Source organism: Phyllobates terribilis, unplaced genomic scaffold (genome assembly GCF_046119375.1).
Source record: "Phyllobates terribilis strain yellow unplaced genomic scaffold, ASM4611937v1 Scaffold_8__6_contigs__length_399053987, whole genome shotgun sequence".
In the NCBI taxonomy this organism is placed as follows: domain Eukaryota; kingdom Metazoa; phylum Chordata; class Amphibia; order Anura; family Dendrobatidae; genus Phyllobates; species Phyllobates terribilis.
In genome coordinates, this window is record NW_027362768.1 from 112,418,159 (window position 1) to 112,490,247 (window position 72,089).

Here is a 72,089-nt window from a genome sequence, read left to right on the forward strand (position 1 = left end):
CTTATAAGCATTTTGAAACACATTTATTAGAATTCTATTTTGTGCTACCTTCTGTTATTCATCCTGGAAATATAAGAATTAGAGATAATCATTTTTGAAGGTTCTGTTACTGCAGCATATTACAATTCAATGAATTTACAGTTACACTGACTATGCAGGTCCAGCACCTCTCTATCTCACTTGAATGTTTAGATTATTATTCCCAGACTGATTTCCACTCCCATTTTCACTGGTACAACAAAATCCATTGTTTTCTATCCATATATTGAATGAGCGGTGTGCTCTGAACTCCTATCTTTAGGCTGTAAAATCCTTAAATGGCGCTATTTGTCCATCCCTCATTTTTTATACTTGCTGTGAAAGTTCCCCATCTTTGAGTGTGTTAGACCATGTGATGTGACAGCTGAAGGGCAATATGGGGAAGCCCGCGTGGCGGCCCATGACGTCATAAGTTCGCTCTGTGACTCTTTAGCAGTGTGTGAAATGGCGCAGGGAATTTTTTTTTTGCTGATCCTTGAGAATCACAAGCTGTTTGAATTCACGGGGACCTGTGAATATCGGGAAATGTTTTTTTTATTTCTTGATTTTCCTCCTGTCCAACAATTTCCATTTGGATGTATCATCACATTATATATTTTTTAAAGGGACCAAATAAAGATTTTTTCTACATTTTAAACTGGAGCAAGATCTACTTTTTCCTTCGTGCAAATGTATTAATTTACTCTAGTAATAACATAGAAATTGCACTATAGAGATCTCTAAAAATAGATGATCTCAGATAATTCTGAATAATTCAATTTCAATAAAGGTCTTGTGTATGTGCCAGTAATATGGATCCGTGCTATAATAATCTGGCATAGTTTGCTAATGCTGCACAAGAACTTCCATGTATCTACTTTTAATGGTATACAGTATGTGAAAAATCAACAGTGACATGTTAGCATGCTCATAACTGAGGGCCACAAGCACAAACCGTCTAGTTGTTTTACTTATTGTGAAGTTTAAATCAATGTCCATGCATTATTTACTTGATGATAAAACATTACTATAATTTTTTTTATTGTCTATTTTGGCAAGCAAGACAGAGTTCTTACAGGAGACACTGAATAACTTATGTGACTTGAATACTGGACATTTGTTCCATTTCATGAAGTCTTTTAGATGTCCCACTTTCTCTCATCACTTGGTGCATGCCATATTCCCATTATCTGTAACAACTTTGACAGAATTCTGGCTCATTTTGCTTTATAAATCTCTCCCATTGACTTTGGCTTTCTCTGCGGAATAAGCTGACATATTTCAGGAAAATCCATATGTCAGCTTCAACTTTAGGTATATTTCTGTATAGCCAGACTTTAAAGTAAATGTACGCTCTTGAATGCCATTTAATGGTTTAAAATTTAAATAGGATCACAATTCTGTGTAGATTAATTTCTTAACACATTTATAGGGGTCTTCTGATATAGAGCTCCAAATCCCCTGTACAGACATAAATTTAACTGACAATATACCGCCGGATGTCTATGTAGCACCCCGAGGGCTCGGCTGCTACAGGGGTATTGCACCTCAGACCAGAGGTGTGATATTCCACTCCCGGGTAAGGATGGAGTGTGGACCAGGACTCAGTAGCTGCATGCACCACACACACCCCATTTCCGAGGGACAGCTCAACGGTGCTCCCACAAGATAGAAGTGCAGGCACGACAGCATCTGTCCCTGACTGGAGTGGGGAGGGGAAAGTACACCCAGTGATGTAGGAGCAGATAGGGGTGGGTCTCTGGGCATAGGTAGGAGCCCATTGGTTGCTAGTCACCTGGGCTCGGGTGTTATAGGGAGGTATATAAGGTGGGCACCATCTTAGGACAGTGGTCAGTTCAGAGAGGAGTTCAGCCAGAGAGGGCTGACAGGGAGCTGTGGCTCAGTCTGGGCCCAGCTCCAGAGGCAGGCCTGGAGTGGAGGCCAGGAACAGCAGAAAGAGAGAGGAGGAGGAACGGAGAGGAAAGTAAGAAAGGAACTGGAACAGAGGAGAAAGGAAGCAAGGAACACAGAGAAAGGCCCAGAGACACGAGGACAGAAGGAACCCCATATGCCCAGAGGAGATACTGGGTGAAGGGTTGGCAGAACAGGGTACCGGAACCCAAATTGGTGGAGGCAACAGATTCCTCAGCCAAAGACCGGAGGTCGTCACCACATCTTGGTGCGACCCCTCACTACATCCACCAGAAAGGCATACCGCATAGGGTCAGGGAAACCGGAGTGAGGTTTCGCCAACAGAAGGCTCGAGGAAGCCGGACAAACGTAGAGTCACTGGTGGGGCACGGCCAGAGAAAGGAAGAGAAGGGAGCCCTGTGCCAAGCTCTGGAATTGCCTGGGAGTTGGTCGAGCCCCTTGCCTGGTGGACGCAGCACGGCTTGGGCAGTCACCGCCGGTACCAAGGTGACTAGGACCAGTAAAGAACTGTGAGTAAAGCATTGGAAACTGCAACCACACGTCTCTGTGTTTCATCGCCGCACCAGCAACATTAGTACTGGGACGCTCACACCATCACTCCCATCATCCACACTAGCTGCCCTGAGGCAATACTTCTCCCGTGGGGAGTTATCCCATACTCGGCTGCGCAAACTACATCAGCCTCAGCGGTCTGCAGCGCAGCGGCGGTCCCCACTGACCGCAATCCACGGGTGGCGTAGTCGGACACTTATTATAACACCAATAGACTGCCACTGGTTTGACCGCCCTGGGCACGGACCGGGTCACCGCCACGGAGGACTACAACCCCCAGCGATCCGGCTTCGGGTATCCCCCTGCACAGCACAGGCCCAGGGGGCGCGTCATCTACAGCTGCCACTAGAACTGTATACTGTCTTAACATTGACTTCCTCTTCAATCAAACCTCATATGGAATACTGTGTTCAGTTCGGGGCATCACATTTTAGAAAAGACATCGAAAAACTAGAGCAAGTTCAGAGAAGAGTGACTGGTCTGCAAATAATGTCTTATGAGGAACGGTTAGGGGATTTGGGATTGTTTAGTTTGCAAAAGAGAAGACTCGAGAGGAGACTTAGTAGCTGTCTACAAATATCTCAAGGGCTGTCACACATAGAGGGATCATCTTTATTCTCATTTGCACAAATAAAGGCTAGAAGCAATGGGATGAAACTGAATGGGAGAAGATACAGATTAGATATTAGAAAAAACTTTTTGACAATGAGGGTGATTAATGAGTGGAACAGGCGGCCACGAGAGGTGGTTAGTTCTCCTCCAATGGAGTCTTCAAACAGAGGCTGGACAGACATCTGTCTGAGATGGTTTAGTGAATTCTGCATTGAACTGGGGGTTGGACACGATGACCCTCGAGGTCCCTTCCAACTTTACTCTTCTATGTTTCTGTTATATGATTGTATGTGGAATCTGGCAATTTTTTAAAGAGCTTCCATAGAATGTCTTGTCACCAGCAATTCTGCCTAAATGGTCCCAAGCAACCATTATACCCCTGTAAAGGGATCTGGCTTTCAGTGAAAAAGGTCCCTGAGTTGCATTAACAGAGTAGCTGCTGGCCTGTGGAGCGAGCTGGTAGTGGAATTGTTACAAAAGCCTGGTCTATTCCCCAGGGACAAAACTAATGATAGAATCAATCAGCGAGTACTGTATGTCGACAGGAGGATAGTCTTGGTCAAATCCAGGGAAACAGAGTGATGAAAAAGGTTTTTCAAAATGAGTTAAAAGCAAAAAAATTCTTTATTGTAATTTCTTTCTTTGGGACGGCTGCGGGAAGCTCTGGCCATTATAAGGATATACTAAAAAAATATTCAGAAAATAATTTTGAAGTTAAAAATCAAATTATGATATAAGGTGGAGATTTCTTATTTATTTATAGATTATTATTATTTTTTATATTTTTTTCACAATTTTGAGGAATATAAACAATTAAAACTGGTCTGGCCAAGGTCTCTGCTGTTGTGATTAACTGTAGTGATAATTACATTCAAGACTTTGTTTTTATACATTACAGCTGTATTTTAATTCTAATAATTTGCTTTACAATTGTTAGGATGGAAATAATAATTTCAGTGGAAAAATGATTGCAGTGAAAGCTTCTAAAGTCATTTCTCGCCTTTGGCACGTACCACTTTGTCTCTCTCTTTGAAATTTTGCTGTCATGTACTGTTTTCTGATCTACTTTGAACCACTTTCCTCTCCCTGGTGTGTAAATCTTCAAAGTAAAGAATGCTTGTTTGTGCATCCGATGGTGCAGCCAAAATCCCTCGGTTAATTGGAAATTATTAATTCATAAAAAAACAATTTCCAGGTCAGACACACAAAAATGTAAATAGGAGGTCCATAGGCTTATGATATGAAGTATCATGGTATACAAACATAACAGCTGTCAATGTGATGACTGCAGAACACAATGGCGATAGTTTACACAAAAAGCCTAATGACAGACACATCGACGGCTTGGAAGAGAGTTACAATTAATTCCACCATCCTATTACAAAATTTAAGGGCCGATGCAATCTGAACCTACTGTTATGTTCTTAACTCTCCGGGACTCAGACATCCTTTTTGGTTGCTCTTAAAGAATCACTTCCATTAAACTTTTTATTGGATAAACCCGAGCAAGTATATATGTAGTGTTATAGTGAAAGTGCGGTAAAATACTCAACGATTGCCATCTTTCCACGTTTCCAGCTTCTTCTTCAGTTTTCTTCTTTGTCATATGACTTCTATTCGGAATTGCCGCCTCACACTGTGGTCTATGTGTGATCCGGAAGTCTCTTTTACAATGTAAGCCTATGGAGCTTAACAGCCCATAGACGGCCCATAGCAGCGCTTATAATACAGTCAGAACATGCCCTGTGAGGTGCAATCTCAGCTCCTAAGTCCACCACATGATGGATACATACTTCACAGAGTGAGAAGTGTTAAGCAAAATAAACTCTTAAAGGTGCTGCTGTAACATAATTAAAATATGTCACCTATAAGTGTCTGATTCCTGGGAATATTGGGAATTACAAGAACGGGTGTCCCGTGCTTCCATTTTAAATGGAGTGGTAATCTAAAATGAATGCCACTGGTAGAGCGCTCTTCAATAATTCCATTTACATTGAGCAGAGTAGCTATGCAAAGCCATAACCTTCACTCTATTCAAATGAGCTACGCTGGACCTCCATTCTCATGAGCTCTCCGCTGCGTGACCAGCTGCGTGACCACCAGAGAACAACTATCACCTACAGGTGCATCTCACAAAATTAGAATATCATCAAAAAGTTAATTTATTTCAGTTCTTTAATACAAAAAGTGAAACTCATATATTATATAGAGTCATTACAAACAGAGTGATCTATTTCAAGTGTTTATTACTGTTAATGTTGATGATTATGGCTTACAGCCAATGAAAGCACAAACGCCATTATCTCAGTAAATTAGAATACTTTATAATAACAGCTTGAAAAATTATTTTAAAATCCGAAATGTTGGCCTACTGAAATGTATGCTCAGTAAATGCACTCAACACTTGGTCAGGGCTCCTTTTGCATCAATTACTGCATCAATGCGGCGTGGCATGGAGGCTATCAGCCTGTGGCACTACTGAGGTGTTATGGAAGCCCAGGTTGCTTTGATAGTAGCCTTCAGCTCGTCTACACTGTTGGGTCTGGTGTCTCATCTTCCTCTTGACAATACCCCATAAATTCTCTATGGGGTTAAGGTCAGGCGAGTTTGCTGGCCAATCAAGCACAGTGATACTGTTGTGTATAAACCAGGTATTGGTACTTTTGGCAGTATGGACAGGTGCCAAGTCCTGCTGGAGAATGAAATTTCCATCTACAAAAAGCTTGTCAGCAGAGGGAAGCATGAAGTGCTCTAAAACTTCCAGGTAGACGGCTGCGCTGACTTTGGTCCTGATAAAACACAGTAGACCTATACCAGCAGATGACATGGCTCCCCAAACCATCACTGATTGTGGAAACTTCACACTAGACCTCAAGCAGCTTGGATTGTGACCTCTCCACTCTTCCTCCAGACTCTGGGACCTTGATTTCCAAATGAAATGCAAAATTTACTTTCATCTGAAAACAACACCTTGGACCACTGAGAACAGTCCAGGTTTTTTTCTCCTTGGCCCAGGTAAGAGGCTTCTGGCGTTGTCTATTGGTCATGAGTGGCTTGACACAAGGAATGCGACACTTGTAGCCCATGTCCTGGATACGTCTGTGTGTGGTTGCTCTTAAAGCAATGACTCCATCAACAGTCCACTCCTTGAGAATCTCCCCCAAATTTGAATGGCCTTTTCTTAACAATTCTTTCAAGGCTGCGGTTATCCCGGTTGCTTGTGCACCTTTTTCTACCACACTTTTTCCTTCCACTCAACTTTCCATTAATATGCTTGGATACAGCACTCTGTGAACAGCCAGCTTCTTTAGCAATTACTTTTTGTGGCTTACTCTCCTTGTCCAGGGTATCAATGACTGCCTTCTGGACATCTGTCAAGTCAGCAATCTTCCCCATGATTGTGGAGCCTGCTAAAACAGACTAAGGGACCTTTTTTTAAATGCGTAGGAAGCCTTTTCAGATGTTTTTTGTTTATTATTCTAATTTACTGAGATAATGACTTTTGTGTTTTCATTGGCTGTAATCCATAATCATCAACATTAACAGAAATAAACACTTGAAATAGATCACTCTGTTTGTAATGACTCTATATAATATATGAGTTTCCCTTTTTGTATTAAAGAACTGAAATAAATTAACTCTTTGATGATATTCTAATTTAGTGAGAAGCACCTGTATATTGTAGGACATGGATGTCCATCAGTTATTCCCCCTGAATATGAATGAATAAATGAATGGATGTTGACATCCACTTTCTTAAAAGGATGAGCCTCTGCGTAGTCTGATTATGCCAGCATTGAGTGGACTGTGTAAGGGTGTGCAGGAACATACACCCAGTGCTAACAGCTACCAAATAATTCATAAACTTCTTGGAGGAATAATAGGAACAGTACAATGCAAGTTCCAAGAAGAGACACTCTAATGTTGTCATTTTATGACAACTACAAATATATACTAAAACAGACATAATAGGACTAGTGATGAGCGAGCATGCTCGTTACTCGAGATTTATGAGCATGCTCAGGTGTTTCCCGAGTATCTTCAGCTTGCTCGGGTGTTACGTTTGAGTAACGCTGTGTGCATGATTTGCAACTGATTGACAGCTTTAATACACGTGAGGAATGACTGTTTTTTAGGCATTCCTCACATGTATTAAAGCTGTCAAACAGTCACAAATCATGCACACAGCGTTGCTCAAACATAACACCCGAGCGTGCTGAAGATACTCAGCGAGCACCCGAGCATGCTCGCCGAAAAGGTTAACAGAACATACTCGCTCATCACTAATTAGGACAGGTGACAAGTCCTTTTTAAAGGACATAACTAAACTTTGTGTTATCATTAATAATTATAATAATATCAGACTTTTTTGAGCAATTGGTTTAATAAATGAAATGGTGGATACTACTTGCTGTGTAATATTGCTCTTCATCTTTGCCTTGCTGACAGAAGTTTCCAACAGCTTATATTGTATTACTTTGTCTTTTTGACACAATTCTTTTTAAGCATCTGACCAAACATAATGATGTCTACCACCAAGTCTTTAATTGTGTATCTTTGTCAATGAGAATTCACCTTCATTATCCTTGGATCTAACTAGCCAAATAACTAGCTTCTTCAGAAGAAACAGGTCAGCAAGGTTTATAATTTACTCAAGGTTTCAATTCATTTGTGTAGTTTGCAATATAACACTTGAATATAAATTTACTTTTTTCAGTCACTGGGGTACTTGCTTTAAAATATATGTACAAGCAATGATTAATCCACTGTATCAAAAAGACCTTTTAAAAACAAGGTGTGAAAATCAACATGGGTCAAGATTTATACAACTTGATTATAATTCCCATATAGGTATATGTTTTCTAGAGTGGCCATCAATGTAAAGCATGAATACACAAGGTTTACCAGAGAGATACATAGGGGGCACAGAGTTCTTCAGTTAGATTCTGCTCTTGGAGTTCATATCAATACTTAAAAGCACAAAGCCAGAAGTTGCCATTTATTTAGATAATCCTTTTAGATCATGCATGTCAAACTCTGGCCCGTGGACCAGATCTGGCCTACAGGGTGAATATATTTGGCCCGTGAATACAGAACCGCTCACCCTATGTGGGGCCATTATTCTATATGGAGAACTATGTGGGGCCATTATACTGTATGGAGGACTATGTGCGGCCCATAATTCTGTATGGAGGACTATGTGGGGCCCATTATACTGTGTACTGGTTGGCCAGTAACTTAGTCCAAGTTTTTCATTTTGCCCCTCTGTGTGTTTGAGTTTGACATCCCTGCTTTAGATGATCACTATCATTTCAATAAATTTAGTCTCATCTGATGGCCAATACAATGAAAATGACAAAGTACTTTATATACCCCAAATTTTCAGCTTAAAAATTCAATCCAAAATGGCATCTACTAGCTGTCTCCCTTCTGTCTACTTAGCTGCTCTCTGCCTGTTGTCAAGTGTAATCTGTCTTTAGCAGCAGAGAAGGATGACATGAAGTGGGGATGAGTCTCTGTGCCTTTGCTCCTGTTCTCCAGTTTGTTAAATAGCATACAGATGCAACAGAGTTTTTGACAGGTAAGACAACGGAAAAGGCAATATGCGTTGAAAGAAAGGAAAACTAAGTTCACGCACATATAGTGTGGACAGGATGCTGATGAAGGGAAACCATACTCTAACAAATAAATTGATTTCAATCTACAGTACAGACCAAAAGTTTGGACACACCTTCTCATTTAAAGTTTTTTCTGTATTTTCATGACTATGAAAATTGTACATTCACACTGAAGGCATCAAAACTATGAATTAACACATGTTGAATTATATAGTTAACAAAAAAGTATGAAACAACTGAAAATATGTCTTATATTCTATGTTCTTCAAAGTGGCCACCTTTTGCTTTGATGACTGCTTTGCACACTCTTGGCATTCTCTTGATGAGCTTCAAGAGGTAGTCACCGGAAATGGTTTTCACTTCACAGGTGTGCCCTCTCAGGTTTAATAAGTGGGATTTCTTGCCTTATAAATGGGGTTGCTACCATCAGTTGTGTTGTGCAGAAGTCTGGTGGATACACAGCTGATAGTCTTTCTGAATTGACTGTTAGAATTTGTATTATGGCAAGAAAAAAGCAGCTAAGTAAAGAAAAATGAGTGGCCATCATTGCTTTAAGAAATGAAGGTCAGTCAGTGCGAAAAATTGGGAAAACTTTGAAAGTGTCCCAAGTGCAGTTGCAAAAACCATCAAGCGCTACAAAGAAACTGGCTCACATGAGGACCGCTCCAGGAAAGGAAGACCAAGAGTCACCTCTGCTTCTGAGGATAAGTTTATCCGAGTCACCAGCCTCAGAAATCGCAGGTTAACAGCAGCTCAGATTAGAGACCAGGTCAATGCTACACAGAGTTCTAGCAGCAGACACATCTCTACAACAACTGTTAAGAGGAGACTTTGTGCAGCTGGCCTTCATGGTAAAATGGCTGCTAGGAAACCACTGCTAAGGACAGGCAACAAGCAGAAGAGACTTGTTTGGGCTAAAGAAGACAAGGAATGAACATTAGACCAGTGGAAATCTGTGCTTTGGTCTGATGAGTCCAAATTTGAGATCTTTGGTTCCAACCACCGTGTCTTTGTGCGACGCAGAAAAGGTGAACAGATGGACTCTACATGCCTGGTTCCCACCGTGAAGCATGGAGGAGGAGGTGTGATGGTGTGGGGGTGCTTTGCTGGTGACACTGTTGGGGATTTATTCAAAATTGAAGGCATACTGAACCAGCATGGCCACCACAGCATCTTGCAGTGGCATGCTATTCCATCCGGTTTGTGTTTAGTTGGACATCATTTATTTTTCAACAGGACAATGACCCCAAACACACCTCCAGGCTGTGTAAGAGCTATTTGACCAAGAAGGAGAGTGATGGGGTGCTACGCCAGATGACCTGGCCTCCACAGTCACCAGACCTGAACCCAATCGAGATGGTTTGGGGTGAGCTGGACCGCAGAGTGAAGGCAAAAAGGGCCAACAAGTGATAAGCATCTCTAAGAACTCCTTCAAGATTGTTGGAAGACCATTTCCGGTGACTACCTCTTGAAGTTCATCAAGAGAATGCCAAGAGTGTGCAAAGCAGTCATCAAAGCAAAAGGTGGCTACTTTGAAGAACCTAGAATATAAGACATATTTTCAGTTGTTTCACACTTTTTTGTTAACTGTATAATTCCACATGTGTTAATTAATAGTTTTGATGCCTTCAGTGTGAATGTACAATTTTCATAGTCATGAAAATACAGAAAAATCTTTAAATGAGAATGTATGTCCAAACTTTTGGTCTGTACTGTACATAACATGGGAATGAGTTCAGTTTCTGGACATAGACTAAAATTAGGGATGGGGACTAAGAGTAGTTTTAATGTAGTGGGACTTAGAGAAGCAAGACCAACTATTTTTGACTTTTTGGGTAAAGTATGCTTTAAGTAGCTAAATTTAATGAGAGAATCTGCAAAAATTGAAACACGCAGATTCACTCAAAATTATCTAGGAAATTTGATTCACATTTCTAGACCACAGAGTAAATTAAATGTAGGGTAAAAATTGAATAATAAAAATACTCACCTGGACCTTATGCAGCTCCTCGCTCAGTCCTCACAGTTTTGGTCTATTCTTTGGTCACAGCAAGTCTTCAGTTTTTTTTACTAGACATGTCTGTCCTTTGGCATTTCCGGCTCAAACTAGGCTTCGCAATGTCATGGCATTGACCTCGTGACTTTACTGACTAGGCCCACATGCAAAATCATGGCGTCACGAGGCTTAGTCAGTGCTGGAGGTACCAAAGACCAGTGGGACCTGTGGTGATGACCAAAGACTTGCTGTAACTGAAGATTGAACTAGAACTGTGAGGACTAGGCAGGGAACTGCATGGAGAAAGTCATGACCCGGAGAGTTGAATATAATTTGTTTTGTTATTGTAACCCTTTCCGTAGTTTTTGTAATCCAGCAAAATGTCGTTTAGTCAGGTGCAATTTTGCTGAATTTTCATTCAACGAATCACAAAACATTTGGATTTGCGAGAACACTAATATTTAGTAATAGTTGAGGCATTTGTTTCATCCTCAATTGTGAGTGTGTGTTTTCATGAAGTTTATCTTGGCTTCCTTTGCTGCTTCCCACAATCATGTTTTCTTGGCAGTTGCTGAATGACACTGACTACTTCGTTATAGGTTTTCTATTTGTTTTACTTAGTTTCAACTCAATGTTTAATTTTTCTATGAGTAAAATTTTATATATATAAGAGGTATAAGAGCATTTTACTGAGTATTAGTATTTTCCCGAGTCTTAAAATCCGCATGATGGGTGCATGACTTAGCTAATTCTTAAATTGAGGTCATTCCAATTGTAATCTGGAAATATAATAGTGTTCGCACATACTGCATTCGTTTTCCTTTAAGAGGTTGCCCAGTCTAAACCTATAAGTCTGTAGTCACTCTGTGTGACTGCAGACCTGTGGATCCTCTCATTGCTGATGCTGTGCGGATTCTCCGATTCTGGTACTGGGAACGGGCGGTCATGTTACCTCAAGTATGCAATATGCATACTACCGGCCAAACTCCTACTAGACTGTTTCTGGGCTCGCTCAATACACTTTCAATGAACGAGGCCGTGCCCATCTAGTCGGAATATGGCTGGGAGTATGCATATCACATATTTGCGCTCACATGACTGCCATTCCTGGCATTGACACCGGAAAATCCACACAGCGTGCAGTGCTCAGGGAGTGAGGATTCACAAGCCTGCACTCACAAAGAGTGACTGCGGACTTGTACCCCAAGGCCAATCTTATAAATGTACCCCTGCTGTGTACTGTGTAATGGCTGTGTCTGACCATACAGGAACATGGTCTGATCAAACCACATCTCCTGGGCAGGGGGGGCACAAAAGATTATATAGATATTACTTTAGGGGATCACAGCTGATTCTTTCTTTGAGGTAAAACATTGTTTAAAAACAGGCAGGGACCGCCTGCTCCCAGTGTCCGATGTGAGTATTCACAAGTCTGCAATCACATAAAGTAGTGGAGTGGGTGGTGTATATGTTAAAAACCCTCTCCTTCGTCACTTCCCCTTCCTTGGACCCGAAGAAGTGCTAGGGAGCGCGAAACGGCTGTCATCAGGCAGGTATTCCACAATCTCCCCCGCAATGGACTTTTAAATATGAAATAAAGTTTTTCTGTTTGCACAAGACCGGTGAGAGCTACCATTCTTTTATTCTTCATGCATGATCAAGCATGCAATGTGCATACTACCGGCCAAACTCCTACTAGACTTTCTGGGCTCGCTCAATACACTTTCATTGAATGAGGCCGTTCCCATCTAGTCAGAATGTTCCTGGGTGTATGCATACCACATATTTGCGGTCTCATGACCGCCTGCTCCCAGTGTCCGATGTGAGTATTCACAAGTCTGCAGTCACATAGAATGACTGCAGACTTGTAGCGGTAGACCAGACAACAACTTTAAGACATATATATTATGGGTTGACTGGTGTCATGCTCTCCTCTTGCCTCTGCCTTGGGTCTTTCATGACCTATTTTCTCTGAATGTTCTTCAGAATTTCCTCTGTACACAAACCTGATTGATCTTTTCTTAACCCCTTAACTTTTTTTGTCTAGACATATCAAATCTGTTGCCTTTGTCTATAGTAACCAATGCCATACTGCCAAACAATTTCCATTGTGTCTGCTTTTACCTCTTCTCTTCTATATATTATTCTGAGAAATACTAGACCAGAAGCCCTACTTAGTAAAAAAAAAAAAAAGTGTGGTGAGACCTGCAGTGAGGAGCCAGAGGGTAACAATGTTTTGACAAGATATGGAGCCTGAAAGTGAAAAGTTCATAACATTGTTACCCTTTTGCTCTTCACTGTAACTATTTTAATATGCATATGATATAATTAAACAAAGTAAAGTTCTGGCAACAATTCTTGATGGGATCATTCATTGTCCATGTTCTACATAAATTTGGTCAATATTTTTTTTAGAATAAAACCTTAAGTTGCTAATTTTTGTCTCTTTTACATAGAAAAGCTTTTAATCTGTATTATTGTTATTACTCCATAATAGGCATTTTGAAAGTTTACCACTCTCTTGATTTGTAATGAAAAAGGGATGCATTCTCACAACATGTAATATGTCGTTATTAAAAATAACTTTCCAAAGAAACAATTGCTGCATCCAGAGCATCGTTCAAAAACATTTACACCCACAAGTCATCCAAGTTTTAAACTTCACTCTTACGTTCACAATCGTGGCTTTCTTACTGAAAGAAAAACAACAACGTTTCCTTTTAATCTCAAATACCAAACTTTTATTGAAGTCACTGAGCAGAGTTGTGACCTAATCGAGCCAATGTACAGCTATGTATTTTTTTATTGCCCAGCAGGACAGCCGTTTAAGCAGAAAAAATATTTTCATCTGAAGTGTCCTCATTTAACATTGCTATGGCTGACTTCCTTTCAATATCTCTTTTCACAGATTAGTTTGCATGGAAGTGAATTAATATATTTATATGTGAGCCATAACATTGCGACCCATTATTATATTAAAAAAAAAGAATGATGTTTTTAGTAGAGATGAGCGTTGTTCTACTCGAACTGTTCGCCAATCTCAAATTCGAGCTGTTTTGGGCGGTGTTCGAGCCGGTCGGCGAACACGAACAATTTGAGAAAAATTCGGCTGTTCGAGGTTATGTTCGATAACTGTTCGTGCACCAAAATCATAACTGGATTTTTTCTCAGTAATGATGAAAATTAATGTTAATACGCAGTTTGAGTGTACAGCGGGGCGGGGGGAGGGGCAGGGGATGGATCTCTGCAGGAACAATGAAGATCTCCATTTTTTTTTCTCTTTCCCGCATTTGCAGTGGGGAGGTGCAATCTGTCAGCCTATCAGCAGCGCACACACGGAGCGAAGTGCTTTTTTTCACACAAGCAAGGGCATGTGTGATTGGCAGTGTATGTCACATGTCCTTGCCCTATAAGACCAAGCCATTTTCCCCGTCGCCACCATTTTCTCACTGCTGCAGCTGCGTGTTAGACGGCACCGCTGTTGCTGTGTGCGCTATACCTTGTTAATTTCAAGCCAATTTTCGCACAAATATACAGATAGCTTTGGAGTAGGGAATAGTTGTGATTGCAGTCCTTTTAAGGACTAGGTTACAGCATTTCCTACGACTTTTATCAGGCAGGTCTGTGCTCTTAAATAGATAGATTGTGGGAGTAAAGACTAATTGTAATTGGAGTCCTTTTCAGGACTAGGTTACATCAGTTCCTATCAGTTTTTGCCAGGCAGGTCTGTGCCAGTGCTGTGCAAGTTTTTTTCACAGCATTTGGCTGAATCTAGCAAAGCTAATCCTTTTTGGCCTATTGCAGAGTGTGTTAGTCAGTGGAGTAGCCTATCTGTGTTGCAAGATATACCACCTGTGTATAGAATACCAATTTTTTTACTGCACCTAGTGAAGTAAAATCTTTTGGGCATAGCATCATTCTATTAGTCCATCTATACTGACCTCCATCAGGTTGCAAACTGAATATAATTTTTTTCTGCATCTAGCTCTGAAAAAATATTTGGGCTTCTAGCAGTGTGTGGGACTTGGTCTATTAGTCCATCTATACTGACCTCCATCAGGTTGCAAATTAAAAATAATTTTTTTCTTCATTTATCTCTGAAAAAATATTTGGGCTTCTAGCAGCGTGTGGGACTTGTTCTATTAGTCCATCTATACTGACCTCCATCAGGTTGCAAATTAAAAATAATTGTTTTCTGCATCTAGCTCTGAAAAGATATTTGGGCTTCTAGCAGTGTGTGGGACTTGGTCTATTAGTCCATCTATACTGACCTCCATCAGGTTGCAAATTAAAAATAATTTTTTTCTGCATCTAGCTCTGAAAAAATATTTGGGCTTCTAGCAGTGTGTGGGACTTGGTCTATTAGTCCATCTATACTGACCTCCATCAGGTTGCAAATTAAAAATAATTTTTTTCTTCATTTAGCTCTGAAAAAATATTTGGGCTTCTAGCAGTGTGTGGGACTTGTTCTATTAGTCCTTCTATACTGACGTCCAGCAGGTTGCAAATTGAATATAATTTTTTTCTGCATCTAGCTCTGAAAAAATATTTGGGCTTCTAGCGGTGTGTGGGACTAGGTCTATTAGTCCATCTATACTGACCTCCATCAGGTTGCAAATTAAAAATAATTTTTTTCTGCATCTAGCTCTGAAAAAATATTTGGGCTTCTAGCAGTGTGTGGGACTTGGTCTATTAGTCCATCTATACTGACCTCCATCAGGTTGCAAATTAAAAATAATTTTTTCTGCATCTAGCTCTGAAAAAATATTTGGGCTTCTAGCAGTGTGTGGGACTTGGTCTATTAGTCCATCTATACTGACCTCCATCAGGTTGCAAATTAAAAATAATTTTTTTCTGCATCTAACCCAGCCAATAGTTTTGGCCTAATACCACAGTTTGGCCACTCAGCTCTGCTCGGTTACCATCCATTGTTTTTTTGTGCAAACAACTCCAGAGTTGTGAATTAGTTAACCACCAAAATGGGTGGAAAAAGGCCTGCTGCTGGTGGAAAGGGGAATAGGCGTGTTGGGAAGGGGAAAAAAGGTTGTGTCCGTGGGGTAGGTGCAGAAGAAAGACCATCTTCCAGCCAAACTAAAATGTCTACTTCTTTTAGCGGACAATGTGATAAGATCCCTTTCTTACGGCCACGCCAATCGCTACAAATTCCAGATGAGGCACAAAAACAGCAGGTGCTTCAACGGATATCAAGTGCTCCTTTAAGTGGGCTCTCCTCCACATCAACTTCAACATCACAAATACTCCAGTCCTCAAAGGTGTCACCCAAATCGCACTTGCTTCCTCACAGCTCCCAAATCTCCAGCTGCCCGTCTGAGTATGAGGTAGAACAGATGGTTGAGTCTGCAGAGCTGTTTACTCATACTATAGCCTGGGAATCAGAGGTCGACTCCAGCGCTTCTGTGAATCCAGACGAGGAAATGATCTGCACTGATGCCCAGAATCTTTATGAGTCGGATCCAGGACCAGACGCAGAAGGTTCTGACCATAATGTAGACCCTCATTCCCAAACTGTAACTCCTGTTGGTGGAGACAATGAGGAAGACGATGATAAGACTCAAATACCTGATTGGAGCGACAACTTTAGTTTTTTGTCAGGGCAGGAACAGGTTGGCTCTGAGGACGACGGGTGTGATAACGCACAGGGTGATGATGATGAGGTCGGAGATCCCACTTACTGTCAACCCACAGTCAGCCAAGAGATGAGGTCAGCAGAGGAGGTGGAGGAAGATGCTAGTGACGACGAGGTCAGGTTGCGCCTTCCTGGACAGAGATGTAGTACTGGAAGCACGTCAACAACTGCATCCTCAAACACAACTCTGCCTCTCACCACAAGTCGTGGTGGCTCTTCAGGTCGCATGGGTGCTAAGCCTTGCATAGCCTGGGCATTTTTTCAGATCGATAAAGATGACCCAACTCGTGTTATCTGTAACATTTGTCAGCAAAAGCTAAGTAGAGGCCAAAAAATACATAGTTTGAGTACTTCATGCATGAACCGGCACATGGACATGAAGCATAAGTTGCAGTGGGAAGCTCAGTGTGCTACAATGCGGTCTAGCCGGCCGGGCCAACCACCGTCTGCCATATCTTGTGCATCCGCGGCCTCTTCATCCTCTGTGACTGGGGGGACAGCAGTCACACCTGTTTTGGGGCGCAGACCTGCCACCTCTTTACCCGCAACAGCCAGCGTGATTGGCAGGTCATCATTTTCTTTGGAGGTGGTAACACCAGCTGATCTTGAGCGCTGTCCGACATCGATAGCACCACCTTTGGATCAAGGCAACCTAACATGTCCGCCTGCATCTTCCTCACAGACCGGCAGTTTGCCGGGGACACCCTTAACAACCCCGTCTAAGCACAATAGCCAGCCCTCGGTCCCTCAGATGTGGACAAGTAAAAGACCATTTCCTCCTAGCCATGAGAAAGCTAAGAGGTTGAATTTCACCATCTGCAAGCTCTTGGCTACAGAAATGCTGCCTTTCCGCCTGGTGGACACAGAGGATTTTCGAGACCTTATGTCCGTCGCAGTGCCCCAGTACCAGATGCCCAGTCGGCACTACTTCTCAAAGAAAGGTGTGCCTGCGCTCCACCAGCATGTCGCACACAACATCACCGCTTCTTTGAGAAACTCTGTGTGTGACAGGGTGCATTTCACCACAGACACTTGGACGAGTAGGCATGGACAGGGGCGTTACATGTCGCTGACTGGGCACTGGGTAACTATGGTGACAGCAGGACAAGGGGCTGCTGTCCAAGTCTTGCCGTCCCCACGAGTTGTGCGTCAATCCTCTTTATGTCAAAGTTCCTCCACTGCTTCTGCCTCCTCAACCTCCTCTCGGTCTTCCACCTGCACCCAAAGCCTGTCTGGTCATGCCACAAGCTTTCTAACTGCGCAGAAGGGATCCTGCACACCTCCTTACTATGCTGGCAGTAGGGCTCAACGTCATCAGGCGGTTTTTACATTGAAATGTCTGGGAAATGTGAGTCACACAGCTGAGGAGTTGTGGTCAGCTCTGGAGAACCAATTTCATGAATGGTTGTCTCCACTGGACCTGAAACCAGGGAAGGCCGTGTGCGACAATGCTGCAAACCTGGGTGCGGCCCTTCGCCGGGGCAATGTCACACACGTGCCTTGTATGGCTCACGTGTTGAACCTGGTTGTCCAGCAATTTTTAGCCCACTATCCCAGACTAGATGGCCTTCTGCAGAGGGCACGGTCGCTGTGTGCTCACTTCCGCCGTTCGCATCCCGCAGCTCAGCGACTTACATCTCTACAGAAGTCGTTGGGCCTGCCACTTCACTGGCTAAAATGCGATGTGCCTACCCGGTGGAATTCAACTCTGCACATGTTGCAGCGACTGTGGCAGCACCGACAAGCCCTGGTGCAATACGTTCTGACATATAGCCTGGGCCAACGAGATTCAGAGGTGGGGCAAATCACGCTGGAGGAGTGGTCTCAGATCAGGGACCTATGCACCCTTCTGCACAGTTTTGAAATGGCGACGAAGATGTTTAGTGCTGACGATGCCATTATCAGCATGACTATTCCGGTGATTTACATGCTGGAGCACATGTTAAACAGAATTCGGAGTCAGGTGGTGGCACAAGAGGAGGTGGAGGAAGTAGAGGAGGAGGAGTTGTATGCGGAAGGGCTAACATCTGCAAGGTCCAGACGGTCGGCAGCACCAAGGCGGCAGGCATGTGAGGGTGGGGGAGATGATTTTACCAGGGCGCATGGTAGCAGCCAAACTAGTGAGGAAGGTGCAGGAGCCCAGGAAGAAGTGGAGGACGAACTGATGGAAGACTCATCAGATGAGGGAGACCTTGATCACATTTCTGTTGTGCGAGGTTGGGGGGAGAGGACAGAGGAAGGAAGCATGATTGTTACCTCGCCACCAACACAACAGGGACTTGGTGCTCCTGGATGCGCAACACACATGAGTGCCTTCTTGCTGCACTACCTGCAACATGACCCTCGAATTGTGAGAATTAGAAATAATCCTGACTACTGGGTTGCCACACTGTTAGATCCCCGGTACAAAAGTAAATTTGCAGAAATTATTCCTGCCATAGAAAGGGATGCACGCATGCAGGAGTATCAGCAGAGACTGTTGCAGAATCTTACATGTGCTTTTCCACAAAATACCAGTGGTGCACGTAGTGAATCTCACAGTTCCAACTTGCCAACCGTGGGACCGTCAAGTGTTCAGCACTCAAACCGTAACAGAACCACAGTATCTGCTGGTAACATCAATTTTGCGGAATCATTTCACCACTTTTTTAGCCCATCCTTTGCAAGGCCACAGGAGACAAGAAGTCTGACACATAGTCAACGCCTAGAGACGATGGTACAGGAGTATCTCCAAGTAAACATTGAAGCCACGACTGTGTCACTGGACCCTTGCTCTTTTTGGGCTTCCAATCTGGATAAATGGCCGGAGCTAGCCACTTACGCCTTGGAGATCTTGTCATGCCCCGCAGCCAGCGTTCTGTCTGAACGTGTGTTCAGCGCTGCTGGTGGTGTGCTGACAGATAAGCGCACACGGCTCTCCACTGATAATGTAGACAGACTCACGTTCATAAAGATGAACAAATCATGGATCCGAAACGACTTTTCTACCCCTGTGTCATCCTGGGGAGAGTAAAAGCTTGATGATTGGTTAAAATCACCCTACCAACCGTTTTAAGCTTTCAAATTACTAATCATGTTTATCTGTATCTTGACTGGAAAATAATTTGGGCTTTGTAGCAGTGTGCAGCACTGATCCTATTAGGCCATCTATACTAAAGCTTCACCAGATTTAAAATTAAAAATAATTTTTAGCTGCATCTAGCCCGGAAAATAATTTTGGGGCTCTGAGATGCGCAAGACACATAAGTGCCTTCTTGCTGCACTACCTGCAGCATGACCCTCATATTGTCAGAATTCGAAGTAATCATGACTACTGGGTTGCCACACTCTTAGATCCCCCAAACTTTTCGATCAACCTTTTCATTTTAATAAAGACCAAAAAAATGGTCATTTTTGAAATTATAAGCATTAGCAGGTTGTTAGAAACTGAAATCAAACAGTTTTCAACTCAAAACTTTATTCTAGGTGATGTTACATTTTCACATAGGACCCCTTGTTCGAAAGGAGCTTCTGAACTCTCTCGTCCATTGAATTTGTCAGGTTTTGGATGGTTTCTGCTTCAATTGTTTTGCATGAGGACAGAATACCCTCCCAGAGCTGTTGCTTAGAAGTGAACTGCCTCCCGCCATCATAGACACTCCTTTTAATGATGCTCCAAAGGTTCTGAATGGGGTAGAGGTCAGGGGAGCATGGGGGTCACACCATAAGTTTGTCCCCTTTTATGCCCATATCAGCCAGAGATGCAGATGTTTTATGTGCAGCATGAGATGGTGCATTATCATGCAGAAAAATGATCTTGCTGTGAAATACACGGTTCTTCTTCTTGAACCATGGCAGGAAGTGCTGTTTGAGAAAATCCACATACATTATGGAGTTCATCTTTAGCGCCTTCAGGGATCCTAAAGGGGCCGACAATCTCTCTCCCCATGATTCCAGCCCAAAACATTACTCCACCTCCTCCTTGTTGGCGCTGTAGCCGTGTTTGCGTGGGGTGTCCATCAACCAGCCATCCTCCACTCCATTCATCTGGACCATCGAGCGCTGCACGGCACTCATCCGTGAACAAAACAGTTTTGAAATCAGTCTTCATGTAATGTTTGGCCCACTGGAGCCGTTTCTGCTTGTGTGAAGTGGATAGAGGAGGTCGACAGGATGGCGTATGCACAGCTGCAAACCTCTGAAGGACCCTGCATCTTGTTGTTCGGGGGACGTTGGAGGCACAAGCAGCTTCAAAAACTTGTCTGCTGCTATGACAAGGCTTTTTTGCCGCTGCTCTTTGAACCTGACTGTAGTGCCGGCGTCCCTGCCCTCTGCTAGGCAGGGACGCTGCTCCCCTCACCGCTCTGCTCCGTGCCCGGCTTCCTCCCCCCGCTCTGCTGTCAGCGCGCGCTCCGTCCCGGCGTCCTCCTCCTGCTCTGCTCTCAGCGCGCGCTCCTTCCCGGCCCCTGTGCTTAGGGCGCGCGCGCGCGCGCTCCCCTCCTCTTAAAGGGGCCGCGCGCGCCGCCCTAAAGAGTCCCCGGCCAATGGCCGGAGGACTTCATCATATTTAAGGCACCTCCTCCAAAATGGAGGTGCCCGAGCAATGTTGTTTGCACCTGTGTCTCACCTGTGCTTCAGCCCTCAGGTCCCGTTGCCAGTTACCTGCCAGTTTCCTGCCAGTTACCTGCCAGTTACCTGCCTGATTCCTGCCTGAATACTTGTTACCTGTCTGCCAGTCTGAGGTCCGACGGTCTGCCTTACTACTCCTGTCAGTCTGTCTAAAGGACCAGCCTGCCCGCTCACCTGGGAGCGCATATCAGCTACCTGCCTGCTTGCCTGAGGTCCGACGGTCTGCCTTACTACTCCGGTCAGTCTGTCTATGGACCAGCTTGCCCGCTCACCTGGGAGCGCTTCTCCGTTATCTGCCTGCTTGCCAGCCCGGAGGCTCCGTTGTCACGTGCTGTGACCACCAGCTATCTCAGAGACTCTTGCCCGCTCACCTGGGAGCGCATCTCCGTTACCTGCCTGCTTGCCAGCCCGGAGGTCCCGTTGTCACGTGCGGTGACCTCCAGCTATTCCAGAGACTCTTGCCCGCTCACCTGGGAGCGCTTCTCCGTTACCTACCTGCTTGCCAGCCCGGAGGTTCCGCCGTCACGTGCCGTGACCACCTGTTATTCCAGAGACTCTCGCTTGCTCACCTGGGAGCACACATCTACCATCTGCCTGCTAGCCTACCCGGAGGCTCTGCCATCACAGGTCGTACCTACCCTTTACCCAGAGACTGCCCTGATCACTTGCCGTATCTCCCTGTCCGTTCATCCAGAGACTGCCACCCGCTCCCTTACAAGGGCCGCCCCCTTGTATAGTAGCTCAGAGGTTCCGCCTCCCAGACCCGTTACACTGACGTAATTGCCTGTAGGAAAGAGTCCTCAATTTGCCCTTATCAGCACGCACACGTGTGTACTGTGAATCAGCTACATACTTCTTGATTGCCAAGACACTTCATCCTGATCATCGCACAATGTTGATTGTAGTCATGCCTTGACCTAAACACTCCACAATTTGTTGCTTCTCAGCAGCCGACACATCCTTTTTCTTTCCCATTTTGGCAGAAAATGTAGGCTGCTTAATAATATGAGAGAGCCTTCTTAAGTAGTCTTGCCTTTCATTGGACACACCTGCCAAACTAATTAGCACAGGTGTCTGCAATTGCTTACAGTGATATAAAGAGCCCTGACACACATCACCATCAATGAGTTTAACTGACAAACAAACAAATTCTTCCCTTATCACTCCTAAACACTTTTTGCATAATAATTTGGAACGCGGTGTACATGTGCTTTTCCACAAAACACCAGTGGTTCACGTAGTGAATCTTACAGTTCTAACTTGCCAACCGTGGTCTGTATGGAATTGTTCAATAAAGGGCCCAAAATTAAGATAACATAGATGGGAGAGGTCTCTATGAATAGGAATTCCTAAGTATTTGATACCCTGTGAGGGCCAGGCAAAGGGAAAGTTGGACTGGATGGAATCCTATATGGATTTAGGGAGGGAGACATCGAGGGCCTCAGACTTCGCTGCATTGATTTTAAAATTTTACCATGTAACAAAGTGATCTATTTCAGCCATAACAGCAGGGATGGATATATGTGATTGAGTGATATATACTAGGACATCATCAGCAAATAGAGAGCACTTGAACTCGGTGCCTCCCACCTCAATCCACCTAATATTGGGGTTATGGCGAATTGATGAGAGCAGGTGCTCCGTCACTAGGATGTATAAGAGAGGGGACAGAGGACATCCCTGCCTTGTCCCATTGGTGATTGTGAAAGGTGATGAAAATGTTCTGACGCACCCCCTGGGCCTTGGGACACCCGGAGCCGGACCCTTTTTGGTGGATGCTGGTGGTTGTAGTCTTCGTGGCGGCGATCCGGTTCCGTGGCTCAGGGCGGTCAAACCAGTGGCGGAACTATTTATGTGGTTTTGATGTTTAAATGTCCGACTACGCCACCCGTGGATTGCGGTCAGAGTGAACCGCCGCTACAGGGCAGACCGCTAAGGCTGGTGTTGTGGGTGCAGCAGAGCGTAGCATAACTCCCCACGGGAGGAGTATAGCCTCAGGGCAGTGTATGCGGAGGATGGGGGTGATGGTGCAGGGCAGCAGCAGTAACGACACGGAGTCAGTGATGCAGTTCAGGGCCTTTACTCACAGTTCTTATTATCCAGACCACGTCTGCAGGTAACGGCTGCCCACGTCGTACTGTGCTCACCAGGTGAGGGGCTCAGACAACTCCCAGATAACTTTGGAGCGCTTCACAGGACCCCCTTTGTGTGTCCTTTGTCTGGCCTTTCTTACCAACACTTCTGTCCGGCTGCCTCGGGCCTCCTCTTGGTAAACTTGGCGCCAGTTTCCCTGACCCTATGTGGTGCCTTCCTAGCGGGTGGAGCAAGGGGCTGCGCCACATAAAATGTCAGAGCCTCCGGTTTCTAGCTGAGGGTCGTTTCCTGCCTCCACTAGTTCGGGGACCGGTCTCCCCCTTTGGCCTGACCCCTCCATGCAGGTGGATTCGGGCGTGCGGTGGCGACTCGCCCGTCCGCACCCCTGGGATCCCTTCATTCCTCATTCCTGGAGCCTTCTCCGCTCCTCTTCCTTCCTTCTCCCTCTTGCAGGCCTGGGCCTCTGTTACTAGGCCCGCCTCCGGAGCAGAGCTCATGCAGAGCCCCTGCTCCCTGCCACTTCTGCTCAGACTTCTCTGCACTGAACTAAGATGGTGCCCACCTTTTATACTCCCTTCTCAATGCACCCAGGAACTGCTTCCTCCCTGCTCCTGCACTGCAGGGTTCCCCTTCCTCAGTGTTCCCTCCCCCCACTCCAGCCAGGGACAGGGACTGTCGTGCCCATCTCAGGGGCATATTGGTCGCCCTGCCCCACGGCAATGTGGTGTAATGCATGCAGGTGTCAGGTCCTGATCCACACTCCATCCTTATCTGAGAGTGAGATATCACACCTCTGGGTGAGGTGCAATACGTCTGTAGCAACCGAGCCCTCGGTGCTACAGTTCCATTTATCTTCAGCCTAGGTGACGTATTGTGATACAGGGCCGTGATTTTGGCTATAAAAGGGTCCCCTAGACCCCTACCCCAAGCTTTTTAAGAGAATCATATATGGCGTGCCAGGAGACTCTATGGAATGCTTTCTCAGCATCCAACGAGAGTATCTACTTACAAATTTTTAACTGCATCTAGCCCAGGAAATACTTTGTGCCTAGTAGCAGTGTCTGCTAGTCAGCGGATTATCCCGGCTGTTAAGCAAGCTACACCACCTGTAGTTTGGACACTTAATTTTTTCAAAGGAAATGCTTCGGGACCACGGGATACTTAGTGAAGAGCATCAGGAGGCACCCCAAGGCATAGGGGCTGGGACTGGCACTAGGATGCCTTGCGGTGGACAGCCGAGCTCGATCCTTATAAAAGCTTTTTAACTGCAGCAGCTTTAGTGGATGCTACTGGAGCTGGAATTACACGGCTGCTGGCATGAGACTTGCCCTCCAATAGATCCTTGTAAATGGATTTAAAGTGTATTCATTCAAATTAGAGGGACAATTTAAATTAAAAAGCTTAGAGCTGCCTCCACCACAGGGGGGCTCTCTCGACCCACCAGCGGACAGGCACCAGTATTGGGAGAGGGGGGCTGGCCGCCAGGGTTCACCGCGGCTCTGGCACAAACCCGGCGACACGGAGGTGGCACGGGCAGGAGCGGACTGGCCGTCTCGGCTTCTCACTTTTTGGATTTTAGAAGGGCATGACATGCCTATATCTGTGTCTCCCCCTCCTTTTACTCCTCCACCTCTTTTCTTTTCGCATGACTATATGTACTTGTCACTTTTCCATGTGTTAGTTGTGTCTTCTGAGCAGTTTGTCAGCTTTTGGACACCTTTGAAGGTGTTTTCTATGTGTTTCTATGTGTTTTTGTTTGCCTGCCATTGGTTTTAACGGTGTTCGAAGGTGTTCGACGAACAGTTCGACGAACAGTTCGGCGAACACACGGGTGTTCGACGAACCGAACCGAACTCGAACACTACGGGGGTGGCTCAACACTAGTTTTTAGGTAAGATTCAGCAAATTCATTTCCCAACATGTCATATTCCTGTTAACTTCCAAGAGTGTTAATTTATTAATCGACTGTATCAGGAAGAGAAGCTGAAATGTCTTTTAGCATTTGCTAATTAATATTATTACATCTACAGCTCTATTGAGCCAGAAAGGCAAACTTTCATTTTTTTGGCAACAATGTATTTTAAAGTGGAAGTGATTTCCCAGTTTCTTGATTTTACATCTCCTATAGTGAGAAAAAATATTTACATAACATTTATTAAAAGAAATGTAAAACGTTTAAATGGGTATTCCCATGTCTAAGATCCTATTTCAATATGTAGTAGGTGTAATAATAATAATAATAATAATAATATTATCAAATACCGCTAATTAGCAATGTAGTATAGTTCTTCTGATGAGCTATGTTGCTTATCACATTTGCAGGGCATTGCAGTAGCTTAGGTATCTATGATGACGACCACTAACAACTAACTAACTGTCACTATATGAGTTGTTATAACCACCTAAGCTACTTCAATGCCCTGCACATGGGGTAAAGGACATAGCGAATCAAAAGAACTATAGTACATTTCTAATTGGTGGTATTTGCTAAAATTATTATCATTATTACACTTACTATATATTGGGATACGATCTTGGAGATGGAAATACCCCTTTAAAATATAAAAATATTAAACTTTTTTTCCCAATATTAAAGGGGTTGTCCGGTCTTATGCTATAAGTCTGCAGTCACTACATGTGACTGCAGACTTGAGAATCGTTACATCACGCGCACTGTGAGGATTCTCCAGTGCATACGCAGAGAACGGCAGTCATGTGGCCTCAAATATGTGATATACATACTCCTGGCCACATTCAGACTAGATGGGCTCGGCCTCGCTCAATGCAAGTGTAGTGAGTGAGGCTGGAAACAATCTAGTCGGATTGTAGCTGAGTATGCATATTCCATATTAGTGGTCACATGACTGCCATTCCTGGCACTGACACCGGAAAATCCACACAGTGTGCAGTCCTAAGGGAGTGAGGATTCACAAGCCTGCAGTCACATAGAGTGACTGCAGACTTATACCCCAAGGCCAATCTTATAAATGTGCCCCTGCTGTGTACTGTGTAATGGCTGTGTCTGACCATACAGGAACATGGTCTGATCATACCACAGCTCCTGGGCAGGGGGGACACAAAAGATTATATATATATATTACTATAGGGGATCACAGCTGATTCTTTCTTTGAGGTAAAACATTATTTAAAAACAGGCAGGGAAATGTTTTACCTCACAGAAAGAATCAGCTGTGATCCCCTGCTGTCCTGTCTGTATACTCTTTTGCTCCCCCCCCCTGTCCAGGAGATGTGGTATGATCAGACCATGTTCCTGTATGGTCAGACACAGCCATTACACAGTACACAGCAGGGGTAGTGTTGAGCGATACCTTCCGATATCAGGAAATATCGGATCGGATTGGATCAGGCCGATACCCAAAAAGTATCGGATATCGCCGATTCCGATACCGGAAACCAATGCAAGTCAATGGGACACAAATATCGGAATGAAAATAAACCCTTTCTTTCCTTGTAGGTTAATTCTACATGAAGGAAAACAACTAACAATAATGTAGAATGTATTGGGGGAGGTGGTTGCCCAAATCGATGGGAACAGTGCTCACAGTGAAACATGAAAAGCCGGCAATTCAGCAGCGGCATACACCGGTACCTGACAATTTATAACAGAAAGAATAGAGCTTCACACATAGATTTGATAGATAGAAACATGTCAGTCACATATATAAGAAGTACAGTGACAGTGTTGCTTACTGTACTTGTCATTTAGTGTAAAGGATTTATTAAAAAAATAACAGTGTTTTCATGCACCGTCTCTTTAAAAAAGCCAGCCGGCAATTCAGCACTGGTACCCGACAATTTATAACAGAAAGAATAGAGCTTCACACATAGATTAGATAGATAAAAACATGTCAGTCACATATCTAATAAGTACAGTGACAGTGTTGATTACTGTACTTGTCATTTAGTGTAAAGGATTTATTTAAAAAAATAACAGTGTTTTCATGCACCGCCATGAATTTCTAGTAAAGTATTTAAAAAAAACACAACACTCAGAATAAAGTCCTTTAATTGAAATAAACACACAATTCTTTATTGTTCTAAATTAAACCATACTTACCATCACCCCCATTACTAACTTACAAAGTGTTAAAAAGAAAAAACACAAACACCCAGAAAAAAATAATTTATTTGAAATAAAACACACCATTTTATTTAATTCTTCGTTTACTAAAAAAAAAATAGTTACCTGTCCACGTTCCTGCGCTGATCTCCCATGCACAGCTGTTACATCTGGAGATGGTGACAGCTGTGCATGGCTGCTGTCAGCTCACACTGCCGGGAACACGTCCGCTCCCGGCACCGGGAGCCACTGACTGAGGTCACCGGAGTGCATTCAGTCAGCGCAGCTCCGGAGACCTCCTTTACGGCACTGCTGTACTGTGGGAATTTCTCACGGTCAGCGGGGCTGTAAAGGAGCTAACCGGAGCAGCGCTGCCTGAACTCCGGCGAACCCGCTTATGCAATGACGGGGCTGCTTTACGGCCCCGTCATTCTGGCGGCGGCAGCGGTTTAGAGCGGTCACATTTTATGTGGCTGCTCTAAACTGGAGATCATCGTGGGACACCCGTGGACTACTACGGAGGGGTAAAGATAAGGTTGTGGTTTATTATTTTATATTTTATTACAGGAGATCGATGGCTTCGGGGAATTAGGTGTCTAGGTGAGTATAGGTGTAGTTTTTTATTTTTTACTTTATTTTAGGTGGCGATCGGCGGGGACAGGTAATGTATAAACTAATTTATTTTAGGTAACCAGTGGCCACCAATGAAATGTATTTAAAATTTATTGGGGACCAAAAACAAATATATATGGGGGCCTAAAAGAATAAAAGATGTGTATAGGGGCAAAATAACATATGGGGCAGTTTAAATAGCAGGATCAGGCTGATGGGAACTACTGCTCCCATCGAGCTGATCCTGCTGGCACGAGTGGACGGGGGACAGACTTAGGCCGATGGGAGTAGTAGTGTCACATCGGCCTAGGTCTCCCTGCACGCACACACCCACAGACATCGCACAGACACCGCACACACCCGCAGACAGCGCACACCCGCACACACCCGCAGACATCGCACAGACACCGCACACACCCGCAGACATCGCACAGACACCCCGCACAGACTCGCAGACATCGCACAGACACCGCGCACACACTAATCATGATGAGTCTGATGGTCTGGGAGGTGAGGCTGACCTGTGTGGCCATGGGAAAGTTCATGTGAGTCCATGCAATGCAGTCAAGCATGAACTCACATGAACCCTCTGAGGGCACCGCGGCTACTTCAAATGAACAGCTGATCGGCATCACCTGATACCTCAGCTGTTCATTTGAAATAACCGGCGGGAAAGCGCAGCACAGAACTGGAAAGCCGGCGGTGAAGTCTTTTCACTGCCGGCTTCCCCGCCCGGGTCCTTCGCTCCCCGCTCCTTGGTGCTGCGCTCCCCGCCCGGTCCTAACTTACGATCAGGATGGGGGGTGCGGAGGATCGGGGTGGGAGGCTGCGGGGAAGCAGTATGCGGCTGTGTGATTGTTTAAAAGCCGCCGGCTTTTAAACAATCAGGAGAATTCTCTCACGCTGGGATGGCATTCTGATGACAGGCTGGATCGCAGCTGAGCGCTGCCACCCAGCTTGTCATCCTTCAGAGACACTGCAGAGCGCAGGCATTATGGGAACTTCTGATTCCGGTATTCGATATTCTAAAAGTATCGGAATTAAGTATCGGAATTCCGATACCGCGAATATCGGCTGATACCCGATATTTCAGTATCGGAATGCCCAACACTAAGCAGGGGACATTTATAAGATTATCTCAGCACAGGAACATTTTATTTAAACACATCCAATTGTGGAACATATTTTTATTCCAAGATCTATTGATTAAAATGTACTTTGTTGGTGGTGAAACCCCTTTAAGGGGCTTATTATTTCAGAGCGTTACTGCCTATCAGTGATGCCTCTGGCGATATTTCTGAATTGACACAAGACGAGACAGATGATAGATAGAACATTCCCTCTGAAATGTTAGAGTTGTGTTGCATTAACACAATCAATATTACATATATTAGGAACTGTTCCAATAACAAGTTTTGTAAATAATTTGCATGTCTGGATAACATGTACAAATTTCCCCTTGCAGATGTTTTTCAGCAGGAGAGAGAGAAAAGCATCTGCTCTTGGGGTGAACCTGCTGCGCTGTTATGTTTCAAATAGTACAAGTGGCGACGTTTCACAATACTTAAATAAATTCCTTGTACAAGTGCACACTCAAGCGCAATTGTCGGTAATTTTCTGTCTCCACTGTGAACAGCCATTTAAAGACACATGCAGTGTGCTGATCCTCACTGGTAATGCTCATTGATGGACACACTCGATGAAGCCATTATGTTACATTAGCTTGTCATCACTCAGATCACTGCACACTTTATTATTCATTTGGTGGTTGGATTCCTTCAGTATTATTTTTCACAGTTACTTTTACAACTCTGATGTAGCCGCTTGAGAAAAGTTCAACATAGTAAAACTGACATAAAAAGTTTTGTAATATGAAATCACATCCTATGGAGAATATATTATTCTTTGTGACAGACTAGATCTTTTGGAATGCACTAATTTTGATTATATATACTGTACTCGTGACTTTTAACAGCAGTAGCAATATTATACTTGACTTTCAACTTAAAGAAGCACTTCCATCAAAGTTTTTAATCTTAATATATTGAAATCATCATATTATATAGCACTGTGTACTTACAATTGCTCATTTTGCCCTTCTGCCCAGTTCATTCTTCTGTTTTCAATTAAGTCTATGACATCACGTCATTAACCACTTTACCCCCGAGGGTGGTTTGCACATTAATGACCAGGCCAATTTTTACAATTCTGACCACTGTCACTTTATGAGGTAATTACTCTGGAACGCTTCAACGGATCCCCCTGATTCTGAGACTGTTTTTTGAATCCAGACGTACGACACAGAATTTGATAACATTAGGGCATCATATTGAATAAGTTGTCATTAGTCTTGAGCGCAAGTGCTCGCTACTTGAGTTTGCATCAGGTACATGGGTATGCATCATGTATCTCGGGTGCTCGAGTGACATGCTCGAGTCCCTACCCCGTTATTAGACACCCAAAAAAAAACATGCGGGGATCGCTCGTGCATGGCAGGCAATCCAAGCAAAGTTTTTTTGGCCGCAAAGCATATGGGGTGGAGACTCGAGCATGTCACTCAAATACCCACGATACTCAATGCATACCAGAGCACCCGATGCAAACTCAAGTAGTGAGCACTTGCGCTCAACACTAGTCGCCATATCGTCATCTTTTTTTCTTACTTTTGAAAAAAATCCCAACCCCATCACAACCCTAACCCCAACCCCAACCCCAGCCCTAACCCTAGCCCAACCCTAACCCTAGCACAACCCTAACCCTAGCACAACCCTAACCCGAGAGTTTATTTTTTACGCCATTCCTCGTGCGGTATAAGTGATTAGACGACTTTATTCTTCGGGTCGGTGCGACTACAGCGATACCAGAATCATAAGGCATTTTTTGTAAAATCTAGTTTTTGCATCGCCATATTTAGAGAGCTATAATTTTTCCATATTTTGGCCTACAGAGTCATGTGATGGCTTGTTTTTTGCAGGATGAGTTGACGTTTTAATTGGTGCCATTTTCAGGCACGTGACATTTTTTGATCGCTTTCTATTCAGAATTTTGGGAGGCAGAATAAACAAAAACCAACAATTCAGGAATTGTTTTTTTTTTGTTTGTTTTTTATTCTGTTCCGCGTGTGGTAAAATTGATAAGGCAGCTTTATTCTTTGGGTCAGTACATTTACAGCAGTACCACATTTATATAGTTTTTCTATGTTTTGCACTTTTATATAATAAAAGCAATTTTATAGAAAAAATTATTTTTTAGCATCGCTTTATTCTGAGAGCTATAACTTTTTTATTTTTCGGCTGATGGAGCTGTATGGTGGCTTATTTTTTGCAGGACGAGATGATGTTTTCAGCGGTACCATTTTTATTTGTATTTGATTTTTTGATCGCGTGTTATTCCATTTTTTGTTTGGCGGTATGGTGATAAAGCATTGTTTTTTGCTTCGTTTTTTTTTTTTTTTTTACTGTGTTCACTGAAGGGGTTAACTAGTGGGACAGTTTTATAGGTCAGGTCGTTCCGGATGCGGCGATACCAAATATGTGTACTTTTATTGTTTTATTGTTTTTTTTTCATAATTATATTTATTGATGGGTACATTATATTTTTATTTTTGGTGTATTATTTTTTTTTATTTTTTTTTATATTTTTACAATTTTTTTTTTTTTTTTTTCACTTTATGACAGTTTTTTTACTTTTTTACTTTGTCCCACTATGGGACTTTCACTTTTTTTTCTCTGATCACCTGCATGGCACAGGAATGGAGCACCATCCCTGTGCCATGCAGGCTGTCAGCGCTGGACAGGGAGAAGATAGTTTGGAAATGCACTGCCCATGTCCAAAAAATATTCCTGCTGTCTGGTGACCCGGATGTTGTCATGATAACATCGGGTCATCATGGCAACATCCAGGAAGTCGCGGCAGACAGCGCTGAAGGCCGGAAGAGGAGGTGAGTACACAGATCACCTCCCCTTAGCCACCGCAATGCTGCGATCGACTTCGATCGCAGCATTGCGGGGGTTAATGTTCCGGGAGCGGTGCGGGACCGCTCCCTGCACATAGCCCCGGGTGTCAGCTGTGACAATCAGCTGACACCCGGCGGCGATCGCGCCCGCACAGCCTGTGTGCGGGCAAAATTGCCAGGGCGTATTAATACGTATCTGGTCCATAAGGCCCAGGGCACAGATACGTACTAATATGCTCTATGTCGTAAAGGGGTTAAAAACTGACTAGCTGAATCCTTCTAAGCTCTATATAGAAACAGGAAGTCAATTTTCCCTGCATGAGTCATGAGTCACTGCAAAAGTCCCTGGCAGGGGGAGGAGGGAGCAGCTGGGTGTCACACAATGTGAGGGAAGTACAACAATGGAAAGAGGGGCAAAGGAGCCCAACAACTAGGGAAAGGGGGAGTGGAGACCCTTAGGCAGATCTAATATCACCCTGACTACCCTATTGTTTCTAAATAGGTTTGCCGAGCAGGAAACCTAATCCCTAAATATTTCTAGAGCTAGGCCCTAGGTAGGGAGGAAATGGGAGTGAACACTAGTCAGGCCCCACTGAACTAAAGACAACAAAGTAAAAAAACAAAGGGGATACACTTAGCTTGAAAAGGCACAAGAGTGATCACGCCAACTGTCCTCCAAGGGAACTCCAAGAAGAAACTACTAGTACTAAAGCCTGGACAGAGGAACATAGAACTATCACCGGTGGCTCTCTGAAAACACTGAAAGTTATTAACTACCAAGCAAGGGTGTCAAGCGCAGTGATCTTCTACAGCCGGATCCGAACGTCTTTCTGTCACACTTGATACACCCGTGACACTGGGTCAGGAGTTGAAGAAGAGGATGATTCATGCAGGAAAAAGAGACTTCCTGTTTCTCTACAGAGCAGAGAAAGAGAAGAATTAACTGGGTAAAAGGGCAAAATTAGCAATTGTAAGTACACAGTGCTAAATAATATAATGACTGCAACGTATTAAGAGGATGAAAACTTTGAGAAGTGTTTCTTTAAAGAGTAATTATGAAGGAGGCCATGGAAGGCTGTAGGAAACCACTCTGCATGCAGGATCATACAGCCTAGAAGTTCACACCTGACTTTTGCTATTAAGTTAAGTCCATTAGGGGTCCATTAATGACATCTGACAGCAATTTTGGTAAAGTTTGTTATTTAGTAAAATCACCAATCTATGGCTGTCCATTATTCTTTTAAGTAAAAAGTGCAGCCACAGTCTAGTGCTAGGTATTATTTAAGTACCATGTAACCACTACTGTAAATTAGCTGCATGGAGTAACTTAAACACAAAGTTTCCAGGGTTATTAAAGGGACTGTCAGCACCGGATGACTGTTAAAAGCAAGTACACGTGCTCTGTGCATCATGGCGAGGCCAATCATTTAAATACCCCTTCCTACCTGCTTGTTTTCCATCTGTCTCTCACCCTTGTCTGACTCTATAAAGCCAGAACTGTCAATCAAAGACGATGGGGGGAGGGGATTGAGCGAAAACAAGCAGGTGGGAAGGTGTATTTAAATGATTGGCCATGCCTTTTTGCACTGAGCGGTGGGACTTTCTGTGCTGACAGAGTCCCTTTTAAAGAAGTTGCGCAGAGGTTTTAGTTATACCCAGACCTGGCCTATGAGGAAGCTATACATTCCATTTTCCCCCGTGAAGGTCCCTATCGACTTTAGATTAAATTTGGTTGAAACAACTGATTTCAACTGGATCAGCTGACTATTAAATGTGTGTGGGGGTATGCAGATATCCAATGGGTATCCATTGACAGATAATGCCGGGGTAGAGAAGAATCTGGCCAGCTGAATCTGAACAGCTGATTTATTTGTGCTCGAGCCATTGCCAGAGGAGTCTGCCAGCTGCTCTCTCATAGAGAACACAAAAACATTCTAGTATATAGGGGAGTCAAAACAGATAGGCCTCAATTTATCAAAATGTCTTTGCCAGAATTCTGGTGTAAATCACTTTGTAAAGTTGCAGTCCAATTTGAAGTTGTGCAAAAAATGTAGCAAATTTTGGTGTTTTCATGCAAGATTTCCCAAAATAGGTTGAGCATGGGTGGGACAGGCTGTGGCAAAGGCTGCCCAACAAATTCTTCAAAAGTTCCAAATTCTTCAAAAGTTTCAAAGATTATGCCTCTTTATGCCTCTTTTGTGACATAACTTAATGGAGTACTTTTCTTGCGAGGTGTATGGAGGTGGAAGCCAGTTATAAGATGCGCCTAAATCATTAAGTGGCATGTGCATCTTAATGAATTAGATCATCTTACTTCTGCACAGTCCTTTTACGCCTGGAGTGTACAATGTCAGTCTTAATGAATCAAGCCAATAGGTTTCATCCAAAAGGTATCTAATGTGTATGGCCAGCTTTAAATATCAAGCTCCCATCATCATTACCTTAAGAGAAGCAGACTGTAGAAGTTGCAGCTGCACCCAGCATGACCCCTGAGAGAGCCAAAAGTGAGAGTTGGGGCGAGTGGTCATTGTTTTTTGAAAGTCTCCTCGTTTTCCCAACAAAAATATGGTAATTATACTAAATGCCAATTTTCCAGATGTAATTGCATTGAAAGACTTGCCGGTTACTATATTATGTTATGAGGCTGAGGTTGTAATGAAACTAAATATATTAGTAAGTAGAGATCATAATAAAAAGTGACTAAAAGAAGAAACTGCTGCCACAAATGTTGATGCATAGTTATGAAGTTGTTTTATCACACTTTACTTTATTCAAGTCATTATATACTGTATGTTGTAAAATGTAGTGATGAGCGAGCACTAAAATGCTCAGGTACTCGATGCTCAGGTCGAGCAAATTGGAATACTCGGGTGCTCGACCCGAGTAATGAGCCCAATGTAAGTCTATGGAAACTCGAGCAATTTTCAGGCGGTTCCCCCCGGCGGTCTGCAGAGGGCATAAAAATTGCCCAAACCGATGGGAACTGTGCTCAAATGACATGGGAACAGCATGGGGAAGACCCCTGGCAGCATTTCTGACTCCCAGGTCACTGCTGTCCACAACGTTGTCAGAAATATTACGCCACTTTTACAAACTCACAATAAAACATACAAAAACGAAACCAAAATGGATTTTCCTGGGAAATATGTTAAGGAACATCCTTTCCAGGGTAATGACTTGTATATAAGGCAAAATAAATAACCAAAAACAAAAATACTCCTCCACACCATGGGCTATGTTCACACTTAGCATTTTTGATGCGTTTTTGCACTTTTGCATTGCTTTCAACCAAGACAAATGCAATCAGTGGGAAATATAATTTTAACATTTTACACCCTTATCTGGCCATGTGGTGTGTGACACATCATCAGACACATGCATGCAGTGCTGAAAAGACATGGGAATAGCATGGGGAAAACACCTGGAAGCATCTCTGACTCCGAGATCACTGCCTAAAAGTGTACCCATCATAAGTCATCCTTGGCGCATGCGAAGATGCCTCCCGCCATGCACCTGTCGTTGCAGACTTGCAACAATCAACGTCCTTGTCCCAGTGCAGTGTTCAGTTGTCCGTACCCCATTCCTTGGAATGCAAGCGCAAGTATGCAGCCTGCCACCCACCTACAGGCTGCAATACTATACTGCCAAATTATGACAGCTGTTTGCACTTGAAATGTGGCCTTTTAGGCTCATGGAGGTGGAAGCTGTCCACAATCTTATGGTGGCGGGGACCGGGTATCTATACTCGGTCCCCAGCCGCCACTATTTGTCGTCTCCGCCTTCCACAAGCATGGGTCCTACAACATTACCCGTGCCTTCCCCAGTGAACATACTGGGAAGGAACGCCTACGCACAAACACGTGGTCAAGTGAATGTGGCCAGGGACCGTACGGAGCCAGTCCACAGCTTTTTTGCTGAGAGTTGTATTTCACCACAGCCATATTCTTTAGCTTGGTGAAAGGACTGGCATAGAGGGAAACCGCAATTATTCTGGGTGTCATTTCTCCCAGGAAGTTCTCTAATGCAGCTTGTTGCAGAAGCAATGGCAACCCGTCCAACATCAGCTCGCACTTGTCGGTGGTGCTTCGACATACAAACATCTTTCTTTGCGCCTTTAATTTCATGACTACAGAGTTTGGCAATGGCATGATCTGCAATGCGGTTTGAGAAATAACATGCATGAGCACGTCCAATCCACATTAAAAAAGCAGTCATAGAGTGTCCAGGAACCTTCCCCCACACTGCTTCTCGGCAGGGTTGGACGGGCCCACCAGAGAACCGGAGACTTCTCCGGTGGGCCCTGGCTTCTCCTTCAGGAGAGTTCATAGTGCCAAAGTGAGGCCATGATGACGGTAGAGGCCACCATCTGCTTAGTTTTCAGTTACTTGGAATGCAAGCGCAAGTATGCAGCCAGCCACCCACCCATCAACAGGCCGCATTACTAAACTGCCAGATTTCTGGGCAGTAGCTTGCACTTGAAATGTGGCCTTTTAGGCTTGTGGAGGCGGAAACTTTTCACAACCTCATGCCGGCGGCAGCCGGGTGTCCATACTCGGTCCCAAGCCGCCACTATTTCTCCAGGTATCATCTCTGCCTTCCACAAGCACAGGTCCCACAACATTACCCGTGCCCTCCCCAGTGCACTTACTGGAAGTACCACCTAACCACAAACACGTGGTCATGTAGATATGGCCAGGGACGGTATGGAGCCAGTCCACAGCTTTTTTTGCTGAGAGTTGTATTTCACCACAGCCATATTCTTTAGTTTGGTGAAAGGACTTGGGAAACCATATCTACTCCAGCTGTCATTTCTCCCAGGAAGTCCTCTAATGCTGCTTTCACTTGAAATATGGCCTTTTAGGCTCGTGGAGGCGGAAGTTTTTCACAACCTCATGCCAGCGGTGGCTGGGTTTCCATATTCGGTCCCCAGCCGCCACTATTTCTCCCGGTATCATCTTTGCCTTCTACAAGCACGGTCCCTGAACATTACTTCTGGTACTTTTCTGTGGGAATCAGCTTGTCTCCTACCAGCCTGAAATATTTCCAGTAAACTACGCTACAACGCCAGGGTATTAGCACTGCCCCCAGTACCAGTAGCAAAGCCATCCCCAATTTCTGACTCAGGAATTTTATTTGTTAGACTGAGTGGCTGCCCAAATACATTAGTTTCTCACGGAGGAGCTAAAGATAAAGTGGCAGTAGGTGCAAGTTTCTCCAGCCTGTTAGATATCAGAGGGTGAACGGCAGCACACTGGATCAGTGGTTAGCACTGAAGCCTTGCAGCGCTCTGATCCTGGGTTCAAATCCCAGCAAGGAAAAGATCTGCAAGGATTTTGTATGTTCTCCCCGTGTTTACGTGGGTTTCCACCTCAGTAAAAAAGCAGCCATAGAGTGTCCGGGAACCTTCCCACACACTTTTCTTAGCCATGACTGCTTCTCGGCAGGGTTGGACGGTCCCACCTGAGAATCCTCTGGTGTGCCCTGGCTTCTACATCAGGAGAGTTCATGATAGCGCTAACTTTGCAGCTGCTATGGTGCTCTTGAGCGAGGGAGAAAGGTGAGACCTCAGAATCAAATCCTCTGGTGGGCCCAATTTTTTTCAATCTGAAACAGCTTCTCAGTGGGAGTTGTATTTCAACACAGCCATATTCTTTAGCTCGGTGAAAGGACTGGCATAGAGGGAAACCGTATCTACTCTGGCTGTCATTTCTCCGTCACCAGGTTCCACCTATTGTCACACACAACCATGCCGGGCTGTATGTTCAGCGGTGAGAGACACAGATTAGGCTGCTGTGTTACAGCTTTCAACAACTCTGCAGCTCTAGGTGGTTTGTCACCTAAGCATTAAACATGGTAAGTGCTTTCAGCTTGTGACTGATGTGGTCATTTTGGAAATGGAGGAGGAGGTGCAGGAGCAGAACAATATGATTACATTGAGGTTACATTGGCGACTCTGTTTTTTGTACTAAAGAATGATCCTTCTGTTTTTTTACGATATTTTTTAAGTCAAATGCATTCACCTGGAAATGTCATTTTAACATTTTAAAACCTTATCTGGCAATGTGGTGTGTAACTCATCATCAGACACATCCTGATTCATTTATGATGGGGGAATTCTGAAAGTCACTATTTTTATAGGGCCATAAGGCGGCCCTTATTATTCTTAAAAGGCCAGCATTCGGTCCTCGCTATTGTTAGAGAGCCATCAGCCGGCTATGCTTTGTTGTTCCCATTATTAAGGAATGGGTCTCCTATACTGTTATTGCATATGCAGTGACTGCAAAGGCTGCCAAAAATTCGGACGCAACCCAATACCACTTTGAAGAGACATAGAGGAGGGTCTAAGTAAAAAAAATGTTCCCATTATAAAGGAGCGGGTCTCCTATACTGTTATTGCGTATGCAGTGACTGCAAGGGCGGCCAAAAATTCGGATGCACCCCAAAACACCTTTGAAGAGACATAGAGGAGGGTCTCAGTAAAAAGAAATGTTCCTATTATAAAGGAGCGGGTCTCCTATAGTGGTAATGCCCATCTTGTGACTACAAGGGCTGCCAAAATTTGGGAAAAACCCCCACTAACAATTTAAAGACACATACGGCAGGGCCACAGTAATGAATACGACATGTTCCCATTAGAAAGGAGAGGGTCTGCTATACAGTTTTAGGGTATGCAGTGAGTTCTATGGCTGACCAAATTTAGGAAAAACCCCACTAACAATTTAAAGACACATAGAGCAGGGCCACAGTAACGAATGCGACATGTTCCCATTAGAAATGGCATGGTCTGCTATACAGTTATAGGGTATGCAGTGAGTCCAACGGCTGACCAAATTTAGGAAAAACCTCAGTAAGAATTTAAAGACACATAGAGCAGGGCCACAGTAACGAGTACGACATGTTTCCATTAGAAATGAGAGGGTCTGCTCTACAGTTATAGGGTATGCAGTGAGTCCAACGGCTGACCAAATTTAGGAAAAACCCCACTAAAAATGTAAAGACACATAGAGCAGGGCCACAGTAACGAGTACGACATGTTCCCATTAGAAAGGAGAGGGTATGCTATACAGTTATAGGCTATGCAGTGAGTCCAAAGGCTGACCAAATTTAGAAAAAAAAACACTAAGAATTTAAAGACACATAGAGCAGGGCCACAGTAGCGACAAATTCCTATTAGAAAGGAGAGGGTCTCCCATAGTGTTGTCCTATGCAGTGAATGCAAGGGCTGAAAAAAAAAATGGGAGGCACTCCAATGCCCCTTGGAAGAGGTGTAGAGGGCCTCATAAATATCACCCTGGTGATATGGTGGTGGAGGATGAGGAGAAGGAGGAGAACAAGAGCAAATAGCCAAAATCAGGAAGTGTGGGTGTGAAAAGGTGCATGGGAATACACCTCCCAAAAAAAGACTCTGGATATAAGTTTATGTTACGCTGCTATCATTCTGTGGTGTTGAGCAGTCTGGCCCAATCCAGCCCTTGTTCATTTTTATAAGAGTCAGCCTGTCAGCATTTTCAGTTGGCAGGTGGATGCGCCTATCAGTTATAATTCCACCAGCAGCACTAAAAACTCGCTCTGATAAAACTCTAGCGGCAGGGCAGGCCAGGACCTCCAAGGCATAGAGAGCCAGTGCATTCCACGTAACCACCTTGGATACCCAATAATTATAAGGCGCAGAGGAATCATGAAGGATGTTGGTACAGTGGGCAAGGTACTCCCTCAGCATCTTCCCAAACTTTGCACTCCTTGTGAGAGTACCCCGCGCCTCTGTGCTTGTGCGATGGGAGGGGCTGAGAAAATTCTCCCAGAACTTTGGCAGTGTTCCCCTGCCTCTGCTGGATTGGAGTTGTGTCTCTCTCGCCTGTAGTCCTTGGTTGTCAAATGAAATATAACCTCTGCCGCCAGCGTTATCAGATTTTTTTTAATAGTTCCACAACAAGGGACTTCTGGTACTGCCCCATTTTTGTAGACCTGTCCACCTCAGGAATAAGAGATATAAAGTTCTCTTTGCAGCGTGGGTCTAGAAGTGTCACCAACCAGTAATGACTGTCACCCAAAATTTTGAGAATGCGAGGGTCATGGGAAAGGCAGCATTACATAAACCTAGCCATGCGTACCAGACTGCTAACGGGCAAGACTTCCGTGTCCTCACCAAGAGGACGAGTGGCCATGCTCTCCTCCTCCTCCTCTCTGTCCTCAGGCCATCCACGCTGAACAGACGGTATCACAGTTGTGCAGGTAGTACCGTCTATAGCGCGTGAAACTAGCTCCTGTTCTTCCTCCTCCTCCTCCTCTTCCTCATTGTCACCCAATCCACGTTGGGATGAGATGAGGCTGGGCTGTGTGTAATCACCCTGTATGGTTCCTTGCTCCATCTCCTTGTGCTCTGCCTGTAATGCATCCTCTTTGATTGTGAGCAGAGAGCATTTCAGAAGACAGAGAAACGGGATGGTGACGCTAATTATGGCATCATCGCCGCTCACCATCTTGGTGGAGTCCTCAAAGTTTTGGAGGATGGTACATATGTCTGATATCCATGTCCACTCCTGAGGTCTTATGTTTGGAGTCTGAACTGAATACCGATGGCCTAGTTGATGCTGGTACTCAACAACTGCCCTCTTCTGCTCACAAATCCTTTCCAACATCTGCAGTGTAGAGTTCCAACTCGTGGGGACATCACACACCAGTCTGTGAGCCGGAAGCAAAAAACGCTGCTGAAACACGGTAAAAGCGGCGGAAGCTGAAGGTGACTTTCTAAAATGGGCACACAGGCGGCGTACTTTAACAAGCAGATCCAGCAGCTCCGGGTAGGATTTGAGAAACCACTGAGCCACGAGTTTTAGCACATGGGCCAGGCATGGTTCGTATGTGAGCTTGCCTCGCCTCATAGCCGCCACCAGGTTCCGGCCATTGACACACATGACCATGCCTGGCTGTAGGTTCAGCGGTGTGAGCCACAGATCTCCCTGCTCTTTCAGAGCTGTCCACAACTCTTCAGCATTGTGTGGTTTGTCACCTAAGCATATTAGCTTCAGCACAGCCTGTTGCCGCTGGCCAAGGCCGTGCAGCAGTGCTTCCAGCTTGTGACTGATGTGGTCATTTTGGAGATGGAGGCTGAAGAGGAGGAGGAGGCTGAGGAGGATGAGGTACAGGAGCTGTAGACTGTGGGGGAAACCCTGATTGACCTAGGGCCTGAGATCATTGGCGTCGGGAGGACGTGTTCCGTCCCAAGGTTCGACTGGGTCCCGGCTTCCACTATGTTAGCCCAGTGTGCCATCAGCGAGATGTACCGTCCCTGCCCACAATCACTTGTCCACGTGTCCGTGGTTAGGTGGACTTTCCCGGTAACTGCGTTGATGAGGGCATGGCTAATGTTTTGGGACACGTGTTGGTGTAATGCGGTTGACGGCAAACCGGGAGAAATAGAGGCGGCTGGGGACCGATTACCAAGGAACAGCCGCCGCCATCAGGTTGCGGAATGCTTCCGTCTCCATGAGCCTAAAAGTAAACTTTTCTAGCGCAAGCAGTCACAAAATGTGGGAATCTAGTAGTGTGGCCTGTGGGGCGTTGGCTGCTTATTTGCGCTTGCATTCCAAGGACTGGGGTATGGACAACTGAACTCTGCGCTGGGACAAGGACATGGACGTGCTTCCTGATGCTGCTACTTGAGTGTGTGCAATGACAGGTGCAAGGCAGGAGGCATCTTCGCATGCACCATGGACAGAGGATTGGCTTGCATGCACAACAGCGGAAGAAGCAGTGGTGCCACCCGCAGACACTGTTCCTGAACCCTGGGGTTCGGCCCACAAAGTCGGGTGCTTTGCTGCCATGTGCCTGATCATGCTGGTGGCAGTCAGGCTGCTAGTTTTGCCACCCCTGCTGATGCTGGCCTGGCAGGTGGTGCAAATGGCCTTTTTGGGGTTATTGACAGAGTCTTTAAAAGACTAGGAAATTAGGAAGACCGACAGTCGTACTGGCAACTTCCTTTGTGTTGGTGTTACTGGGGATTGGTTACCTGCCTTCTTTCTGCGGCCACCACACTGCTTCTTCCTGCCTATTGGGGTGCTCTGACTCCCTCCTCTTGTGTGCTGCTACCCTCATTCCACATGTCCTCCTGCCAGGTTGGGTCAGTTACTATATCATCCACCACCTTGTCTTCCACTTCCGCACTCTGGTCCTCCTCCTGACTTTCTGGCAATTGTCTCTCAACATTGTCCACCTCTTGTGACATTTTCCCACCGTCGCCTTCGTGTGACCGTGGCTGTTCAAATATTTGGGCATTGCTACACGCGATCTCCTCTTGCCCTGCTTCAAGTGTACTAGGCAAGAAGCCCGAATCTATAAATTGAAAAGTGAACAGCTCTTCACATTGTCTAAGCGTGGAATCAATTGTCTCTGGGCATTCGGCATGATGGGAGGAAGGAGGTTCAGGGTGAGGAATATGCGGTCCAAACTCACAGCTACTGAAACTTTACTGTGTGGAAGACAGGGTCGTGGTGATGGTGTCTAAGTGACTGGAAGCATTATCTGCTATCCAACCAATAACCTTTTCACACTGCTCTGTGTTCAATAGGGGTGTTCTGTGGTCCCCTTTTAATTGGGACAGGAAGGTCGAGTGAGAAGATGTGGGTGTTTGTTGTGGCACAATTTCAGCTTGCCCACGGCCTCGGCCTCTGCATGCACCATCACCATCACGTCCAGTTCCCCGCCCCTTGCCGTGTGCCTTGCCCATTTTAAATGGAGGACAATATCTTTCACGCTCACTACAAATGACTGAATTTGGAGCGAACTTATATGTGATCCGTGTGACGGACAAACCACAGTTTTAAATACCTGGCCTGTAGGTAATTATTTTGAACAGCAAACTGGTGTCAATTGCTTCAATGCCACACTGAAAACAATTTTTAATGGAGGTCAGAAATGGCTGTATTTTCAGAAAACTTATATGTGATCCGTGTGACAGAGAAAACCCAGTTTTAAACACCTGGCCTGTAGGTAACTATTTTGAACAGCAAACTGGTGTCAATTGCTTTACTGACACACTGAAATTTTTTTTTAATGGAGGTCAGAAATGGCAGTATTTTCTGAAAACGTATATGTGATCCATGTGACGGAGAAAACACAGTTTTAAATACCTGGCATGTAGGTAACTATTTTTAACAGCAAACTGGTGTCAATTGCTTCACTGACACACTGAAACAAATTTTTAATGGAGGTCAGAAATGGCAGTATTTTCTGAAAACGTATATGTGATCTGTGTGACAGAGAAAACCCAGTTTTAAATACCTGGCCTGTAGGTAAATATTTTGAACAGCAAACTGGTGCCAATTGCTTTACTGACACACTGAAATTTTTTTTTAATGGAGGTCAGAAATGGCAGTATTTTCTGAAAACGTATATGTGATCCGTGTGACGGAGAAAACACAGTTTTAAATACCTGGCCTGTAGGTAACTATTTTGAACAGCAAACTCATGTTAATAGCTTCACTGACACACTGAAGCAAATTTTGAATGGAGGCCAGAAATAGCAGTATTTTCTGAAAACGTATATGTGATCCGTGTGACGGAGAAAACACAGTTTTAAACACCTGTCCTGTAGGTAACTATTTTGAATATCAAACTGGTGTCAATTGCTTCACTGACACACTGAAACAAATTTTTATTGGAGTCCAGAAATGGCAGCATTTTCAGAGCAATTATATGTGATCCGTGTGACGGAGAAACCACACTTTTAAATAGCTGGATATTTAGTGCTGTAATATGGAAAAGACCTTTCTGTATTCTGCAGTGCCAACAAGCAAATGGTGCAGAAAAATGGTGTTCTCTGGATTGCTTTTTAAGCAAATAATGAGGATTAATATCCAAAAAAAATGTATTCCTTGCCCCTGAGATCTGGGCCTATTTCTAGAAATATCTAACAGCAGCAGCAGACAAAACTGTAATGGAGCCTCTTGTGCTATGTCCACTGCAGTCTGCTATTTACCCTGCCTGCCTGCCTATATAAACTGCCTGCCTGATATCTCTGCAGATGGATTAGTCCTAAGAAGGACTGTTTGTTGAGATGGATATGTGTCTCTAATATAGTTTGGTACACCTACACTAACTAGAAACAAGCAAATCTCTCCCTAGCTCAGCAGCACCTCTCCCTACACTGTCTGATTCCAGAGTGATTGTGATGAGCATGGCGGCGCCAGGTCTGATATAGACCTGATGACGCTGTGCTGCCAGCCAATCACTGTAATGCCACAACCAACATGGCTGTGGCATTACAGTGAGTGGCAGTCAATCCCTGCATGCTCATTGGCTCTGTAAAGAGTGCCAAACATGCAGGGAGGGAACCCGAGCTCCCTCCGAGCAACTCCAGAAATACTCGGCGAGCACCGAGCATCTCGAGCAGTGAGATGCTCGGCAGTGAAATGCTCGCTCATCACTAGAGATGAGCGTTGTTCTACTCGAACTGTTCGCCAATCTCAAATTCGAACTGTTTTGGGCGGTGTTCGAGCCGGTCGGCGAACACGAACAATTTGAGAAAAATTCGGCTGTTCGAGGTTATGTTCGATAACTGTTCGTGCACCAAAATCATAACTGGATTTTTTCTCAGTAATGATGAAAATTAATGTTAATACGCAGTTTGAGTGTACAGCGGGGCGGGGGGAGGGGCAGGGAATGGATCTCTGCAGGAACAATGAAGATCTCCATTTTTTTTTCTCTTTCCCGCATTTGCAGTGGGGAGGTGCAATCTGTCAGCCTATCAGCAGCGCACACACGGAGCGAAGTGCTTTTTTTCACACAAGCAAGGGCATGTGTGATTGGCAATGTATGTCACATGTCCTTGCCCTATAAGACCAAGCCATTTTCCCCGTCGCCACCATTTTCTCACTGCTGCAGCTGCGTGTTAGACGGCACCGCTGTTGCTGTGTGCGCTATACCTTGTTAATTTCAAGCCAATTTTCGCACAAATATACAGATAGCTTGGGAGTAGGGAATAGTTGTGATTGCAGTCCTTTTAAGGACTAGGTTACAGCATTTCCTACGACTTTTATCAAGCAGGTCTGTGCTCTTAAATAGATAGATTGTGGGAGTAAAGACTAATTGTAATTGGAGTCCTTTTCAGGACTAGGTTACATCAGTTCCTATCAGTTTTTGCCAGGCAGGTCTGTGCCAGTGCTGTGCAAGTTTTTTTCACAGCATTTGGCTGAATCTAGCAAAGCTAATCCTTTTTGGCCTATTGCAGAGTGTGTTAGTCAGTGGAGTAGCCTATCTGTGTTGCAAGATATACCACCTGTGTATAGAATACCAATTTTTTTACTGCACCTAGTGAAGTAAAATCTTTTGGGCATAGCATCATTCTATTAGTCCATCTATACTGACCTCCATCAGGTTGCAAACTGAATATAATTTTTTTCTGCATCTAGCTCTGAAAAAATATTTGGGCTTCTAGCAGTGTGTGGGACTTGGTCTATTAGTCCATCTATACTGACCTCCATCAGGTTGCAAATTAAAAATAATTTTTTTCTTCATTTATCTCTGAAAAAATATTTGGGCTTCTAGCAGCGTGTGGGACTTGTTCTATTAGTCCATCTATACTGACCTCCATCAGGTTGCAAATTAAAAATAATTTTTTTCTGCATCTAGCTCTGAAAAAATATTTGGGCTTCTAGCAGTGTGTGGGACTTGGTCTATTAGTCCATCTATACTGACCTCCAGCAGGTTGCAAATTGAATATAATTTTTTTCTGCATCTAGCTCTGAAAAAATATTTGGGCTTCTAGCGGTGTGTGGGACTTGGTCTATTAGTCCATCTATACTGACCTCCATCAGGTTGCAAATTAAAAATAATTTTTTTCTGCATCTAGCTCTGAAAAAATATTTGGGCTTCTAGCAGTGTGTGGGACTTGGTCTATTAGTCCATCTATACTGACCTCCATCAGGTTGCAAATTGAATAAAAAAAATTTCTGCATCTAGCTCTGAAAAAATATTTGGGCTTCTAGCAGTGTGTGGGACTTGGTCTATTAGTCCATCTATACTGACCTCCATCAGGTTGCAAATTAAAAATAATTTTTTCCTGCATCTAGCTCTGAAAAAATATTTGGGCTTCTAGCAGTGTGTGGGACTTGGTCTATTAGTCCATCTATACTGACCTCCATCAGGTTGCAAATTGAATAAAAAAATTTTCTGCATCTAGCTCTGAAAAAATATTTGGGCTTCTAGCGGTGTGTGGGACTTGGTCTATTAGTCCATCTATACTGACCTCCATCATGTTGCAAATTAAAAATAATTTTTTTCTGCATCTAACCCAGCCAATAGTTTTGGCCTAATACCACAGTTTGGCCACTCAGCTCTGCTCGGTTACCATCCATTGTTTTTTTGTGCAAACAACTCCAGAGTTGTGAATTAGTTAACCACCAAAATGAGTGGAAAAAGGCCTGCTGCTGGTGGAAAGGGGAATAGGCGTGTTGGGAAGGGGAAAAAAGGTTGTGTCCGTGGGGTAGGTGCAGAAGAAAGACCATCTTCCAGCCAAACTAAAATGTCTACTTCTTTTAGCGGACAATGTGATAAGATCCCTTTCTTACGGCCACGCCAATCGCTACAAATTCCAGATGAGGCACAAAAACAGCAGGTGCTTCAACGGATATCAAGTGCTCCTTTAAGTGGGCTCTCCTCCACATCAACTTCAACATCACAAATACTCCAGTCCTCAAAGGTGTCACCCAAATCGCACTTGCTTCCTCACAGCTCCCAAATCTCCAGCTGCCCGTCTGAGTATGAGGTAGAACAGATGGTTGAGTCTGCAGAGCTGTTTACTCATACTATAGCCTGGGAATCAGAGGTCGACTCCAGCGCTTCTGTGAATCCAGACGAGGAAATGATCTGCACTGATGCCCAGAATCTTTATGAGTCGGATCCAGGACCAGACGCAGAAGGTTCTGACCATAATGTAGACCCTCATTCCCAAACTGTAACTCCTGTTGGTGGAGACAATGAGGAAGACGATGATAAGACTCAAATACCTGATTGGAGCGACAACTTTAGTTTTTTGTCAGGGCAGGAACAGGTTGGCTCTGAGGACGACGGGTGTGATAACGCACAGGGTGATGATGATGAGGTCGGAGATCCCACTTACTGTCAACCCACAGTCAGCCAAGAGATGAGGTCAGCAGAGGAGGTGGAGGAAGATGCTAGTGACGACGAGGTCAGGTTGCGCCTTCCTGGACAGAGACGTAGTACTGGAAGCACGTCAACAACTGCATCCTCAAACACAACTCTGCCTCTCACCACAAGTCGTGGTGGCTCTTCAGGTCGCATGGGTGCTAAGCCTTGCATAGCCTGGGCATTTTTTCAGATCGATAAAGATGACCCAACTCGTGTTATCTGTAACATTTGTCAGCAAAAACTAAGTAGAGGCCAAAAAATACATAGTTTGAGTACTTCATGCATGAACCGGCACATGGACATGAAGCATAAGTTGCAGTGGGAAGCTCAGTGTGCTACAATGCGGCCTAGCCGGCCGGGCCAACCACCGTCTGCCATATCTTGTGCATCCGCGGCCTCTTCATCCTCTGTGACTGGGGGGACAGCAGTCACACCTGTTTTGGGGCGCAGACCTGCCACCTCTTTACCCGCAACAGCCAGCGTGATTGGCAGGTCATCATTTTCTTTGGAGGTGGTAACACCAGCTGGTGTTGAGCGCTGTCCGACATCGATAGCACCACCTTTGGATCAAGGCAACCTAACATGTCCGCCTGCATCTTCCTCACAGACCGGCAGTTTGCCGGGGACACCCTTATCAACCCCGTCTAAGCACAATAGCCAGCCCTCGGTCCCTCAGATGTGGACAAGTAAAAGACCATTTCCTCCTAGCCATGAGAAAGCTAAGAGGTTGAATTTCACCATCTGCAAGCTCTTGGCTACAGAAATGCTGCCTTTCCGCCTGGTGGACACAGAGGATTTTCGAGACCTTATGTCCGTCGCAGTGCCCCAGTACCAGATGCCCAGTCGGCACTACTTCTCAAAGAAAGGTGTGCCTGCGCTCCACCAGCATGTCGCACACAACATCACCGCTTCTTTGAGAAACTCTGTGTGTGACAGGGTGCATTTCACCACAGACACTTGGACGAGTAGGCATGGACAGGGGCGTTACATGTCGCTGACTGGGCACTGGGTAACTATGGTGACAGCAGGACAAGGGGCTGCTGTCCAAGTCTTGCCGTCCCCACGAGTTGTGCGTCAATCCTCTTTATGTCAAAGTTCCTCCACTGCTTCTGCCTCCTCAACCTCCTCTCGGTCTTCCACCTGCACCCAAAGCCTGTCTGGTCATGCCACAAGCTTTCTAACTGCGCAGAAGGGATCCTGCACACCTCCTTACTATGCTGGCAGTAGGGCTCAACGTCATCAGGCGGTTTTTACATTGAAATGTCTGGGAAATGTGAGTCACACAGCTGAGGAGTTGTGGTCAGCTCTGGAGAACCAATTTCATGAATGGTTGTCTCCACTGGACCTGAAACCAGGGAAGGCCGTGTGCGACAATGCTGCAAACCTGGGTGCGGCCCTTCGCCGGGGCAATGTCACACACGTGCCTTGTATGGCTCACGTGTTGAACCTGGTTGTCCAGCAATTTTTAGCCCACTATCCCAGACTAGATGGCCTTCTGCAGAGGGCACGGTCGCTGTGTGCTCACTTCCGCTGTTCGCATCCCGCAGCTCAGCGACTTACATCTCTACAGAAGTCGTTGGGCCTGCCACTTCACCAGCTAAAATGCGATGTGCCTACCCGGTGGAATTCAACTCTGCACATGTTGCAGCGACTGTGGCAGCACCGACAAGCCCTGGTGCAATACGTTCTGACGTATAGCCTGGGCCAACGAGATTCAGAGGTGGGGCAAATCACGCTGGAGGAGTGGTCTCAGATCAGGGACCTATGCACCCTTCTGCACAGTTTTGAAATGGCGACGAAGATGTTTAGTGCTGACGATGCCATTATCAGCATGACTATTCCGGTGATTTACATGCTGGAGCACATGTTAAACAGAATTCGGAGTCAGGTGGTGGCACAAGAGGAGGTGGAGGAAGTAGAGGAGGAGGAGTTGTATGCGGAAGGGCTAACATCTGCAAGGTCCAGACGGTCGGCAGCACCAAGGCGGCAGGCATGTGAGGGTGGGGGAGATGATTTTACCAGGGCGCATGGTAGCAGCCAAACTAGTGAGGAAGGTGCAGGAGCCCAGGAAGAAGTGGAGGACGAACTGATGGAAGACTCATCAGATGAGGGAGACCTTGATCACATTTCTGTTGTGCGAGGTTGGGGGGAGAGGACAGAGGAAGGAATCATGATTGTTACCTCGCCACCAACACAACAGGGACTTGGTGCTCCTGGATGCGCAACACACATGAGTGCCTTCTTGCTGCACTACCTGCAACATGACCCTCGAATTGTGAGAATTAGAAATAATCCTGACTACTGGGTTGCCACACTGTTAGATCCCCGGTACAAAAGTAAATTTGCAGAAATTATTCCTGCCATAGAAAGGGATGCACGCATGCAGGAGTATCAGCAGAGACTGTTGCAGAATCTTACATGTGCTTTTCCACAAAATACCAGTGGTGCACGTAGTGAATCTCACAGTTCCAACTTGCCAACCGTGGGACCATCAAGTGTTCAGCACTCAAACCGTAACAGAACCACAGTATCTGCTGGTAACATCAATTTTGCGGAATCATTTCACCACTTTTTTAGCCCATCCTTTGCAAGGCCACAGGAGACAAGAAGTCTGACACATAGTCAACGCCTAGAGACGATGGTACAGGAGTATCTCCAAGTAAACATTGAAGCCACGACTGTGTCACTGGACCCTTGCTCTTTTTTGGCTTCCAATCTGGATAAATGGCCAGAGCTAGCCACTTACGCCTTGGAGATCTTGTCATGCCCCGCAGCCAGCGTTCTGTCTGAACGTGTGTTCAGCGCTGCTGGTGGTGTGCTGACAGATAAGCGCACGCGGCTCTCCACTGATAATGTAGACAGACTCACGTTCATAAAGATGAACAAATCATGGATCCGAAACGACTTTTCTACCCCTGTGTCATCCTGGGGAGAGTAAAAGCTTGATGATTGGTTAAAATCACCCTACCAACCGTTTTAAGCTTTCAAATTACTAATCATGTTTATCTGTATCTTGACTGGAAAATAATTTGGGCTTTGTAGCAGTGTGCAGCACTGATCCTATTAGGCCATCTATAATAAGCTTCACCAGATTTAAAATTAAAAATAATTTTTAGCTGCATCTAGCCCGGAAAATAATTTTGGGGCTCCGAGATGCGCAAGACACATAAGTGCCTTCTTGCTGCACTACCTGCAGCATGACCCTCATATTGTCAGAATTCGAAGTAATCATGACTACTGGGTTGCCACACTCTTAGATCCCCCAAACTTTTCGATCAACCTTTTCATTTTAATAAAGACCAAAAAAATGGTCATTTTTGAAATTATAAGCATTAGCAGGTTGTTAGAAACTGAAATCAAACAGTTTTCAACTCAAAACTTTATTCTAGGTGATGTTACATTTTCACATAGGACCCCTTGTTCGAAAGGAGCTTCTGAACTCTCTCGTCCATTGAATTTGTCAGGTTTTGGATGGTTTCTGCTTCAATTGTTTTGCATGAGGACAGAATACCCTCCCAGAGCTGTTGCTTAGATGTGAACTGCCTCCCGCCATCATAGACACTCCTTTTAATGATGCTCCAAAAGTTCTGAATGGGGTAGAGGTCAGGGGAGCATGGGGGTCACACCATAAGTTTGTCCCCTTTTATGCCCATATCAGCCAGAGATGCAGATGTTTTATGTGCAGCATGAGATGGTGCATTATCATGCAGAAAAATGATCTTGCTGTGAAATACACGGTTCTTCTTCTTGAACCATGGCAGGAAGTGCTGTTTGAGAAAATCCACATACATTATGGAGTTCATCTTTAGCGCCTTCAGGGATCCTAAAGGGGCTGACAATCTCTCTCCCCATGATTCCAGCCCAAAACATTACTCCACCTCCTCCTTGTTGGCGCTGTAGCCGTGTTTGCGTGGGGTGTCCATCAACCAGCCATCCTCCACTCCATTCATCTGGACCATCGAGCGCTGCATGGCACTCATCCGTGAACAAAGCAGTTTTGAAATCAGTCTTCATGTAATGTTTGGCCCACTGGAGCCATTTCTGCTTGTGTGAAGTGGATAGAGGAGGTCGACAGGATGGCGTATGCACAGCTGCAAACCTCTGAAGGACCCTGCATCTTGTTGTTCGGGGGACGTTGGAGGCACAAGCAGCTTCAAAAACTTGTCTGCTGCTATGACAAGGCTTTTTTGCCGCTGCTCTTTCAACCTGACGTAATTGCCTGTAGGAAAGAGTCCTCAATTTGCCCTTATCAGCACGCACACGTGTGTACTGTGAATCAGCTACATACTTCTTGATTGCCAAGACACTTCATCCTGATCATCGCACAATGTTGATTGTAGTCATGCCTTGACCTAAACACTCCACAATTTGCTGCTTCTCAGCAGCCGACACATCCTTTTTCTTTCCCATTTTGGCAGAAAATGTAGGCTGCTTAATAATGTGAGAGAGCCTTCTTAAGTAGTCTTGCCTTTCATTGGACACACCTGCCAAACTAATTAGCACAGGTGTCTGCAATTGCTTACAGTGATATAAAGAGCCCTGACACACATCACCATCAATGAGTTTAACTGACAAACAAACAAATTCTTCCCTTATCACTCCTAAACACTTTTTGCATAATAATTTGGAACGCGGTGTACATGTGCTTTTCCACAAAACACCAGTGGTTCACGTAGTGAATCTTACAGTTCTAACTTGCCAACCGTGGTCTGTATGGAATTGTTCAATAAAGGGCCCAAAATTAAGATAACATAGATGGGAGAGGTCTCTATGAATAGGAATTCCTAAGTATTTGATACCCTGTGAGGGCCAGGCAAAGGGAAAGTTGGACTGGATGGAATCCTATATGGATTTAGGGAGGGAGACATCGAGGGCCTCAGACTTCGCTGCATTGATTTTAAAATTTTACCATGTAACAAAGTGATCTATTTCAGCCATAACAGCAGGGATGGATATATGTGATTGAGTGATATATACTAGGACATCATCAGCAAATAGAGAGCACTTGTACTCGGTGCCTCCCACCTCAATCCACCTAATATTGGGGTTATGGCGAATTGATGAGAGCAGGTGCTCCGTCACTAGGATGTATAAGAGAGGGGACAGAGGACATCCCTGCCTTGTCCCATTGGTGATTGTGAAAGGTGATGAAAATGTTCTGACGCAACCCATGGGCCTTGGGACACCCGGAGCCGGACCCTTTTTGGTGGATGCTGGTGGTTGTAGTCTTCGTGGCGGCGATCCGGTTCCGTGGCTCAGGGCGGTCAAACCAGTGGCGGAACTATTTATGTGGTTTTGATATTTAAATGTCCGACTACGCCACCCGTGGATTGCGGTCAGAGTGAACCGCCGCTACAGGGCAGACCCCTGAGGCTGGTGTTGTGGGTGCAGCAGAGCGTAGCATAACTCCCCACGGGAGGAGTATAGCCTCAGGGCAGTGTATGCGGAGGATGGGGGTGATGGTGCAGGGCAGCAGCAGTAACGTCACGGAGTCAGTGATGCAGTTCAGGGCCTTTACTCACAGTTCTTATTATCCAGACCACGTCTGCAGGTAACGGCTGCCCACGTCGTACTGTGCTCACCAGGTGAGGGGCTCAGACAACTCCCAGATAACTTTGGAGCGCTTCACAGGACCCCCTTTGTGTGTCCTTTGTCTGGCCTTTCTTACCAACACTTCTGTCCGGCTGCCTCGGGCCTCCTCTTGGTAAACTTGGCGCCAGTTTCCCTGACCCTATGTGGTGCCTTCCTAGCGGGTGGAGCAAGGGGCTGCACCACATAAAATGTCAGAGCCTCCGGTTTCTAGCTGAGGGTCGTTTCCTGCCTCCACTAGTTCGGGGACCGGTCTCCCCCTTTGGCCTGACCCCTCCACGCAGGTGGATTCGGGCGTGCGGTGGCGACTCGCCCGTCCGCACCCCTGGGATCCCTTCATTCCTCGTTCCTGGAGCCTTCTCCGCTCCTCTTCCTTCCTTCTCCCTCTTGCAGGCCTGGGCCTCTGTTACTAGGCCCGCCTCCGGAGCAGAGCTCATGCAGAGCCCCTGCTCCCTGCCACTTCTGCTCAGACTTCTCTGCACTGAACTAAGATGGTGCCCACCTTTTATACTCCCTTCTCAATGCACCCAGGAACTGCTTCCTCCCTGCTCCTGCACTGCAGGGTTCCCCTTCCTCAGTGTTCCCTCCCCCCACTCCAGCCAGGAACAGGGACTGTTGTGCCCATCTCAGGGGCATATTGGTCGCCCTGCCCCACGGCAATGTGGTGTAATGCATGCAGGTGTCGGGTCCTGATCCACACTCCATCCTTATCTGAGAGTGAGATATCACACCTCTGGGTGAGGTGCAATACGTCTGTAGCAACCGAGCCCTCGGTGCTACAGTTCCATTTATCTTCAGCCTAGGTGACGTATTGTGATACAGGGCCGTGATTTTGGCTATAAAAGGGTCCCCTAGACCCCTACCCCAAGCTTTTTAAGAGAATCATATATGGCGTGCCAGGAGACTCTATGGAATGCTTTCTCAGCATCCAACGAGAGTATCTACTTACAAATTTTTAACTGCATCTAGCCCAGGAAATACTTTGTGCCTAGTAGCAGTGTCTGCTAGTCAGCGGATTATCCCGGCTGTTAAGCAAGCTACACCCCCTGTAGTTTGGACACTTAATTTTTTCAAAGGAAATGCTTCGGGACCACGGGATACTCAGTGAAGAGCATCAGGAGGCACCCCAAGGCATAGGGGCTGGGACTGGCACTAGGATGCCTTGCGGTGGACAGCCGAGCTCGATCCTTATAAAAGCTTTTTAACTGCAGCAGCTTTAGTGGACGCTACTGGAGCTGGAATTACGCGGCTGCTGGCATGAGACTTGCCCTCCAATAGATCCTTGTAAATGGATTTAAAGTGTATTCATTCAAATTAGAGGGACAATTTAAATTAAAAAGCTTAGAGCTGCCTCCACCACAGGGGGGCTCTCTCGACCCACCAGCGGACAGGCACCAGTATTGGGAGAGGGGGGCTGGCCGTCAGGGTTCACCGCGGCTCTGGCACAAACCCGGCAACACGGAGGTGGCACGGGCAGGAGCGGACTGGCCGTCTCGGCTTCTCACTTTTTGGATTTTAGAAGGGCATGACATGCCTATATCTGTGTCTCCCCCTCCTTTTACTCCTCCACCTCTTTTCTTTTCGCATGACTATATGTACTTGTCACTTTTCCATGTGTTAGTTGTGTCTTCTGAGCAGTTTGTCAGCTTTTGGACACCTTTGAAGGTGTTTTCTATGTGTTTCTATGTGTTTTTGTTTGCCTGCCATTGGTTTTAACGGTGTTCGAAGGTGTTCGACGAACAGTTCGACGAACAGTTCGGCGAACACACGGGTGTTCGACGAACCGAACCGAACTCGAACACTACGGGGGTGGCTCAACACTACTCATCACTAGTAAAATACATCCCTGTATTATACAATGCAAAGACTTTATAAATGGTGTAAATTAAATTCTCAATGGTATGTGCACTATTCTTTATAGAGACTTTGTCAGCAGATTTTTACAGTGTAATCTGAGAGCAACATGATATAGGGGCCTGATTCCAGTGATCTATCATTTACTGGGCTGTGTGTTGCTATTTCAATAAAATCAGTGCTTTATCAGCAGGCGATTATCACTACAGGACTAGGTGTCTCGTTCCTCCTAGTCAGTTTCTCTATGTAACCCCGCCCCCACCACTGATTAGCAGCTTTCTGTCAATATACAGTGTACACAGAAAGCAGGCAATCAGTGATGTGGGTGTGATTATACAGGGCTCTGTATTCTGAGCTCTGCTAGATATGCAGTGGATAAAACAGTGATTGTATCAAAATGGAATCAGGATCTCAGCCCCTATATCATGCTGCTCTCAGATTATATGGCAAAAATATTGCAACAGATTCCCTAAAAATGTATATCAGAGGTATATAAAATAAATCACATTGACATGGAAGTTTTTTTGACCTAACAAGATCATTTGCTACCTTCCTTAAAGAGATGTTCCTGCCTTAATTGTGCAATTGAGCATAATGGTTTTGACTAAGTACATCACAAGTATTTCTTTAAAGGGAATCATTTGCCAGCACAAACCCCTTTAAATTAGGATATCTTATGGAAACTACATGAGAAAAATGCTAGCTCTTCCTTTTACTCTAATTCAGCGAATTATCAAGCTCCCTGCTGGGGCGCCACAATTAAAGCGTGTCCTATTAGTGAATAAGTGGACCACATGGATAGCAGTTTGGCTTCATCGTCTGTCCTAAATTTCTTTGGGTAACTGACAGATGGCTAAATTATAAGGGTCTATCTTGGTGAGACATTCCTGTCAGGGTTTTTCACCCCTTATGGGTGGCACGGTAGGTCACCCATTTGTCATTTTTATGACATTATAATATTATAGAATTGAGCTAACAAGTACTCTACAATTCTAATTTGTTTCAAAGATGTGTTTTGACCTCAAATAATAGTGGTTTAGACTAAGTCAACATACTGTTTATCTAATGTTTTTTATTGCTAATCAGTCACATGTGCCATGCTTTCAGAGAAGACTGGAAAATTACTGATATAAAACTCCCTAAATAAAAAAGTTCACATTTCTTAAAAGAAGACAAATGACAGAGCATCAATACTTCTCCTCGGAGAATATAATCTGACAGAAGATGTCCACCCACATGATACAGTTTATAAGATAGAAGTTTCTGGATGTTTTAGTATTCATTGCTATTGTTTATATTCATAGGGAAAAGAAAATGAATGCTTACAACAATACAACAATTTGCTAAATAAATTGAATAATTAATTTAGGTTATCAATTTCATGAAAATGGGAGAATTTGTAAGAGCATTTTGGAAGAATTTTTGCACTTAGCTTAGTTTAGTAACAAAAGCAATGTTAGTCTTAGGCTATTTGCCCACGATGCAGAAATGCTCCGGATTTTTCCTGAGCGTTTCTGCATCTCCCTGGCAGAAAAAAACGCATGCGGATTGTACATGCGGATTGTACATGCGGATTGTACATGCGGATTGTACATGCTTTTTCCTGCCAGGGACAAGCGGATGTGAAGCGTTCTTCACATGCATTTCCACATGCGGGTTGACAAGCGCTTTCCAAGCGATTTTAGCATCACTTGGAAAGTGCTTGTCAACTTGGTCACACTATATAAATCCATGCAAAAGGCATGGATTTATATACTGTGACCCCAAAGAATGGTAAAAAATAAATATATACTTACCTTCTGATGGCCCGCCGACGTCAGCGGTCGCGTAACCCGTCACATGACTAAATGACGTCACCACAGGTCCTTCTAGTCTACCGTGAGCTGTCAGCAAGCAGAAGCAAGGACTCCGGGGGCCATCAGAAGGTAAGTATAGATTTATTTTTTTATTTTATTATTTTTTTTGTCAGGTACTATGGTACCCGGGTCCGGAGGAGAGTCTCCTCTTCTCTAGACCCGGGTACCATCCGCACATTGAAACGCATGTAATTCGCATGTACAGATCCAGTCATGCGGATTACATGCGTTTTCATGAAAGTCAATGGCGGTGAAAACGCCGCGTTTACACAAAATAATTGGTAGTGCTGCGGATTTTTCCACAATGATAATCCTCAGCGGAAATTTCCACAGCATGTGCACAGCACATGCGGATTATCATTGGGGAACATGGCAGGCCTTCTGGCATGCGTTTTTTTAAGCATTTCTGCAGCGGAATTGCCGCTGCAGAAACACTTGAAAAACGCATAGTGAGCCCACAGCCTTAAAGAAGACCTGTCACCACATCAAAGTGGTCAGGCTTTTCTCTTATTTTATTCTTATTGTTCCGCTGAGTATTCTGTTTTGTTTTTTAATCCACCACATGGTTATAGAAATATGGGTCTTTTTACTTAGTTCTAATTTTTTTTTTTTTTTTACCATGGGGGTCAATGCTCACAGGATTCTCTGGGGGCATTTTTTAGGCATCTCTGCAACATTGATTTAAGTCACACCCCCTTTGTAAAAACTATAAAAATTAGCACTAAATAAAAAGTCTTATATCACTGGAACCATATAGCGGATAACCCTCCCCCCCAAAAAAAAATCGAAACACTTAGGGGGGAGCAGTGGGAATTAAATAAGCACAAAACCTGGTCACTTTTGAACTGGTGACAGGTCCTTTTTGAAGTGTTTTTCCCTTCTAATAGATTGATGGCATACCCACCTATGCCTCGAGAACCGTGCCACCACATACCACTATAGCTCTCTTCGTTAATTTAATAGAAAATTGCAGGAGAACTGCGATAAACAAATTTCTGGTGCTCAAGCATAATGTTAACTTTGGGCCAAAGAAACCTAAATGTTGTGATTGGCTATTCCCAGTTGTTTTTTAATCAATGGGGAGAGCTGTGCATTCCTGGCCATGCATTTCAGAGGTCCTTTCATGGCATGTGTGGGGATCCCAGGTAACGGACTCCTCCACTAGTCAGCAATTATAACTTATTATATAAACAGGTGACAATTTTCCTAGTTGTTATTAATTTCCTTTTAATTAATAAATCCAACAAAAAAGGGTGTGTCACACTTGAATAAGAATAAAATATATTATTTCTTACATTTATATAAAACATTTATTCCATAATATAAAAAAACAAGTTTTGAACACGTCACCAATTTTTTAAGTAAATATATTTCTAACAGTGCTATTAACATGAAATTATCACCAGATGTCGGTAACAACTCATGCAATCCACACAGGCAAAGAAATAAATCCATAGATGTCCATAAATTAAGTTATATATGAGAAATGACACAGAGAAAATGTATTGAACATGCTTACAGAAGTGTATTTAATACTTTGTTCAAAAGCCTTTGTTGGTGATCACAGCTTCAAGACGCCTTCTGCATGGAGAAACTAGTCGCATGCATTGCTCACGTGTGATTTTGGCCCATTCTTCCACACAAACACTCTACAAATCCTAAAGGTTCTTTGTGCTCCTTTTATGAACTTTGAGCTTTAGTTCCTTCAATACATTTTCTATTGGATTTAGGTCAGCTGATTGGCTGGGCCATTCTAGCAGTTTTATTTTCTTTCTCTGAAACCAATTGAGAGTTTCCTTGGCTGTGTGTTTGGGATCATTGTCTTTCTGAAATGTCGACCTTTGTTTCATCTTCATCATCCTGGCAGATTTTTATTAAGAATGTCTTTGGGGTGATATGCAGTGCCTTTCAGCCTCCAATTATGGTGTGCATTATGGCAGCTAAAGAGTTCAGGTCATAAAGGTTGAGTGCATTACTTATAGTTTTCTTTGAAATAATTGTTCCTGCTCACTCCAGGTCTTTCTGTAGCTCTCCATACAGTATGTGGTCCTTGGCTCTTGGACATCTCTTCTGATAATTCTTTTCACTCCTCTGTTTGAAATCTTGTGGGGAGCACCTGGTTGTGGCCAGTTTAGGTGAAATTATGTTGTTAATACTTCTGGATTTTGTCCCCAATAGTGCTCACTGGAATCTTCAGCAGTTTAGAAATTCTGGTGTAACCAATGTCATCAGTATGTTTTGCAACAATAAGCTTGCAAAGGTCTTGAGACAGCTCACTGGTTTTACCCATCAAGAGATGTTTCACCTTGGCAATTAGACACCTTTTTATAGGTCATAAGTTGAACCAGCTGATATACACACAGTCTGGGGTCAGCATACCAGAGAAATAGAGGATCTAAGCAAACAGGCAAAAACAAATGGGTAGTAGTCAGAACACCGTCCAAAGATCAGGCAGCAGTAGATCAGAACTCACAGCACAGGAATCAGGGAATCACACACCAGAGAGCAGAAACAAGGAGCATCTGGAGAAATCTCTGCACCTCCCGTCTCAGATAGGTCAACTGAGCTGTCAATCAAAGCACTGACAACTTAGTATGCCCGAGCACAGGATAGAATGACAGAGCTGTCTATCACTGAGTCCCAGACACATGAGTGGAGGAATCGTGACAGTACTCAATTTCAATTCAGTTCTCCACAGGGGAATTCATAATTTTATACAAATAGATATAGACACTCAAATTAAAGTACACGTTCATAAATATATAAACCCAGTTAGATTTAAACAAATTAAGACATGATCAACTGTACAGCAAATAGTAGTTACCCCAACCATCACTCAAGATGTCTGCACCCCGATGCACGTTTTGCATGCTGCTATCTCAAGAGAACACGTTTATCATGTCATTTTATGTTGAAATTAGTGTCCGTGAGCAATGTGAATAGAGTTTAGTCTGTAATTTATGGTGATTTGTGAAAAAATTATAATATTAATTTTTTTTAATCTATTTTTTTAATTGTGTTTTCCTACAAATGTCTGAACATCTGTACGATTAAAATTACTGTCTCTAGGCTATATGTGACACACATGGTATAACTTGTGTATGGAATGAAATTAGAAAGTGTAGACAGACTACATACACATTTGTGTGCTATTAGAGCCAACATCAACTTGTCTATTACTTTAAAAAAATCGTTTAGGGCAGATATGCTCAAATTGGCAGGCATATTTGATTTTTCTGAATCAGTCTTTAATTTGGTTGCACCGATTGCCATCAAAAGCAACATAAATTCGAGCCATCAAAGGCTGTAAGGTTTCTCTTGACCCCAAAGAATTATAAACAGAGGATTGGGAAAGGTTTAAAAAAAATAAACAAACCACATAATACTCTCTTGTTCTAGGACTTCACCTGACTCCTTACACTGCCTCCTCCGCATTTTCCTGGTCCTCAGCTCTGGTCTTTAGTTCTTCCGGCTCTGAGGTCCAAGTGGTCATATGTGAGGAAATGCATGTCATTGACATAAATGAGCTTGTCACAGCAGTGGAGGAATGATAGACCCACGTTGAGGCTCACGGAGATGCTGTGGAGTCATTTATAGAAGTGAGTTGAGGGCCTTAGGATGGGTGAGTAAAATGTGTTATGCTATTTTAACCCCTTCCAGGCCCTTAAAAAGTTCCAGTAAAATAGCAGCTGGCTGTCCAGAATCCATACTTTCTGCATTTTTTGGTAACAAATTAGAATAATTACAAATTAATTTTCTAATATCTAGTTATAGTATTAAAAAAGCGCTACACACTTCATCAATCGCCTGCAACTTCGCTGCTCTAGTGGTCTACTCTGGTTCTCAACTTCCATCTCTTATGTCTACTGCAGCTAATCACTTGTGGTTGCAAATACGGCAAGTAATAGCTGAGGCTGTAAATATTACTTATTTTAATTTTTATTGTTATTTTGTGTCTGTAGCCTGTTTTTTTTTAATCCAGGAGATCCCATTTAAGATTGTTGACAGCTGTGTGTGATCTAATAGTAGCCATCTAAAGTTGTCAGGTTTGGACATTGAGAACCTATAACAAGGATTTTCAGAAACAGTTGTAAAGAGAATAGAAGATGACATATACTGTTTGTTTTTGTTTTTTTGTCTTTTTTTGAGGGGGTGGTGGTGGGGAGGTGACTTTTACCTCCATTTTTCTCAGCTGGATAAACGATAAAAATAGAACGATCACCTTTAACCATTAAATACGGCTATGCTGCTATTTTAAACCTACTGCTTGTGTAAAAATAAATCAGGTCTTATTTCTGCTCTCCAGAGAATAATGGGAAGACACGTTGATTTATCTGTCAAGTCCCATATTCATGGGCAGGTGTTCAACCATCATGTACTATATGAGCAGTGTTCAATAGGGCTGTAGCAATAGTCATGGGATGTCTAAATGAATGTTGAGCTGACATACATTGAAAAGGAAGCCAAGCTTTAAAAAGGTAGTGATTGAAAAAAACACAGAAAACAAGTGTCCTCATGGGCCATGGAAATAGCATTTTCTGCATCTACAAGGGTAATTGTAATGCAATTCTGAACCTTTTCAGAGTTTATAGATTTTTTGCATAGAGTGGTAGCTTAACTGTGAAACACAAAAAAAAACCTTCAAGAATAAAGAATGCACGCAAAAAATAGGACCTCTGACCAAATAATAAATTAACTCGAACCCAGGAGATCCTCCAGTGGACTCACTCTCTGTCCTTTCCTCCCACCCCACACAAAAACAGTAGAGAAGAACACCATTTAGCAATGATTTTGGAGTCTATCACTTAACACTAGAGTCTTTTCCTTAGAAGTTTAGAAGTTGATTCACATATAATCTATTAGATCTTATTGATACCATGTTCTATGTATACAATGATGACAATATTATTTATGGTGCAATTAAAAGTTGTCATGTTTATGTTCTGGTTAGATGATGGGTGGACCTTTAGAACCATCCCTTCTGGTGCCACCAGAGAAAACCCCAGTCCGACCCTGTTCGAGATAGAATTATTAGAGCATAGTTATATGGCCACATAAATTGGATGAGAGCAGATGCATTTTACAGACTGGCCAGCGGCTTTTTTGACACAAGAGTGACAGCTTCATGTATTTCTATGCAGCTGTCACGCTGCACTGACTGGCCGGCGGCTCTTTTGACCCAAGTTTGACAGCTTCATGTATTTCTATTCAGTTGTTACTCTTGGGTTGGGAGAGATGCCGACCAATCCGTGCACTGGGTTCCAATCTCGGTCCAATTTATATGACCGTCTGACTGTGCCCTTACTGTGAAGGCACACAAAATATGACTAGTTAAAGAGTGGAAGGCAAGTCTTGGGAGGTAACCTGTGAAAGCCCAATCTATCCCTATTAGGCTAAGTTCATATGAACGTATAAAAAATAGTACATTATACAAGCAGAAAATGCAGACAATTTTCAACTCATTTGTCATCTATGTGCAATCCATATTGAATCCGTTTTTATACATCAACAATTGTTAAAATTTACAAAACCAAGTAGGGTTTTATATGTTAAAGAATTTCACTGGATCTGTAAAAAGGAAGGGTCAACACATATGTCCTTATAGGATTTACAACACTACAAGGGCCCATACATTTGACCAACATCCAGGTTGGAGGGGGGGGAGAGCCAAATGTGGCCACTGACATCAACAGCAACATCCCGTCAACAGAGCAGAGTGGAAGAGAAGGAACTGGTCTGTTGACATGACATCACAGGAAATGAGGGAATTACAGAAAGGAGCAGTTCTGTGACCACATTGAGTCAGGAGAGAAGAGAACACAGCAGAACAAACAGATACTTAGCAACTACATACAGATAAATGCTTAAACCCACAGAAGAAAAAAAAAATGACCCAGATAACCCCGTTAATACTTGATGTGCTATGATACTATACTACAGCAAACTTTAAAGGGACATTTTTAATGGATTTTGCTATGTCATAGTATGTCAAGTTAACACTTGCTACATCTGTATGTTCTGACAATAGTCAGCATAGCAGAGTTAAAAGAAATCTAGAAGCAAGAAGAGGTTAGTGTAATTTGCACTGCACATATTCATTTAAATAGATAATGGTTTATTTAAAAAAATGTAAAAAAACGAAAAAATTTTAGTAGAGTATCTAGGGGTGTCCAAACTCATCTTAAATAAAGATTAACTGTAATTGTCGTGTAATCAGAAGTCTTCCCCTAACCTCCGACAGCCAGAATTGTCAATTAATTTAGATGCCCTATAGAGATGAGAAAATCATTACAATGCAAATTGAATTTGTGATGAATTTTTGAGAGTTGACTGGACCCATCGAATTTGGGATTCACTTATCGTGAATTGCCCAAAATGTCCAGCACTGTTTTACATAATTTAAAACATTTCGTAAGCAACAGAAAGCACACATGACCTCAGGCGTGGCCAGGCGGGCTTCTCCATAATGCATTGCAGCTATCATATTTAGTGGAATAGCACAGCAAATCAAGTAGAATTATTATAGCCAGTATAAAAGTAAAGGTAGGGAGTGCAGAAACCATTTTGGGGTATATCTCAATAGTAAGAAGATAACACGACTCACAGCATAGCAAGAGAAATAGGGAGTAAGAGCCATGAAATAGTGGACAAATTCTACAGACAGTGTGTGTTGTACAACAGCAGTAATGAAGAATTAGATTGGTGTATATTTTTTGCGAAGAAAACAGAATAATAATGATATTTAATTGAGAGAGAGAATAGCTGGCAGCAGTGATCTTACTGCAGCAGCTGCATTTTAATTACATAGTTTTGTTATTCTTCATGCAGAAGCAAGTCATCAATACACTGTGTTCCAAATTATTATGCAAATAATATTTTCTCAGATTTTCCCAAATTACCTATATGAATTGCAATCATTGTAATTTTCCAGTCAAATAACTATTAGAGTACAATTGAAAGGTTTTTGTACAAACTGCCTATGATAACAGTATATTTTTTTAAAAACAAAAAACTCAAACTGCACTCAAAATGCATGTTCCAAATTATTATGCACAGCAGAGTTTTCAACCTTTTCATTTTAATAAAGAACAAAAAAATGGTAATTTTTGAAATTATAAGCATTAGCAGGTTATTACAAACTGAAATCAAACAGTTTTCAACTCAAAACTTTATTCTAGGTGATATTACATTTGCACATAGGACCCCTTGTTCAAAAGGAGCTTCTGAACTCTCTCGTCCATTGAATTTGTCAGGTTGTGGATGGTTTCTGCTTCAATTGTTTTGCATGAGGACAGAATACCCTCCCAGAGCTGTTGCTTAGATGTGAACTGCCTCCCGCCATCATAGACACTCCTTTTGATGATGCTCCAGAGGTTCTCAATGGGGTTGAGGTCAGGGGAGCATGGGGGTCACACAATAAGTTTGTCCCCTTTTATGCCCATAGCAGCCAGAGATGCAGATGTGTTATGTGCAGCATGAGACGGGGCATCATCATGCATGAAAATGATCTTGCTGTGGAATGCACGGTTCTTCTTCTTGAACCACGGAAGGAAGTGCTGTTTGAGAAACTCCACATGCATTATGGAGTTCATCTTTACCCCTTCAGGGATCCTGAAAGGGCCGACAATCTCTCTCTCCATGATTCCAGCCTAAAACTTTACTCCACCTCCTCCTTGTTAGCGCTGTAGCCGAGTTTGCATGGGGTGTCCATCAACCAGCCATCCTCCACTCCATCCATCTGGACCATCGAGATCATTTCATGCATTATAATGCCCCGTCTCATGCTGCACATAACACATCTGCATCTCTGGCTGCTATGGGCATAAAAGGGGACAAACTTATGGTGTGGCACCCATGCTCCCCTGACCTCAACCCCATTGAGAACCTCTGGAGCATCATCAAAAGGAGTGTCTATGATGGCGGGAGGCAGTTCACATCTAAGCAACAGCTCTGGGAGGGTATTCTGTCCTCATGCAAAACAATTGAAGCAGAAACCATCCACAACCTGACAAATTCAATGGACGAGAGAGTTCAGAAGCTCCTTTCGAACAAGGGGTCCTATGTGCAAATGTTACATCACCTAGAATAAAGTTTTGAGTTGAAAACTGTTTGATTTCTGTTTCTAATAACCTGCTAATGCTTATAATTTCAAAAATTACCATTTTTTTGTTCTTTATTAAAATGAAAAGGTTGAAAACTCTGCTGTGCATAATAATTTGGAACATGCATTTTGAGTGCAGTTTGAGTTTTTTATTTTTAAAAAAATATACTGTTATCATAAGCAGTTTGTACAAAAACCTTTCAATTGTACTCTAATAGTTATTTGACTGGAAAATTACAATGACTGCAATTCATATAGGTAATTTGGAAAAATCTGAGAAAATATTATTTGCATAATAATTTGGAACACAGTGTATTGCTGAAAAAAATCTAAACTCTGTTTGTCAAACAAAGTGTGTGTGTCACAAACTAATGTAGTGACTTTTTTGCACACCTGTTATATTAATTCAATTTGAATTATACCACAAGGGGACCCAAAAAATATTATGTGGGGTCCCCCCTAATTTTAATAACCAGCTAAGGCAAAACAGACAGCTTGGGGCTGATATTTATAGACTAGGAAGGTCCATGTATATTGGCCCTTTCTCAGCATAACAAGACCAGCTCACAGCTGTCTGCTTTCCCTTGGCTGGTTATTAAAAATAGGGGGGACCCCACATTGTTTTTCTAATTTATTTATTTATCTTACACTGTTAGTGAGAATACAAGCCGGGCGCCGTACGTGATCTGATATTTATACAGGCCGGATCACGTATTGTGCCGGCCAATCACATGCATGCTAATACTTGGCATGGCTATGATGACTCTGGAATTGCCCACAGCCTAAACGCATTTGATTGGCTGCAATGCAGCCTTTCAACAAACTTTATTTGGCACCAAACCTGAACAGTAAAACTGACTTCCATACTGTGTATACCTGTGTCTGTATGTATATGCTCTGTGTATACATGTGTCTGTCTGTATGTGTAGCATCGGCGTCCCTGCCTCCTGCTAGGCAGGGACGCCGTTCCTCTTACCTCTCTGCTCCGTGCCCGGCAGCTTCCTCCCGCTCTGCTGGCAGCGTGCGCTGCTTCCCAGCCTCTGTGCTTAGGGCGCGCACGCGCGCGCTCCCCCTCTCTTAAAGGGGCCGCGCGCCGTCCTAAGGAGTCCCCGGCCAATGGCCGGAGGACCTCACCATATATAAGGCACCTCCTCCAATATGGAGGTGCCCGAGCAATGTTGTTGCAAAGCCTTTCAACTCTGCTTCAGCCCTCAGGTCCCGTTACCAGATACCTGCCAGTTACCTGCCAGATCTCTGCTTGATACCTACCTGATTCCTGTCTATCTGCTTGCATTCCTGCCGTCCGACAGTCTGCCTTCCAACACCTGTCAGTCTGTCTATGGATCTGCCCGCCCGCTCACCTGGGAGCGCTCACCTGCTACCTGCCTGCTAGCCTACCTGGAGGCTCTGCCGTCACTTGCCGTGACCACCTGCCTGTCCAGAGACTCCTGCCCGCTCACCTGGGAGCGCTCATCTGCTACCTGCCTGCTAGCCTACCTGGAGGCTCTTCCGTCACTTGCCGTGACCACCTGCCTGTCCAGAGACTCTTGCCCGCTCACCTGGGAGCGCACACCTGCTGCCTGCCTGCTGGCCTACCTGGAGGCTCTGCCATCACTTGCCGTGACCACCAGCCTGTCCAGAGACTCCTGCCCGCTCACCTGGGAGCGCTCATCTGCTACCTGCCTGCTAGCCTACCTGGAGGCTCTGCCGTCACTTGCCGTGACCACCTGCCTGTCCAGAGACTCTTGCCCGCTCACCTGGGAGCGCTCACCTGCTACCTGCCTGCTAGCCTATCTAGAGACTCTTTCCCTGCTGTCACTTGCCGTGACCACCTGCCTGTCTAGAGACTCTTATCCTGCTGTCACTTGCCGTGACCACCTGCCTGTCTAGAGACTCTTACCCTGCTGTCACTTGCCGTGACCATCCGCCTGTCAAGAGACTGTCCCCGTCACTTGCCATGACCTCCTGCTCTTCTACCCAGAGACTGTCCCTGTCACTTGCCGTGACTACCTGCCCACCTTCCCTGGGAGCCACCCGCTTCCTTACAAGGACTGCCCCTTTGTATAGTTGCTCTGAGGTTCCACCTCCCAGACCCATTACAGTATGTATGTGCTCTGTGTAAACATATGTCTCTATGTATTTGCTCTGTATACACGTGTCTGTATGTTTGTGCTCTTTGCATGCGTCTGTATGAAGGAGCTCTGTGTATACAAATTTGTTTAGATCTATGTATGTGCTTAGTGTATACACACGTCTATTTATGTACTTTGTGTATGCATGTAATTGTGTGTATGTGCTCGCTGTATACATGCGTGTGTGCTATGTGTGTATACATGTGTGTAACATACAATGTGTCATATACAGTGAGTATGTAGCATCTACATTTATAAATCCTGGCAGAGTAGATGAAATTTCATAGATGTAAATATGTCCGTAATCACCCAATGAAGGAGCAAAATGCTGCTTATTCATATTGTAATTGGATTGTTTATGGTGGAACAAATATCAGTGTTTTCAGCAGCACATCACCAGGTGTAAACTGCAAATGTGCTGCTGATAACATGATAAGTATGGGAACAGATTGATCTACTAGTGATTATGATGCGCCCCTGGGCCTGAGTCGCGCAGCGTTGCGCACGCGGGAGCCTACCCGGAGCCGGATCTGATAGGGGTACTAGTCTCGTGGCGGTGACCCGGTCCGTGCCCAGGGAGTCAAGCTGAGTGGCAGAGTTTAGCAGAAGATGGTACGGTGTTCGACTACGCCACCCGTTGAATGCGGCTATGAGGCCGCCGCTGCAGGGCAGACCGCTGAGGCCGGTGGTACGATTGTGCAGCGTAGATGGTATAACCCCCAACGGGAGGGGTATGGCCTCAGGGCAGCCGACGTGTTTGAAGGGGGTAGCAGAATAGCATGCAGGTAGCAGGAACCACTCAGAGACGGTGCGGTGTAGTTCAGGGTCTTTACTGATGACAAAGGTAGACCCTCCCGGAGTACTGGCTAGCGATCGGGGCCTGGTCAGTCCGTGAGCAGATGGGATCTCCCCTGGCCAGGCGGAGTTGTAGGCCTCCCCAACTAATTGTACTCTTCTGGCTACCTTGCTAGAGGCCGGTAAAAGTAGCCCACGTCCCTGAGTGTACCGTGTGGTGCTCACCCGTATGGCCGGTGACTCGGGGCCTTCTGGTAGCTTCCGCTCCACGACGGCGGTGCTGGTCCCTTGCGTGTGACCGTGCCTTCGGGTTTCTTGGCCAGAGGACCTGAAATCCCCTGCCGGTCGGTTTCTGCTGCTGGGTAAGGATTAGTCCCCACAGCCTCGGACTCCGGGTCCGGTGAGAACTCTTCAATCAGGGCGAGCTCTACAGCTTCCAGCCCCTGACTCCTTTTAGCACTGCTCCCACTGAGCTCCTGATCTTTCTTTCCTATAGCTGCTCCTCTCCAGACCAGACTATGTCTCTGTCTGGGACTCTTCTTCTCCTCTTTCTCTCCTCTCTAACCCTGCCTCAGCCCCAGTTTATATAGGGGAAGTTCTTCCCCTCCCAGGACTGGGCAGGAGGTGTGGCATGCATAGGATTCCTGACCAGGAGACCTCCCACCTGCTCTCAGACGTAATATTGCTATCACTGTGGAAACCAGACCCCTGGGGTGCCACATTCCCCCCTAGTGAAATTTAGTACTCCGGGACTAAACATACTTTTGTAAACATAACAAGTTATAAACAGAAACAGTACAATAAAGAAAAACACATTAGGATGGTCACGGCGTGTCCGCAACCGGGTGCAGTTTTTGAAGAAAACAAGGGTGTCCATTCCACCAAAGAACAGGGAGCCGTAACCAGGTAGGGGTCTGTCCTGCCCCGAGTCTTTAACAGTCTTTAGTCCGTTCCTGGGTTACGCTCCAAACATATGTACAAAGGTTTCCGGATAATCCATAAACGACACCTATAAAATAACTAGAAATACACAATTATTCACAAGCAACAATAAACAAGTAAATACAAATAAAACAGTTTGAGCACTTTAAATCCTCCAACGTACGGGCAACTGGCCTCTAGTGACCCTAGTACACCTACGGAGCTGACTGACTGGTCCTGAGTTACAGGGTGTAGGGGCTGTCAAAGGTAAACTGGGCAGCTGTCTACGAGCTCTTTGGCTCACTAGGGGCACGGCAGGCTCACTATAAGCAGAGGGTTGATCCTCCTGGTCTGCTTGTGTGGGGTCTTCTGCCTCCTGGACCGGCTGCTCTTCCAGCTCTACCTGTTTCTCCATAGGTACTTGAGATGCTGGTTGGAGGAAGGTGAGGACGGGTACCACAACAGCGCCATTGACTTGAGTCCAAGACCGAGGGAAGTCTCCGAGCACAGTACTGACCATATCTTCCCTTTCCTCTGCGGGTCGAGGGTCTTCCTGTTCTTCTTCAGGGTTCCGTAGCTGTTCGGGACACTTCTTCAGGTGATCTCGGGATACAATGGCTGTGGTTTCTCCTCCATCCTTACTGATTGTGCAGACTTTCGGGTTCTCATGGCTTGAGGGCAGTACGGTGTACGGGTCCTTCTCCCACTGGTCGTCCAACTTGTGGAGCCATCTCTTCCTCTTCAAGACCTGCTCTCCAGGTACCAGGGGAACAGCGGGAGCATACTGGTTGTAAGTCTTCTCCTGTCTTTCTCTAGCTTGACAGAGACTTCGCTCCACGCTCTCCTGTACTTTCCGGTACTGCTGCTGCCTCTCTGTGTCCCAGTCTGCTTCTGGTGAAGTGTCCGCGGGTGTCAGCACTCCCATATCCAGGTCAACAGGCAGCTTACCAGGTCTTGCTCTCATTAGGTAAGCCGGGGTACAGTTGGTAGAACCTACAGGGATGTGGTTGTATAGGTCCACCAGATCAGGCAGTTTCTCAGGCCACAGACTGCGTTCTTCCAGGGGCAATGTTTTCAAAAGGTCTATCACCACCTGGTTCATTTTCTCACAGAGTCCATTGGTTTGTGGATGATAGGGTGTTGTTCTTATCTTCCGGCAGCCATACAGAGTGCAGAACTCCTGGAAGACCTCCGCTTCAAAGGCAGGTCCCTGGTCCGTCAGCACCTGCTCTGGGTATCCGTGTGGACGGCAGAAGTGCTGCTGGAAGGCTCTAGCTGCTGTTTGAGCCGTTAAGTCCTTGACGGGGACGACAACCAAGAACCGGGAGTAGTGATCCACGATGGTTAACGCATAGACGTAGCCACTTCTGCTGGGGGTCAGTTTTACATGATCCAAGGCTACCAGTTCCAACGGCTGCTTGGTGACGATGGACTGCAGGGGAGTCTTCTGGCTAGCACGGTCCTTCCTTCTTAGGTTGCATGGGCCACAGTCTCTGCACCACCTCTCGATGGTTCCTCTCATGCCTACCCAATGGAACCGCCCGCGCAGCAGGAACTCCAGCTTCTTCCATCCGAAGTGCCCAGCTCCGTTGTGGTATGCCTCCAGTACCATAGCCGCGTCTCTTCTTGGCACCACTACTTGCCAGATCAGTTCATGCGTCCGGGAGTTAACCATTCTGCGGCACAACTTCCCCTTGTAAAGGAACAGTCGACTCTTCTCAACCCACAGTTGCTTGGCCTCCTCCGGAGCGTCTGGGTCAAGGCGGGCATCTGGCTGAGTCAGCATCTCCTTCACCAGTCGGACGGCGGGGTCACTGTCTTGCGTTTCCGCCCAGTTGTAATGAGGTAAGGGGTTGAACGTAGCAGATTGCTTACCCCTTACACGGTGGGAATACTGGATAGTCCCATGACGGTGGAACGCGGGGAGTTCAACTTCTTCCAGTTCCTCTGGATCTTCCCCTACGTCCGGTAGGTTTGGCATTCTGGACAAGGCATCCGCGTTGGTATTGGAGCGTCCTGCCCGGTATTTGATCGTGAACTCATAGTTGGACAGGCGGGCCATCCATCTCTGCTCCAGGGCACCGAGTCTTGCCGTATCCAGGTGTGTCAACGGGTTGTTATCCGTGTACACGGTGAACCGGGAAGAGGCAAGGTAGTGCCTAAAGCGTTCGGTGACTGCCCACACCACTGCCAGGAACTCTAGCTTGAATGAGCTGTAATTCTCAGGGTTTCTTTCGGTGGGTCGCAGTTTTCGGCTGGCGTAAGCAATTACCCGTTCTTTCCCCTGCTGGATCTGGGACAGTACGGCTCCTAGCCCGACGTTACTTGCGTCGGTGTAGAGGATAAAGGGCTGGCTGTAATCAGGGTACGCCAGGATTTCATTCCCCGTGAGGGCCATCTTCAGCTGGCGGAAGGACTCTTCTTCCAGCTTCTCCCATCTGAAGGGTGGCTTCTGGTTCTTGGCCTTCCTGGACTGGCCTATCAGGAGGTCCAGCATAGGAGCTGCGTTTTTGGTGAAACCGGGAATGAATCTTCGGTAGTAGCCTACCAACCTGAGGAACTGCCGCACTTCCTTTACGCTGGAGGGGCTTGGCCATTCCTTAATTGCGGTGATCTTATCAGGGTCGGGAGCCACTCCGTCAGCACTCACCACGTGTCCCAGGTACTGCACCTTTGGTTTCAGGAGGTGACACTTGGAGGGCTTCACCTTTAGGCCGTAGTTTGCCAGGGCTTCGAACACTTCTGCCAGGTGTTTCAGGTGGTCCTCGTAGGTCTTGGAGTAGACGATGACATCGTCCAGGTATAACAGGACCGTCTCGAAGTTTCGGTGTCCCAGACAGCATTCCATCAATCGTTGGAAGGTTCCTGGTGCGTTGCAGAGTCCGAACGGCATGCAGGTAAACTCGCTAAGTCCCATCGGGGTGGTGAATGCGGTCTTCTCCCGGTCCGCCTCTGCTACAGGAACCTGCCAGTACCCGCTAGTGAGATCCAAAGTGGAGAAGAAGTTAGCAGATTTTAAAGCAGCCAAAGACTCCTCTATCCTTGGTAAGGGGTACGCATCTTTGTGTGTGATACGGTTGATTTTCCGGTAATCTACACACATTCTCATGGTGTTGTCCTTCTTTTTAACCAAGACTAGTGGAGCTGCCCAGGGGCTACAGCTATCCCTGATTACTCCAGCCTCCTTCATGTCTCTAAGCATCCCCTTGGCGTGTTGGTAGTGTGCAGGGGGTACGGGTCGGTATCTCTCCTTTATGGGAGGATGGTCTCCCGTGGGGATGTGGTGTTCTACCCCCTTTACTCGCCTGAAGTCTAACGGGTGTTTACTAAACACTCTCTAGTACTCTTGAACCACCCGATAGACTCCCTGTTTCTGGTGTGAGGGAGTGGAGTCAGTTCCCAAATGTAGTTGCTGACACCAGTCCTCCATTGGTTTCTTAGAGCCGTTACCTTCCTCTGGGTGAGATGGAGGCAAGGGTTCCACTGACTGTACAGAATTTTGGTCGATGGTATACAATTTGGCTAGCGTGGCATACCGGGGCAGGTATACTTCCTTCTTCCCGATATTTATTATGCGAACGGGCACCCTCCCATGGCGTACATTAACCACCCCCCGTGCCGTCAAAATGGTGGGCCTACTGTCTGAGTAGACTGGTTCTACCATTGCTTGGTAATCTCTACCTCTCAGACCAATAGCTGCCCGGCACCAAATCATCATTTCACTTTTCGGGGGCATGGCAATAGGGAAAGGGTCACACATTCTCACGCTTCCTATCTCACCACCGGAGAGTTCCACCTGTTGCCGCCGCATCAGTGCCCGGATCTCTTTTTGGAGCACTCGCTGCTGGCCGGAGCTGGCGTTCTTGGCAACCTGCTGTAAAATGAAAATCACCTCTGCAAGACAATTTTCAATCACATTAGTTCCTAGAGTTATCTTTGGGTGACTCTCGCGCTTGTCAATGTCTACAA